This window comes from Rhinoderma darwinii, chromosome 3 (assembly GCF_050947455.1).
Source record: "Rhinoderma darwinii isolate aRhiDar2 chromosome 3, aRhiDar2.hap1, whole genome shotgun sequence".
NCBI lineage: Eukaryota > Metazoa > Chordata > Amphibia > Anura > Rhinodermatidae > Rhinoderma > Rhinoderma darwinii.
In genome coordinates, this window is record NC_134689.1 from 258648255 (window position 1) to 258720343 (window position 72089).

General features: G+C 42.3%; 1 protein-coding gene across 3 annotated transcripts; it reads right to left on the reverse strand.

Annotated features, from left to right (window-relative positions):
* Nucleotides 1-3095: 3095 nt before the first annotated feature.
* Nucleotides 3096-53996, reverse strand: CPEB1 (cytoplasmic polyadenylation element binding protein 1). Of its 3 annotated transcripts, none has more exons than XM_075857847.1 (12): nucleotides 53734-53996; nucleotides 40924-41077; nucleotides 37537-37737; nucleotides 16176-16390; nucleotides 15610-15862; nucleotides 15206-15319; nucleotides 14730-14819; nucleotides 10823-10959; nucleotides 9391-9589; nucleotides 9204-9298; nucleotides 7235-7315; nucleotides 3096-4566 (listed from the first exon to the last, which is right to left on the reverse strand). In XM_075857847.1, the coding sequence occupies exons 1-12, from the start codon at nucleotides 53746-53748 to the stop codon at nucleotides 4456-4458; spliced, it is 1665 nt and encodes a 554-aa protein (XP_075713962.1). In that variant the 5' UTR covers nucleotides 53749-53996; the 3' UTR covers nucleotides 3096-4455. The 3 variants fall into 3 exon arrangements, with proteins under 3 accessions (XP_075713962.1, XP_075713961.1, XP_075713964.1); XM_075857846.1 differs by lacking the exon at nucleotides 53734-53996 and adding an exon at nucleotides 50976-51055; XM_075857849.1 differs by lacking the exons at nucleotides 7235-7315; nucleotides 53734-53996 and adding an exon at nucleotides 50976-51057.
* Between the last annotated feature and the right edge of the window lie 18093 nt (nucleotides 53997-72089).

Consider the following 72089-nt stretch of genomic DNA (forward strand, 5'->3'; position numbering starts at 1 on the left):
CCGATCGCGCGGGCAGCAAGTTAAAACCCGAGCCGTAGAAAGTCTATGGCTCGGGTTTTAAGGACCCGTCCCTGACCGCAAAAAATACAGCCAGCGGTCGGGAACCAGTTGTTAAACAGTGTACTATTATAGGCTCTGTTCCGGGACTCGCCTGACATCGGAGCAGAGCCTATACTAGCGTAGTGCAGGTCCTACGGCGCAACGGTGTCCCGCGGGCCGCAGATAACAGCCTCAAGGGCTGCATGCGACCCGTGTGCTGCATTGTATTGTATAATTCCCTATCAAAGCCTACTATGTGTAGGCTTTGATAGGGGAAGAACTAAAAGTACAGATGCCACTGTACCTCTAGTCCGCAGGTGCCGTCCCGCTTCACTTTTTTCACTGTGAACACGCACAGGCGCGCTCACAGTGAAAAGATGCATAGGCTGGGCAGGCGGGCACCCGCAGAAACGACAAGGTCTCCAGTGACGTGTCGTATCCCATCCGAGGTCTCGCTGGGGCGAGACCATGTGATCGGGAAACGACACGACAGTGGAGGAGGAAGAAAACGTGACGTCAGAAGACATGTGATCGGCAGAAAAGTGCTGCCGGAACGGAGAACAGAAGCAAGATTGCACAGGTAAGTATATTATGGAATATTTAATGTGTGCATTGTGTGTTTAAATTTAAAATAAAAATATATCTCGGACAACCCCTTTAAGCCTTGTAACTTCCTAGTAAAATAAGGATGTTCAAAAAAAAATAAAAAAAATGATGCAAACAGAGACCTATGGGAAATGTTAACTAGTAACTAGTGTGGTATAACTGTCTAAGGGCTTATTTAGACAAATGGGATATACTTCTGTGCAACACGTGTGATTTTCACACGCGTTGCACGGACCTATATTAGTCTATGGGGCCGTGCAGACATGTGCGTGATTTTTACGCAGCGTTGGTCCGCTGCGTAAAAGTCACGACATGGCCGTTCTTCGTGCATCACGCACCCATTGAAGTCAATGGGTGCGTGAAAACCACGCATGCCGCACGGAATCACTTTCGTGTGAACTGCGTGATTCGCACAACAGCTGTGAAAAGGATGAATGAAACAGAAAAGCACCACGTGCTTTTGTTTACAAACATCCAAATGGAGTGTCATAATGATGGCGGCTGCGCGAAAAGCACGCAGCTGCACATCATATGCTGCTGCCACACAGAGCTGTTAAGTGCCTTTTGCGCAGGCAAAACGCAGCGTTTTTTGCGTGCGCAAAAACGGCACGCTTGTGTGAATCCAGCCTTAACAAGCAGATACATTTGAATTTAGAAAAATGCTAATTTTTGCAAATTCTCTAAATGTGTTTTTCACAAAAAAAAATATTGAATTTAGCGACCCAAGCAATTCTGAGATTGTTTTCTCGTGACATATTGTACTTTTAGTGAAAAAATTTGATCGGTAAAAGCATTCCAAATTTATCACCACATCTAGTAGTAACACGTCAGATTTTAAAAATGAGGCTCTGCCATTGTCAAAAGCGGCTGCTGCGGGGAAGGGGTTAAATAGATGTTACACCTTTCGATTTAGTTTGAGTTTAGGAATTGTGCTTTAATATATCAGGCATTCTGTTAGTCAGTTTACAGCAAGGCACAAATAAAACTTGCTGTAAACAGGATGGCAAGCTGGAGTTTTACAGTCTGCTGGATTTGACTATACCCTTACATGTTAAGATTTAGGAGTAAGGGCAGATTCACACGAACGTTGCGTTTTTGCGCGCGCAAACAACGCAGCGTTTTGCGAGCGCAAAAACCATTTGACAGCTGCGTGTGTCATGCGTGTCTGATGCGCGGCTGCGTGATTTTCGCACAGCCGGCATCATAGAGATGAGGCTTGTCAACGCCCGTCACTGTCCAAGGTGCTGAAAGAGCTAAATCTTTCAGCACCCGACAGTGAATGCCGAACACAACAGCGAAAAACCTGTAAAAAAAAAAAGATAAAGTTCCTACTTACCGAGAACTTCCCGGCCGTTGCCTTGGTGACGCGCCTCTCTTGACATCTGGCCCCACCTCCCTGGATGACGCAGCAGTCCAAGTGACCGCTGCAGCCTGTGATTGGCTGCAGCCTGTGCTTGGCCTGTGATTGGCTGGAGCTGTCACTTGAACTGAAGTGTCATCCCGGGAGGTCGGACTGCAGGAAGGAGACAGGAGTAATCGGTAAGTTAGAACTTCGTTTTTTTTTACAGGTTCATGTATTTTGGGATCGCAAGTCACTGTCCATGGTGCTGAAACAGTTTAACTCTTTCAGCACCATGCACAGTGAATGTCTCCCGACGTCGCGGACCGGAATTTTTTTTGCCGGGTTCGGCCAAAACGAGTTTGGCCGAACCCGGTGAAGTTAGCTTCGGTTGTCGGGGTTCGCTCCTCGCAAAGACACTCCGTTTGGATGCTTGGAAACAGAAAAGCACGTGGTGCTTTTCTGTTTCCATTCATCCTTTTGACAGCTCGTGCGCTGTTTGTCTGTTCGCACGGAAGAGCTTCCGTGCGACCTGCCTGGTTTTCACGCACCCATTGACTTCAATGGGTGCGTGATGCGTGAAATATGCAGTTATTGAACCTGTCGCGTATTTTGCGCAGCGAACAAACGCTGCGCAAAATACACGGGCTGTGTGTACTGCCCCATAGACTTCTATAGGGCATTGCGTGCCGCGCGAAAACCACGCGGCCTACACGCTGCCAAATCACGTTCGTGTGAATCCCCCCTAAAGCTTTTCCACAGATTTCTGCAAAATAGGCATGCTGCAGATTTGAAAATCACATGTGCGATCTATGGATTCTGCATTAACAAATTACAGTACTAGTTTAAATCTGCAACAAATCAGCTGAACTTGAACATACTCCGAGGGTATATTAACAGCACATGCGTTGCTGCGACATATGGAATTCCTTTCTTCCATCAGGATAGGGTGGTTTAAGCAGCATGTGCATGGATTTCATATCAATGGGACAGGGCGTAATCACATGTAAGCAATGAACAGTCACAAAATGCTGCGAGTCATTAATGTGTGGGTAGCCAACATACAAGTATAAAGTGGATCAGAGATTTTGACAGACAACAAACAATGCAATCACTGCTTAAACGTGTTTATTATGTGCCAAACAAAAATAAAGAAAACTACACCACATCTGCAGGTTAAGTGCATTTTCTGCTTGCATAACTACAATGAGGTAGAGACTTTACACACGCAGCTTCACAGAAATACCCATTTAGGGCAGCTAGTGCAGATTTAGCTCAGCATGTTATGGAAAAAGGGAGTTACAGACAGTGGGATCTTTGGCACAGAGCTTCCAAACAGGGGTCACTGAACATTTTTTTCTCTTTAAAGGGACACAAATTTTAGAGGCTTGAAACAATTTGCATATGTCAGCTTCTTCCTTTAACAAAATACTCAACCTAAGAGCATGGGCACATTCCCTCCAGGAGAAAGGTCTCATCTCTTGCCTCTACCTCATTCTCAAAAGAAAAAATATATTACAGCCCTTTTCTGTTCAGCCAACCAAATAGAAAGTGATTAAAACTCTACCATCCCCTGAAGTGCAAATTAAAAAAAGTGCAACAAACATCCTTAAAACTATATACACACACACTAATGTTTCAGCCAAGGCCCCAAGTTTGTCATTTTTGTTGCAAATTCTGTTGTACAAATAGTTTATTTAAGGTTATTCTCTTCAACTAGCAGCTCCCAGAAACACAACACTTGCAGTAATGTTAAAAGCTGCCAGGAAAAAAAAAAAATGGACTTAAAAACCGTCTTTTTTAAGAGTGTAAAAAGGAACTGGTAAAAATCCCACACAGGGTAAAATATGAAATATGATTTGGTTTAAATTAAGAGCAGATCCTGCTTTTGTTTCAGTAAAAATGCCAACTGAACATAGTTTTATGTAGTTCAGAAGGACATTAAAGAAATCAGAAGGCACTGTATGGCAATGGCAAAAAACTGGGTTACAGTTTAATGAAATATGTATCGCCCACAGTATTTGCAAGGAGTGTAAAAAAAGCATCTGTAATAAAAAAAAAAAGAAAATAAAAAAAAAAGGGAAAAAACCCAAGGCAAAGGCATTAAACCATCTGATGCTGCTTACACATTGCTTACATTCAGCAAGTGTTAGAGCTTAGTATGGATACTGCAAAACTAAATCGGAGTACCAAGCCCCATTAGCACAAAAAAAAAAAAAAACAACCCTTGAAAACATAGACCGTATCCCTGGCAAAACTGCTGTGCACAAGTGCAAAAAAAATTGTTACAAGGTACAGCAAACAGTAAGTGCTAAACAAAATAAAAGTGACTTCACTCCCCCCACCATCCGTTGACTTCCACAATAATCCTTGAAAGATGTATGAATGCTCCTCGTCCTGTCTGGAGGGACATAAGGCGCAGGGTCCTCTTCAGCTTTCAGTGAAAAATTTATTCTTAGCTGGCAACATTTTTAACTTGAGTCACGGCTCTTCTGGTTGCGCATTAGAGGACGGTGGTGACGTAGAATCTCCATGGAGTGCTGCCAATGCCAGCAAGAACGGCAGAAGTACTTGAAGCAAACCTAAGAATGGACAAATTATTATTTTTTAATTACATTTTGCATTTTTACACCCGATTAGAAGTTAACCATTTTGCTGCTGTGACAATTTACACTTCAATATATATTAAAACGCAAGTTAATTTTTGTGTATACACATATGAAATTAGACACCTTACATATTGTAAAAACTGCCACCCAGCACTTTGCATTAGATGCCCATTGAGTGCAATTTTGCATTAAAACGCAAGATTGTTTAACACACGTACAACACAACCTTTTGTGTGTGGCTGGATCTGCTTTGGACAGACTTTTAGGAAAATGGTACTCGTGGATTATGGCAATTTGTGGTGCCATTTTTTAAACAGTGGGGCATACTAATACTGTCTAAGTTTACAGTGTCTAGGATTTAGATGTGATGGAGGGGACATACCTTATATGAACACAGGGATTCCCTTTGACTCGATCAAAGGGGGTTCCCCCTCATTTTTCCCTTTGGCTGCTGTAATCTAAGCTGACCGCAGCATTCGTGGGGATATTGGCAGAGACCAGGGGGGGTTTCTCTGATCTGTACAGTTAAGAGTGGGGCTGCAGATGTGTATTACAGCCACTGCCCTGCTCCTGATCGCACGAACACACACACACTTGCGGTGCCCACTATCAGCATGTGATGTGGCCGGTGCTGTACTAATTAGCAGTGGGGCACTTAAGACAGAACAGGGGGTGCTGTGCAGTGTGCGCTCACCATGTTCTGTCTTCAGGGTTGGCACTGCCGCTCATCAGTGCAGCGCCAGTCGCATCAGCTCATGCTAGTCACTAAATTTATGCATTTCAATAATTTTGCGGTATTGAGCCATTTGAGTGTGCACAGAATTTAAATAGCATCGATATACTACGGAGGTCTGTGACCAAAACGCCACTAAGTGATCCAAGATGGTCTGGCTTTGGCAGTTTATTTGCAAGACTGCCACTGAGGGAGTTAAAAATTATAAAAAAAAAAAAAAAAAAAAAGGCATTTAATATTTCCACATTGATGTCAAGCTAACATGGCTGGAGTGGATGCCACTAAAACATGGGAGTTTTATAAAAATGCTGTTTCAATTTACCCTTGCTAATGTACGGGGTAGTTGTGAAATCAGACTCTGCACAACAGCTTAAAGAGGCTCTGTCACCAGATTTTGCAACCCCTATCTCCTATTGCAGCAGATCGGCACTGCAATGGAGATAAGAGTAACTTTTTTTTTTTAAAAAACGAGCATTTTTGGCCAAGTTATGACCATTTTTATATTTATGTAAATGAGGCTTTCAAAAGTACAACTGGGCGTGTATTGTGTTAGTTACATCGGGGCGTTTTTACTTTTTTTTTCTAGCTGGGCGTTATGTATAGAAGTATCATCCACTTCTCTCAACGCCCAGCTTCTGGCAGTGCAGACACACAGCGTGTTCGAGAGATCACGCTGGGACGTCACTCACTTCCTGCCCCAGGTCCTGCATCGTGTCGGACGAGCGAGGACACAGAGGCACCAGTTGATTCTGCAGCAGCATCAGCCTTTATACAGGTAAGTGGATGTAGCTACTTACCTGCAAACGCCGATGCTGCTGCAGAAACTGTAGCCTCTGTGTCCTCGCTCGTCCGACACGATGCAGGACCTGGGGAAGGAAGTGAGTGACGTCACAGCGTGATCGAGAACACGCTGTGTGTCTGCACTGCCAGAAGCTGGGCGTTGTGGAGAGAAGTGGATGATACTTCTATACATAACGCCCAGCTAGTAAAAAAAGTAAAAACGCCCTGATGTAACGAACACAATACACGCCCAGTTGTACTTTTGAAAGCCTCATTTACATAAATATAAAAATGGTCATAACTTGGCCAAAAATGCTTGTTTTAAAAAAACAAAAACGTTACTCTGATCTCCATTGCAGCGCCGATCTGCTGCAATAGGAGATAGGGGTTGCAAAATCTGGTGACAGCCTCTTTAAGCAGTTGCCAATCTTAATGCTAAAAGATGAAATCTAAATAGAATAATTTCTACTGATTGCACCAGAGGTGAATTAAAGGTAGCCTGTCCTGCACGGTCATCACTAACAATTCCCCTCCCCTCCATGCTTGACTGAAGTCTCTGCATGACTGGAGCACCGTATGATGCAGCAGATTAGCCAGTGGAGTCCAGAAGGGAAGCATTAGTCATGCAAGCGCAGCACACTTATTCGACATCGGGCTTGTCCTTACTTGGCATCCGAAGAGATTAATCTACCCATTTACACTCTTGAAAGCCCCAACATATGTAATAAAAAAGTTATGTGGCCACTGTTTTAAACTGTCTCGCAAGTGGCTTGTGGGGAGACTCAGGTGACAAAAAAAATTAAAGGGATTATAAACCGGTATAGAACATACACCTGGTTTTACAGGCACGCTTATTTTATTTTTTGTACCAACCTAAGCCCCTGAAGTGAAGCTGGATTCTGCATGTATTGCAGCATAGACATTTGGGTACATACATTGAGCTGATGTAGAGCACTGCTAAAATAAATAAATTTAAAAGAGCGGAGACTAACTGCTTAGTTTTAGGATTTTTCATTGTAGCTGCCCATTAACCGGTCCCTTTTTAAATGCCAGTTCTACTAAAAAACGTACTGCCCATTATACCCATGTACACAACACATTGCCATTCTGCAAAGAATTTAGAGCTACCTGGTCTCTGCAGAAGAAGGGACCTGGCTGAGAGTTGCAAACCTGACACATGGAGTCTTCAAGGTAAGGGTCAATCTGAACCTGAAAAATGTGGCCAATGTAAAAGCCTAGCATAAAACAGATCCAAACTTTTGAAGAGCAACTTATAACAAGCATAATTATGAATTATTGAATTAAGGAATAGTTAAAGGAGGAGATTATGGTAGAGACGCTGCCAGTTCAAACTTTGTAATTCACTATACAACATCTGGTCCACAAATCATATTATGCAGATTTTAAAAATGAATGTTTTATCAAGTATCAAACCAATAACTGCAATTGGACACTTTGGGTACGGTGGTAGCTGATCAAAAGCTGCAAATATGGGCACCCTAGTATCCCAATCATTCCTATCACATCACTTTAAATTACAATCTATAAGCGTACGACAGCCACCAAGATAGAGTATGGCGTAGGGTCATGGGCTGAGTCCGTTCTATACTCAGTGGGCAGCTGGTATGTTACAACCATCACTGCATCGGCCGGGTTTGGAGATAACTGGATGTTTAACCACTTAATTCAAAAGCGATCATGGCATGACAGAGGGGCAAGCCCATTGCTGTCCCCCCATGGGGTGTTGATGAAGGGGCAGCTTGGGGGCCTAATGTAGGCCTCAATGAGTGTTAACTTTTGGCTCCTATTAAGCCCTGACAGAGGCAGGGCTTATTAGGAGCCGGTAAATAGCACAATACACGGGAGCTGTATAATACAGGCGATCAAATGATAGCTTGTGTATTGTTCAGACTATAACACGCAGTTTTTAACAATAATAAATCTTGCTAAAAAGTCCCTGCGTCATAGTAGGCAGTCAAGGGACCAGGCAGCGCCAGGCCCCCTGACCGCTTCTTACTTAACCCCTTCCTTTTCTGTGATGTGCCAGCACACCATGGAGCGGGGAGGGAATGTTTGGAATGGAATAATGCACTGAGCCCTCTCCATACACTGCAGATGTCAGCTGTTTTACAGCTAACACACTGCTCTAAGTCAGGAACAATGATGGCACGGTTCCTGGCCGTTTAACTAGTTAAATTCGGCAGTCAATGGCGACCGCTGTATTTATAGGGGTCTTCCCACGAGGGACATTTATGACATGTCAACAAGATATAGGTCATAAATGTCAGATAGATGCAGTTCCCAACTCTGGGACCCGCACCTCTCTAGAACAGGGGCCACCTAAAGCCCGTTCTGGCTTAGCCAGCTCTGCTGTCTCCCAGCCACTTCCTGGTTACATAGTAGTTACGGAAACCGCGTAACTCGCTGAGCTATGCCGTTTCCGTAACCCCCATAGGACTGAATGGTAGTTACGGAAACAGCGTGGGATGCTACGCTGCTTCTGTAACTGCCAGTCACTACAATGGAAGTTACGGAAACAGCAAAGCTCAGCGAGTTACACTGTCTACATAACTCATCCATGTATTGCAGTGTATTGTGCCCAAGTCCACTAGGGAAACAAATTTTTATTTTTTTTAGTTTAAAAAAAAAAAAAAAAAGTGCTAATAAAAACTACAGCTTGGCCTGCAAAAAATAAGCCCTAACACGGTTCAAACGTTGAAAAAAAAAAATCTAACAGTTACAGATCTCAGAATGCGGTGAAACAAAATAAAAAATAAAAAAATGTATGGAAAAAATTGTCAGTTAAGTCTTATAGTCCGAAAAATACGGTTTTCATCTGCAGAATACTGCACGTTGACCACCAATAAAACCCCAAAAATAGAGAAATTGCAGACCCCCCCTCCCCCACTTAGAGAATTTCACCCAACAAATTCTCTATTTCCAACTATATTATATGGTACTTCAAATTGATTTTTTCAAGTCAAGATTTCTGAACTGTAAGTTATGAATTTGACAATTTAGTGATCTGAACATTAGTGCAAAGCCCTTCATTCCAACAGGATAAGCAGATACAAGGCACATAGTTCATTTAATTTACCTTTTTGGTAAACTTGGCAGTTTTTATCTCGACAAATGCAGCACTAACAGCCTTAAGATAACTGCGCTGGTTGTTGAAAGTCACACGACCTGAACCTATTTTATAGTTAAAAAAAAAAAAAAGAAGAGAAGTTAATGGACTAAACTAAAACAACTACTGAATTAAATAGAAGGGTAGAGCTACACACCAATTGGGTACTTGTGCTTATCCGTATCAATGCCAGCATAGACTACACCCCCAAACAGATCATTCATTATAGAGGCAAGAGCTTCAGCATTCAGCATTCCATGCAAAGCCCCAACAAACACCGTTTTACTGGGATCCAAGCGCTGAGATGGACTACGAACAAAGTTGCTGTCTGCCAGCACCCAAGGAATGACCTGCACCTACAAAAAAAAAAAAAATGTTATGTTGTAGCTGGCGCTCAAAAGATGAATAACTTTTTATGCAGAAAAGTAAAGTGTTGATCTGCCCTGATCAAGATTTGAGAGACAGTTAAAGGGTGCTATCCACCTAGTAAGTCACTGTTTAATTTTTTTTTAGAGGCTCTGTCACCACATTATAAATGCCCTTTCTACATAATGTTCGGTGCTGTAATGTAGATTACAGCAGCGGTTTTTTTATTTAGTTAAACAATTTGATGGAGTTATGGCCTATTTTAGCTTTATGCTAATGAGTTTCTTAATGCCCAACTGGGCGTGTTTCTTTTTGACCAAGTGGGCGTTCGAGAGAAGTGTATGACGCTGACCAATCAGCGTCATACACTTCTCCCCATTCATTTACACAGCACATCGTGATCTTGCTAGATCACTATGTGCAGTCACTTAGGACACTTCAGTAACGTTAATCTGTGAGTATTAATAGACATCACTACCAACCAGGACGTGATGTCTATTCAGAATCCCGACACTTCGCTAACGTTTGTGTGTGATTTACAGCACCTCAAGCATAATCTCGCGAGATTATGCTGTAAATGACAGCCCAGCGTAATCGTGCTGTGCATCACACACAAACGTTAGCGAAGTGTCAGGATTGACTAGACATCACAACCTGGCTGGTAGTGATGTCTATTAACTCTCAGGACACTTGAGTAACGTTAATGTGTGTATGCAGGTGCACAAAGTGATCTAGTAAGATCACTGTGCTGTGTAAATGAATGGAGAGAAGTGTATGACTCCGATTAGTCACCGTCATGCACTTCTCGCCACAACGCCCACTTCGTCAAAAAGTAACACGCCCAATTGGGCATTAATAAACTCATAAGCATAACGCTAATATAGGTCATAACTTATCGGTTTTCCAAATAAAAACCACTGCTGTAATCTACATTACAGCGCCGATCATATTATGTAGCAGATAGGCCACTTATGTGGTGACAGAGCCTCTATATAACCAAATCTTACATAAAGATAAAACATTGATTGTGGCTATGGACAGTCAATTTGTTAGGAAAGTATTATGGAGGCTTCCTGTTAAAAGCAATTATCTGATCTTACTTTGGCCTGACCATTTAAAATGCAGATTAAGGATATTGCTGCAGAAATGTAAAGCTACACGTCAGGAAAGGTGTTCAGACAAATATATACAATTTAACACAAAAAAAAATAATAAAAAACTACCTCCTTGCAGCGCATCCTGCGACTTGACATCTTGAAGTAGTGCTCACTCAGCCCATCCTGGCTCAGCAAGTCCTGAGTACAGGCTTGAAGCAGTGCTCGGACAGATTTTTCGGATTCAAACACCAAGTACACATAGCCTGCAGTATTAGAGAACATGATTTAGAAGATTTGTACATAAAGGGACAGATGAAGACAAATACTACATCAAAAAAAGATCTTCATGCTCTAAATATAGGTATATTATCAGTTCAAATGCAGCAGGTTGTGTTGTCTTTGTTGCCCAAAATCTACACTCCTTTAGCAACTGAATATTTCCAAACTACCATAGAAAAGCTTTAACTGCCAAGCTTATTGTGGTAACAGTTCAACTGGTGTAAAAAGGGATTCTCTGGAAGACAGCCTGTCCATATGCCCTATTAGAGCATATGAACATCAGGCCTGATCTAAGTCACAAGTGGGAAACATGAGCAATTCAACTGTCTGGCTGCAGCTTTCATAGCAAAATCATTTGTCAGGAGTGCTGGACCTGCCCTGATTGCAGCAGTGAAAGTAGTTTTATGGAACCAGCCCTTCAAGCAAGGTATAGCTTACAGTATTTCTCTAGGAGTGCAAGTGTAAGGTAAGGTTTGTGTACTATGTGACAAAATAAGGTTTTTAACCCCTTAATGACCGGGCCATTTTGCACGTTAATGACCAAGGATTATTTTTTGATTTTTCACGGTTGCATTCCAAGAGTCGTAAAAAAAAATTTATTCCGTCGACATAGCCGTATAAGGGCTTGTTTTTTGCGGGACGAGTTGTATTTTGTAATTGCACCATTTTTAGATGCTTACAATATATTGATTAACTTTTATTAACTTTATTTTAGGAGAGAATTGAAAATAAGCAGCTATTCCAGCATTAATTTTCACGTTATAAATTTACGCCGTGTACAATGCAGCGTAAATAACATGTTCACTTTATTCTATGGGTCGGCACTATTACGGGGATACCAAATATGTATAGGTTTTATATGTTTTTCCTACGTTTGCACAATAAAAACCCTTTTAGAAAAAAATTACTTGTTTTTGCATCGCCGCGTTCCAAGAGCCGTCATTTTTTTATTTTTCCGTCGATGTGGCCGTATGTGGGCTTGATTTTTGCGGGTCAATGTGTAGTTTTCATTAGTACTATTTTGGAGTACATAGGACTTATAAATTAACTTTTATTTTATTTTTTATGGGGGGAATGGGAGAAAAGAGAATTTTGTCGTTGTTTTTTGCGTTTTTTTTGGACGCCGTTCATCCGGCGGTTTAATTAATGTGTTAATTTTATTGGTCAAGTTGTTACGATCGCGGGGATACCATATATGTGTATGTGTGATTTGTTTTGACACTTTTACTGAATAAAACCACTTTTTGGGCAAAAAAAAAAGTAGTTTTATTTGATTTTGACTGTAATTATTTTTTTTTTTTCTACAAACTTTAAAAAAAAAAATGTCAATCAGTTAAATAAAGTCCCATCAGGGGACTTCACTATGCGATGTGCCGATCGCATATATAATGCTTTGGTATACTTAGTATACCAAAGCATTATTGCCTGTCAGTGTAAAACTGACAGGCAATCTGTTAGGTAATGCCTCCGGCATCACCTAACAGGCAGATGCTGAAGGCAGACCTGGGGGTCTTTGTTAGACCCCCGGCTGTCATGGAAACCCGACGGCGACCCGCGATTTGTTTGCGGGGGCGCCGATCGGGTGACAGAGGGAGCTCCCTCCCTCTGTCAAACACATTAGATGCCGCTGTCACTATTGACATCGGCATTTAATGGTTTAAACTGCCGCAATCGAAGTGCGCTTCGATTCCGGCAGATGCCAGGCTGTGTATAACAGCCGTGCTCCTGCCGCTGATCGCGTGGGTACACTGGCAGTACCCGCGCCATCACAGGACGGATATATCCGTCCTCCTGCGCGAACTAGCAGCTGCTGAGGACGGATATATCCGTCCTTCGGCGTTAAGGAGTGGCTTATAAGAGCCATATTAAAATCTGGCATAACACTGCATTAACCAAATTATAGACTAACATGTGACCTTGTGTAACAAGATGTCAGAAGCAAAGGTAAACCACTCTGAAAACACTGTTTAGGATGCAAAGCTGTCTTCAGGGGCAAGGAGAGAATCCGTGATAAAAAAAAAAAATGGAAAATTAGACAGTGAAAATCTTTAGTAACAAATTGTTCTAAAATGTTTTGGCTTAGAGCCATAGTAAGTGGATTAGAATTTTGATTAACCCCTTGACGAGACGAGTGAGATATATCAGTTGCAAGCAGGTGTTAGATATATCCATCGCTATGTGGGAACGGTCGCTCTGACCAGGTGGGTACTGCCAGTGTACCCATGCAATCAGAAACAGGAGCACAGCTGTTATACAGCCTGGCTCCTGCCCCAACTGCCATAATCGAAGCGTGCTCAGATTCCGGCAGTTTAACCCATTAGATGCCGCTAGCAAAGTAATTGCAGGGCGTTGTTGGTTTTCCATGGCACCTGGGGACCTAACAAAGGCCCCTAGGTCTGCCTACTAGGCCATGCCAGAGGCATGGCCTAATAGATTGCCGGTCAGCTTTATACTGGGGGAGTTGGGAATGCGGCGTTATTTTTTACGGCGTTCACCATCCGGGTTGAATAATGTAATAGCTTTATATTCAGGGTGGTTACGGACGCAGCGATACCAAATTTGTGTAATGTTACTTTATTTTTTTTATAGTAAAGCATTTTGTAAGGGGAAAGGGGGTTTTTTTTTTTTAAATTAACTTTATTCAACTTTTACTAGTCCCACTAGGGGTCTTGAATATGCAATTCTCTGATCTTTTATAATACAATGCAATACTTCTGTATTGCAGTGTATAACGGCCTGTCCGTTTAAAACGGGCAGGCATCTGCTAGGCCATGCCTCTTGCATGGCCTAGCAGGCATTTACTACAGGCAGATCTGGGGGCCTTTAGGAGGCCCACGGCTACCATCAGAGACTGACAGCCGGCGAGAAGATCGCAGAGTGTCTGAGAGTGAGCTCCCTCTCCAAAACTCCGATGTGGCGCTCGCTATGGAGCGTCACATCTGAGGGGTTAAACAGGCAAGATTGATACGGACATCGATCTCACCTGTTAAGAGCAGGGATGCCCCAGCCCTCCGCTACCTCTGGTAGCTGAGAGCAGGGAGATTTAATGGCTCCCTGCTCTTTTTATTCTGATGCAATGTGAAAAGGCGTATGCATCAGAATAAAGTCCATTAGTGGCCGCCGTGAAAAGGCGTATTGGCGGTCACTAACGGGTTAATGACCATAGTGATAAAACTGGGACTGAAGAGACTGTTAAGCATAGAAAGTTAAACTGTTTATAGCAAACTGGAGTAGTTATTTTGGACAGCAGTGTTCTGATACAGGAGGCCTTTATGCAAAGTCAGTGTGCTAGATGGCAGCCATTTGAGGATTTCAAATACCTCCTATGGGTTGTTTATTGTAATGAGTGGGCTAAAAACGTAGTCATATTGTAGATGCAAAAAAAAAATAATTTTTCCCTGACCGCTATAAATTCATGCATTAAAGCAATGTTCACTGTTCGCAGTGGTGCAACAAATACTCATAACCAACTTCCCTGAAACAAATGCATTACATGAAGTTCCAACAGCAGGTTTTGAACTTGACTGTCTACATGTTCTGCTTTGGCAGCCAGCCTTTATATACCCTGGGAAAGCAGCCTAAATGTAAAAGCTACACCAACCTGTGTTTTGAACTTTAGTCAGTCCATAATTGGCCCGCCACCGTGTCATCATCTATTTGCCCCATGTAACAAGCAGACCACCAGTGCACACCCAGGAAGTGCTAAAATAAAAGTTTGCTCCTACCATTCTGGTATTACCTTTAGGCATATTACCTTTAGGAGGACAACGGGGATGCTTTCCATCCTTACCAGGCCACTCAACACTCAGAGCCCCAAACACACGGAACGTATTTATCAGTCCAGCTGCAAGATAAAAATGGCTTGAGATATCTACAGGCAGATCAAAAGCAATTCACAATTATAAATCAAAACCTTCCGATGGCAGACCAGATAAATGTGCTAGAGGTCTGCAAGCAGCAGTTTTCACTCTGGGGGACTTTTCTGTGGTGTCAGCAGTCTTAATTATTTTTGACAAGGAAACAGTCTGGCCATACAGATTCAAGTAATACATGAAAAAGCAATCAGCTGATGATCAGGCCAGTTTCAAAACCAAAAAGAGTTGGACACACCTATAAGCAGTTACCCTTAAAAGTACAATAGCAATAAATGAACACGCTTTAAGAAGCTGCTCCATATTAAAAAGACAAACCCCTATAGAAGACGAGTCAGTGGTGCCCATGTGAACTTACTCTCTGTAATGTCCCAAGGAACTCCACCAAGAAACACTTTGCAGGAATAAACTGGATTTTTGTAGTTACGAGGAGGAAGCTGGCCACTCCATGTGCAGGTAGCTTCATTTACAGCTGAAAGACGGAAATGTGTTATCTTAATATTTACATCATGTTACCACCCACATAAATTGTATAACTGTTTCACATTGTACGATTTAAGTGTTGACAAGATAAGTGTACACTAGTATGACACTTTCAAGCAGCCACAGAAAAGGCTGACCAAGATTTTAAAAAAAATTAAAAAAAAAAAAAAAGTCCAAAAAAGGTTACTTTGTAGTCAGAATACTAAACGGAATGTTCAATGGAATTTTAGTTCAAAGGCCAATTACAGAATGGCTAAAAAAATAAAAATAAAATATTACCTGCGGCTTGTCTGTGTAGGCGTGCCTCTCTTTCAATGCTGAATGGATCATCTGCAGATTCCAGCAAATCCCATGATGGCCAAACAGATGTACCAGGCCATCTTTTTGACATTCCCATGGGGGAAGCAGTGGCTGCTGCTAGAGCAACATGATCGGGATCAAGTCTTGAACCAATACCCAACTTTAAAGGGTCCCGAGAGACGCCACTACCCAAAGGTAGAAAGGGTAGAGGTGGAGAGATACGTAGACTAGACTGGATAGAGTAGGAGGGAAGGGTAAAACAAAATTTAATCAGCTAAACAGAAGCACTGCTGTGGAAAGACTGACCGATCTGAATGCAAATACTAATTTAAAGGGGTGGTCTGATTTCCTACTCAAAAATTACTACAATTTTTTTTTTTTTAACAAAGGTTTTCATAGCATTTAGTTACAAGAATGAATGCCTAAATACATGCATGAATGCACATAACTAGGTGCTTACATAACTAAGGAAGCTAACAACTTGATCTAAAATGCTGAAATGCCATGGTTGGCGGTTTTCTGAAAGAATGTTTATCTTAACTTACAATCAAATCAGAGAGGTGGTCTGAGCCAGAGCTAAATCCACTAGTGTCGGAATCAGAAGGGCTGCTAGAGCGAGAGTCTAAAATAGAGCGGCTGTCCAGTCGAGTGTTGCGTAGCAGTGGGGAAGAGTACTTCTCATAGTCAGAGCCAATTGGGTCCAAGGGCAAGAAGCCTAGAGGTGGAGGTTTTCCTAGAGGGTTGTTGAGTAGGTTGAAAACTAAAACAAAAAACACTGAGTCATACATAGTTTGGCTCAAAACACTGCCAAACAGTGAGATTCCAGAGCTTAAATGTTCCAGTAATTTGACTAGAAGCCATTGGCAACAAGGTCAGATTCTGTTAGCCCTATGGGCATATAAAGTACCTAAGCTTCTATCAAACATGATATGTCCCAGTGACATTTCAGAAGTTTGTCAGTGGGGGGTCTGAGGACTGAGAAACCCACTGATTGCTCACCTGAGCGCTTCTGCCGCTTCATTTTAGCACTGTACCATTTAGTATCCGCTCAGCTCTCCGAAAGCAGAGTGAGTGGTGTATGGTCTCAGGTGAGCTTTATCGCTTTGCACAGCTCTCCTCACTTAGTGCTTCTGCCGCTTTCTTTTAGCGATCAGTGGGGGTGTTAGTGCTTGAACCCCCACTGAGCAAGACATTTGTCACTAGGACATGTCAAGTCTATAAAAGCTGGTTACACAAACTCTAAGGGGAAAAAAAAATGCAAATTGCATTCAAGGGGAACCCTGTGTAAATAAAAAAAAAAAAAAAAAAAGTCTACAGTGTTAAGGGCATAGTCCAACCACGTATTTAGGCAGACATTACCTTTAAAATCCAGAATTTCAAAATCTGACTAAGGCCCTGTTGAGGTTTTTGCAGGCAGAAAAATCTGCCTCAAAATTCCTTCAGGAAGTGGAGGCAGATTTTGACCTGCCTGAACAGTTTGCTGTGTCTTTGGACCGTGGCCATTGAGCGTCGCAGGCAAAAACGCTTTCGTTGCCTCCCATTGAGGTCAATGGGAGGTCAGAGATGGAAGCGCCCAAAGATAAGGCATGTTGCCTTTTTCCTGCGAGCGGTATTTTATGCTCATGGGAAAAACACCTCCGCCTCCATTGAAATCAATAAGAGGTGATTTTGGCGTGGTTAAGTTAAAAAAAAAAATACTCAGTGTAAATCTACCCTAAAAAATACATAAATAAAAAAAATAAAAAAGCAAATGCAACATGGTGCCCGAACACCAATCCAGCAAAATCTGAACTCCAAAAGCCAAATGGCGTTCCTTCCCTTCTGAGCCCTGCCATGTGCTCAAACATTAGTTTAGGGCCACATATTGAGTATTGTGGTACTAGAGAGAAAAAAACAAAAAACAAAAACACGTCAATTTCTCCTAAGTACAGCAATACCAAATATGTGTTAAACTGCTGTTTGGACAGACTGCAGGGCTCAGAAGCACCAGTTCTATTTGGCATGCACATTTTGCTCGGTTGGTTTTAGGGTGCCGTGTAGAGTTTGCAGAGCTCCTGAGGTAACACCTGAGAACTGACTCAAAGTTTACTACACCCCCTAGATAAATGCCCTGAGGGGTGAAGTTTCAAAAAAAATAAAAAATAAAAAATACTGAGTCAGTTCAGGGGTTTCAACTGTACTGGTACCTCAGGAACTCTGCAAACGCGACGCTGCACCCAAAAACCAACCAAGCAAAATGTGCATGCCAAATAGAGCTCGTGCCATTTGGAGCACTGCAGTCTGTCCAAACAGCAGTTTGACACATATTGGGTATTACTGTACTCGGGAGAAGTGGATTTACAGATGTAGGGGGTGCCTTTTCTCCTTTAGCACTTGTGAAAAATGTAAAAAAAATATAAAAATCTGGAGCTAAAACTACTAAATATAGATTCAAATGTTTATGGTCTAATACCAAGACATTCAAACACATGTGGGGTTAAATTGCTCACTACACCGCTAGATTAAATCCTTGGACAGTGTAGTCTCTAAAATGGCGTCTTTTAGGGTGTTTCCTATGCTTTGGCACCACAAGACCTCTTCAAACCAGACATGGTGCCTAAAACATATTCTAATAAAAAGTCCAAGATACACTAGGTGCTTCTTTACTTTTGAGGCCAGTGTTTCAGCCCAGTAGCACACTAGGGCCACATGTGGGAGAATTTGAAAGACTGCAGAACCTGGGCAATATTGATTTGTGCTCCTATGGTAAAACCTTCTGTTGCAAGACAAAAAAAAAAAAAAATAAAAAATAAAAAAAAAAAATTGTACATTTTACCTCCTTTTCTTTAGACATTTCACAGGAATAGAGGGTTAAAAGGATTTGGCCCATCAAGGACACTTGCCATATCGACGGGACCTGCATCTACACATTTATACCATATCCTACTTCTGGGACCCACACCCATCTTTAGAATGGGGCCCCCTAAACCCCATTCTACCTTTCTCTGTTCCTGCTGCCTCCCGGGCCACTTCCTGATTACATGGTCGGAAATTAACAGCATAGCTCGCTGAGCTACGCTGCTTCCGTAGCTCCTATGGAAGTGAATGCCATATCCTTAGACCCAATTGCTTTATTACTCGTAACCATTTCAATGTGTGCTCTCTACCAATGTCATATCAGTTACTCTGTCTTCCTCTCCCGTAAATGCGTTTTGTACAATGAACGTTTCTAAATGACCCATACATTGTACAATAGGTCTAGCTATAGATAAACTAGACCAGGAAAAAAATTGGGTTTGGATCCAGCACCGACGATTCAATAAAATGGAAGGAATATTTCCAAGTTTAATGGGCCAGTAAAATTGGCAAATTAAAATCAGGAATGAAGAGCACAGCGTGACATCCTGATAGTGGAAGGAAGAAAGTGATAGTGGTAAATGAGAAGCCTACGCGTTTCAGACGCTACGAGCGTCCTTAATCATGGCTGAAGCTAGCTGACTGGGATAGATGGCTGCCATATATACTCTATTGCACATGTGTTTGTCGTTACCGCTAATTGGAGTCTGCTTGTGTTCACTCCGTTATACTTTCAGTATGTTGACATAGTTATCGAGTATGGATACATAGTCTACAGTATGTAATGAAAGAAATTTTAATATAGTACGGGCGGGTTAGATGTTTATATGTTGGTTTGAAAAATGATTTGTTATGTGGCAGACATGTTCGTTGACTGTTATATTGGAACACTTCCGGTTCAATGTGTCATTCTTTGTTGTGCTTGCGTTCCATAGAGTATGGTAACGCTGGACCGCACAACCGGAAGTGACATACCCGACGCTGGAGACCGAAAAGGAAGAGTCCGATCGTGAGTATAAGACCTATTTTATTTATTGCAAACTGTGTATGTACAATAAACTGTATTAGATTTGTGCCCAATAGATTAGTTAATTTGTATAATTACAAAGAATCGAGTTCACTATTTGTTTTGAGGGGCATCCTTTTAGGTGTCATATTTGTATGTTTAGATAGGAGCTTGACAGCAAGAGTGACATAAATTAGACATAGCGTTATTCTGGGTAGATGAGGTCTAGGGAAAACATGAACCATCTTATTGTAAACAGTCAGCTTCTAGGTATGATTAGACGGATGAAAAAGTAAAGTAAAAACAACTCTAAAGTGTTGGAATGGATAGGAACGAAAAATGGTTTGTAAGTGACAGAAATTACATGGATGATCTTATATTAAACTAAGTGACTTAAAAGATGTTGTTGTGTAATAAACATATGACATACACACAACATCATTAAAAACGTGTGTAGACCTTGAGGAAAGAAATCGTTTACAGTTATGTAAATACTCAGTAACTGCCCGTACTATATTAGAATTTCTTTCATTACATACTGTAGACTATGTATCCATACTCGATAACTATGTCAACATACTGAAAGTATAACGGAGTGAACACAAGCAGACTCCAATTAGCGGTAACGACAAACACATGTGCAATAGAGTATATATGGCAGCCATCTATCCCAGTCAGCTAGCTTCAGCCATGATTAAGGACGCTCGTAGCGTCTGAAACGCGTAGGCTTCTCATTTACCACTATCACTTTCTTCCTTCCACTATCAGGATGTCACGCTGTGCTCTTCATTCCTGATTTTAATTTGCCAATTTTACTGGCCCATTAAACTTGGAAATATTCCTTCCATTTTATTGAATCGTCGGTGCTGGATCCAAACCCAATTTTTTCCTGGTCTCGTCTATCTACTGTGTGCCGACACGAGGATCCGTGCACGATCACCCCTAGAACTACATTTGCAACGAAGGTGAGCTGGAGGTGTTTCTCTCTTTCTACTTTTGGATAAACTACTCTATACCAGTATGTTAACTTAGATTCAGCTCCACCTAAGCCAAGGGGAGATTAATATTTAATATTTGAAAATGTGAGAAATTGCTGTTACAAGGCTTAAGTTATTTTAATGTCCTAGAACAAAAAAAAAACAGATATATGGGAAATGTGAACGAGTAACTGGTGTGGTATAATCGTATTACAAGCAGACATTTCAATTTAGAAAAGTGCTAATTTTTCTAAAAATAATTGTCGTTTTCACACATAGTTAGTGGTAAAATTTGGTCGATACAAAGTACAAGGTGTCACAAGTGAACAAAACTTTTGGAATGCTTCTATTTAGCTAAGCTAACAAAGTGACACGTCAGTTTTGAAAAACCGGGTCTGAGCCTTAAAGAGGCTCTGTCACCAGATTTTGCAACCCCTATCTGCTATTGCAGAAGATAGGCGCTGCAATGTAGATAAGAGTAACGTTTTTATTTTTAAAAAAACGCGCATTTTTGGCCAAGTTATGACCATTTTTGTATTTATGCAAATGAGGCTTGCAAAAGTACAACTGGGCGTGTTTACAGTAAAAGTACAACTGGGCGTGTATTGTGTGTACATCGGGGCGTTTTTACTTTTTACTAGCTGGGCGTTCTGACGAATCAGCATCATCCACTTCTGTTCGTTAACACCCAGCTTCTGGCAGTGCAGACACACAGCGTGTTCGAGAGATCACGCTGTGACGTCACTCACTTCCTGCCCCAGGTCCTGCATCGTGTCAGCCACATCGGCACCAGAGGCTACAGTTGATTCTGCAGCAGCATCAGCGTTTGCAGGTAAGTAGCTACATCGACTTACCTGCAAACGCCGATGCTGCTGCAGAATCAAATGTAGCCTCTGGTGCCGATGTGTCCTCGCTCGTCCGACACGATGCAGGACCTGGGGCAGGAAGTGAGTGACGACAGTGTGATCTCTCGAGAACACGCTGTGTGTCTGCACTGCCAGAAGCTGGGCGTTCTGAAAAGAAGTGGATGATACTTCTCGTCAGAACGCCCAGCTAGTAAAAGAAGTAAACACGCCCCGATGTAACACATAATACACGCCCACTTGTACTTTAGAAAGCCTCATTTGCATAAATACAAAAATGGTCATAAATTGGCCAAAAATGCTAGTTTTTTTTAAAAATAAAAACATTACTCTTATCTACATTGCAGCGCCGATCTGCTGCAATAGCAGATAGGGGTTGCAAAATCTGGTGACTGAGCCTCTTTAAGGTCAAAACTAGGTGTGGTCATTGTGTTAACATAAATTTAACTCTGAAGGACTTGTCTTGATAGGGGGAGCTTTTAATAAAATGTTCAACCTTCCCTTAGATAAATAAGAACTTCTCCAAAAACTAGTTTTGTTTGACGTTGGCAGCGTAGATATGAACTAAATTATATTTAATATGGTTAATTTTACAAGTTAGAATGAAAAATCTTCCCGATTATTGTGTGCCCGTTAGCCATTATGACTTCTTGCTAGGCATGGAGGCGAAGATGTGGGGAAATTTAAGGTGAGCGCATGAGTGTCACTATAAAAGGGAGTCTCTTGTTCCAAATAATATTTCCCATTACAGAGAAACTGCCTCTTGTAGGGGCCATTTAGACCCTTTTACCGTAGCTTCCATTAATTTTAGGGGAAGAGGGAATTATATGGAGTTAAGTGACAGCACTTTTTATCAGTCTGTTCGGTTGGAAACTTAGCTTCCAGTACTCAACCCATATACAGGTAGTCTGGATGCTTGGCACAAGTTAAGGGCTAGCTGAAAAAAGCCACAAGATCTGTAGGAGTTACATCTTCCCTGAAATTTAATATTATGACGGGACAAAGTGACAAGTTCTTACTCTGCCGAGTTGTGCGTGTCAACCAATTGTGGGCACTAGGATATTCTCCATTCTTGTTCTTTAGGAGGGGGTTACCAAGTTCATCCTGAGCAGACATGCTTCTGCAATGAAAGCAACATTCCTTTAACCCCTTCCTGCAAAATGACAGTCTGGTATGTCAGCATAACAAGCAGCTTCACGCAATCTGACATAGCAGACCCGTCATGAAGATGAAGCGGGCACAGGAGCGGTGTGTGCTTATTCAGCAGGTGACAGCCGAAGTATACAGCAGACATCCTGCTGCAACGGCAGTTACCGCCGATCGCCACCATTTAATCCTGTCAATGGTGTCCGTGGCATTGAAGTGGTTAACAGAGGAGGCTCCCTCTGTACCCCACCGCCCCCTGCGGCTTCCTGGCTGCCAGGTACAGAAGCCTCTTAGGTCCTGAACTATAAAAATAGTGTTATTTGAAAAACGTAGTGTTTTTTATAGAAATATTTTTTTTTTTCGTTTTCAATGACACTTTTTTTGTCACCTCAGGAAAAAATAATTTCATAAAAATAAGTTGCAAGTACCCCAAAATGTTACTTACAAAAACGACGGTTTGGCACGCAAAAAACAAGCCCTTCCACAGCAATATCAACTGAAGAAAAATAAAGTTATGGCTGTCAGAAAATGGCGACAAACAAAAAAAAAACTTTTCTAACAAAAAAAAGCAGAGTAATCTCAAACTGTTCTCTATGCTCTGAAAGCTGCAGAAAACAGCACCAAAAACTTCTTGTAACCTTTCTATGGGTATTTCCTGGGACATGTGACAAGTTCAAATGAAGTTTACCTTCTGTTTTTTTAAACGGAAAAACGGAAGCACAATGTCCGTGTAAAACGGAAACGGAGCGCACACGAAAACAAAAACGAACACGGATCCATCAAAAACGGCCAATAAAACGGTGATGGAAGTGTTCATGAGGCCTTAGTCTTTAAGGTCAAAACAGGCTCGGTCCACGAGGGACATTTACGACATATCCACAGGAAGTGTCAAATTTCAGATAGATGCGGGTCCCACATCATTTGAAGAACGGGGCCCCTAAACCCGGTTCTACCTCGGTCAGCTGATTTTGACCATGAAGGTGGAAACACAGCTCGCTGAGCTACGCTGTTTTTGAATGGTAGTTATGGAAACCGCATAGCCCGCATGCTACGCTGCTTTCGTAACTCCCAACCATGAAGTCAGGAAGTGTTTGGGAGTCAGTGACAGCAGACCAAGCCAGAACACTGTTTAGGGGGCCAGATTCTAGAGATAGGTGCGTGTCCCAGAGGTGGGACCCACATCTGACATTTATCACATATCCTGTGGATATGTGATAAATGTCCCTCGTGGGAAAACTCCTTTAATGCCCACTCTAACTGGCTCATCTGGAGAAAATGTATGGTGGTTTGTGTGGACCATCTGCCTGGTATGAGGGAGCTTTGCTTGTGAGCAGGGAGACCTGGGGTGATTGAGGAGGACCTCTTGCGCTGGTGTTTGCCCCCAGATGTGTATGAGCAGGGGAAAGATGGGGGGTACTCTCCTTCAGACTAGAGAGGTGCGGGAGCTGGCGCCATCTTTGATTGCTGGGGCTGACAAAGCCGGTGAGCCATCGATCTGTTCCAGGGGGGACAGGTGGCTAGTACGTTTAACTTGCCAATGGGGCAATGCTGTGGGCTGCCGGAGCGCACACATCGGCCATACAGAAGCGCAGCCCCCCCACTAAACATAACTTAATGAGTTCAATAGCAGGCAATTTTCCTGTGTTTAAAGGGTTGTCTAGTTGAGAAAACACCTTTTAGGGAATTCTGAGTTAGAGGGGGTTCACGTCCAAGAGAAGAGTATCCTGAAAAGGGTGGGGAGTGGTTACAAAGCATTTTTCGCTCTATTACTTGTCCTGTAATAGTCACATTGAAGATAATGGGCACTGTAATGCTTAAAGAGGCTCTGTCACCAGATTTTGCAACCCCTATCTGCTATTGCAGCAGATAGGCGCTGCAATGTAGATTACAGTAACGTTTTTATTTTTAAAAAACGAGCATTTTTGGCCAAGTTATGACCATTTTTGTAGTTATGCAAATGAGGCTTGCAAAAGTCCAAGTGGGCGTGTATTATGTGCGTACATCGGGGCGTTTTTAATACTTTTACTAGCTGGGCGTTCTGATGAGAAGTATCATCCACTTCTCTTCACAACGCCCAGCTTCTGGCAGTGCAGACACAGCCGTGTTCGAGAGATCACGCTGTGTCGTCACTCACAGGTCCTGCATCGTGTCAGACGAGCGAGGACACCGGCACCAGAGGCTACAGTTGATTCTGCAGCAGCATCAGCGTTTGCAGGTAAGTAGCTACATCGACTTACCTGCAAACGCTGATGCTGCTGCAGAATCAACTGTAGCCTCTGGTGCCGGTGTCCTCGCTCGTCTGACACGATGCAGGACCTGTGAGTGACGACACAGCGTGATCTCTCGAGAACACGGCTATGTCTGCACTGCCAGAAGCTGGGCGTTGTGAAGAGAAGTGGATGATACTTCTCATCAGAGCGCCCAGCTAGTAAAAGTATTAAAAACGCCCCGATGTACGCACATAATACACACCCACTTGGACTTTTGCAAGCCTCATTTGCATAACTACAAAAATGGTCATAACTTGGCCAAAAATGCTTGTTTTTTAAAAATAAAAAAGTTACTGTAATCTACATTGCAGCACCTATCTGCTGCAATAGCAGATAGGGGCTGCAAAATCTGGTGACAGAGCCTCTTTAATTTCCCCTGTGGGGGTGCTGCAGGGAAACATTTACTGCCAGCCACAGATTACAGGTGATTGCTTGGAGTCCCAGTAGGGGGGACGACACTCATCTGCTTATTGTCAGGGAACCGTGCTAACAAGTAGGGATTGTCCAAAGAGGAGAACCCCCTTCAATGACCAGGTATCTTTTTTTTTTTTAGTACTAGTGTTAGATAGCTATAGCATTTGGTTAATCAAATAATTTGTGATAGCTTTATTTTTAGATTTATGTTCATATTTTTGATAAATCAGGAAGAGATCAATTTAATAGCACAAAAGTGCAACTAAAATACTCTCAGTAATACTTCTATAGGTGGAGATGTATAGTTCTGGGTTGTTGAGGCCAGTCTAGAAGTGGTGGTTTGGTCTAGTAGCGAAGTTTTTTATTTTATTTTGCAGTGTCTAGGCGATCAGGGAGGCTACTAAAAGTCTCTGCAGGAGAGATCTGGCTGTCAGACAAGAGGCAGACTGCACAGAATTCTAGTCTAGGCTTGTATGCAAACCAGCCTAATGTTTAAAGACTGGCCAGTCCGTAAGCAGTTAGAGCATTTCCAAACAGGTAAAAAACAGCCACATTAGTAAACCAGAAGGTGATAAAAACACCAAACTGTTTATTTACTTTAAATACTCTTCCACCCCCCGAATAAGAAGAACAACAAGCAGTACTGCAAAACAATGGCAGTAGCCAAGAAAAAACAAGCCATGTCAAAATTTAGAAGTTAGAGCTGTAGCCAATTTACTAGTATACATGGACCTTTGAAAATGTTCCATTCTAATCCTCCTGGCGAGTAGTCTTGCAGGGAGGGTGAAGGGGGAACACACAGGAACCCTGTTCTGGTGATAAGTGCGGCAAACATGTGCAGAGCCTAATGTGGTCTAAAACTTAGGCAGCTTAGAATTAGATACCAAATTTATAACAGTGGCTCATGCTAGAGTATACAATTGGAACATCTTTAGAGAGGGTCTAATGTAAGCCAAACAAGAGGTGGCATAACTTTAAGATGAACACAAAAATTGGCACTCAAGTGGTTTAAAGTGTAACTAAACGTTTGACAAAAACGGATGTCAGAATTTTTGATTGGTTTGGGGTCTGGGCACAGACCTCCACCAATCGCTAAAACGAAGCAGCAGAAGCGCTAGTGAGAGCACTCAGCCGCTTCGTGTCCGTTTGGCTTTCTCCAGAAAGCCGATGTATCGGAGTACGGGTTCATAGACTTTCTATTGAGCCCGTACTCGATACATTTAATTCTGGAAAAAGCCAGGACAGACTCGAAGCGGCTGTGCGCTCACACAAGCGCTTCTGCTGCTTTGTTTTGGCGATTGGTCGGGGTCTCAGTGCTCAGACCCCCACAGATCAAAACTTCTGACATGTAACTATGACAAGTCAGAAGTGTGTCAAACGTTTTGCTACCCATTAAGCCATGCCCCCTTTCCCTGTAAAGCCATACCACCTAGTTGGGCGAGTCAAAGTGTCTTAAATACTAAGGGCTTATTCAGACGAACGGGATATACGTCCATGCAACGCACGTGATTTTCACGCGCCTTGCACGGACCGATATTAGTCTATGGGGCCGTGCAGACCGTTGCGTGATTTTTACGCAGCGCGAGTCCGCTGCGAAAAACTCACGACATGTCCGTTCTTTGTGCGTATTTCGCACCCATTGAGGTCAATGGGTATGAAAATCACACGCACCACACGAAAGCACTTCCGTGGGACGTGCGTGATTCGCGCAACAGCTGTAAAACTATGAATGAAAACAGAAAAGCACCACGTGCTTCTGTTTACAAACATCCAAACGGAGTGTCATAATGATGGCGGCCGCGCATCATACGGGGCTGACACGAAGCTGTTAAGTGCCTTTTGCGCACGCAAAACGCTGCGTTTTTTGCGTGCGCAAAACGCACATGCTCGTGTGAATCCAGCCTAAGTGTGGAGTGAGTTATGCACATTTTTTGATTTGCAACTCCATTATGCTAGATAGAGATCTGTTTGTCAAGCCTTTATAGGGCTCCTTTTTCGGCTTCGTTCACATCTGCGCTAGGGTCCCGTTCCGTCAGAGCTTTCCGCCATAACGGGACCATGACTGACAAACTGAAACCAAAAGCTCGTTTGTCTCAGTTGTGCAGGGGGTTCGTCGTTTTGACAGAATAGCATAGTCGACTACGGTATTTATTCGGTCAAAACGACGGAACCACTTCACAACTGAGATGAACTAAAACCATTGGTACCGGATCAGTCACCATTGAAATCAATGGTGAAAGAAAACTGAAACCTTTGGTTTCCATTTGTCAGTCAAGGTCTTGTTCTGACGGAAAGCTCCGACAGAATGGGACCCTAGTGCAGATGTGAACAAAGCCTAAGTTGTAGTCGTCAGAATAGCAGTCTATGGATCCTACACTGCTTTTCTTCCTGCTTTGGATTCATATAAAAGCCACCAGAAAGTGGTATTCTCCATTTTATTGCCACACAGCAGCACATTGAGTGACCACAGCTCTAGTATGCTGAATCTATGGACTGCAATATAGATTCTGTGCACACTACTCTGAGTGGCATATCGCTAAGCAAAACATATGCCTACTTGTTATTGTGTGAATACACCTTTAGGCCACGCAGACCAGGTGGAAATTTTGCAACACAATCTGCATCAAACTACAGTACAATACATGACCATGGTTTTAAAAACCAGACAAAATATAGCAGGAAAAAAACACAGCATGCCCTATTTTTAGACTGCAGCGCTAATGGGATGGTGAAATCCATTTTTGCTAAAGCTAGCAGCATGACAAGACAGTGGACACTGGAACTGTATGCTTTATGTCCCTGCAATATCTATTTTGGGACTTTGTGTTAATGGCCCAAAAGGATGCATTCTGCTGAATCACTGCAGAAGTATATTAAGGTATTAATACAGAAAATGGTGTCTAAGATTGACGAGTCCTGACTTGGTACAAAGCCAAAACTAGCATGAAGCACCCTTACTGGCTAGACATTTACGGCATAGCCACAGCCATGAACGTCTGACCAATGCGGGTCCCGACTCTGGGACCCACACAGGTAATGGTGGGTCCAGACCCCAACTAACTGTCGATTATGGCCAAATTCACTTCTATTGACCAGAGACAGCTTCCCGTATATTTACAGGAAGGTGTCTGGGCTGTAGAAGTCCTGTGTTATACGGAGGCTGTCCTTTTTACAGACAGTGGTCCTATACTTTGTATGTGAGCACGGGCCGAAATTGCGGGTGGCTGTCTGCATCTGCCAACTGTGCCCGTAATTATGGGCACGGCCACATGCAGGGGGCCTAACACTAAATGGGCAGGTAATGCCACTGTAGGAAAATAACCATTTGGTGTGGATTTGACAGATTTACCAGCGTTTTTCTTAAGATTCTGCTGCAGATTTTCTGTTGCAGAAGATCTGTAGTGGTATCCTGTGTGGGGGAACATAGCCTTATGCAGAAGCAAAAGTAGTCGTGTTGGGAGCACATCTGTGTAAGCCGGAGATGCGCTGCAGACATGAAAATGTATGGGGATGAGAAATCAGATTAACGATTGCTCATCCCTATAAATAAGCAACCATAGCAGTGTGAAAGGAGCAAACATGCTATCTCGTTGATCAACGCTAGTTCACGGCCCATGTCAGGCCGTGTAATAGGACCCTTAATCATCCATGTTTCCTATGCACTCGGGCCAGGAGGCTGGGCATTATGCTGTACCAGGCGGAACCTAGGGTCTACTGCACCAGCAAAAGGACTGACTAGGTGCATCGAATAGACGATGCATCAAAACAGCGATACTAATTGGAGGTCGTGCATCCTCAAACAGATCAATATGGTTAATTGATGCATTTCGATACCAAGTATCTCTATACTAAGGCCTCATGCACACGACCGTAGTGTTTTTTTCTGGTCTGCAAATTCCAGGACCGTGTTCCGTGAAATGTCCGCCGCAGTTCATCCGTATGTAATCTGCAAAATGCGGATAAAAAAAAATAAAAAAATCCTAGGTAAAACAGGACGACAGAACTCATTCCCGGTCGTCGCCTAGCAACACTTCCGCAAACTGCGGTTGACACACGGAGGTGTACCCGCATTTTCCATGGGCCCATTGACATCTATGGGCATGTCCGCATCGAATTTGCGGGCCGTAATAAGACATGTCCTGAGTTTGTGCGGCACGGATTTGCGGACATGCGGGGACCCGTGAAAACACGGATAGTGTGTATGGGCCCATAGAAATGAATGGGTCTGCAATTCTCCCGTGGATTTTCAGGGGAATTGCAGATGCAAAAACACGTTCGTGTGCATCGGGCCTAAGCTTAGTATTGTAACATGAATTTACTCAGTAGCAAGATGTGGTTGCCCCTGAAAACAGACATGGTGGACGCACTGCAAACCACCCCCTTATGTTGTTGTCCGGCGCTTGTTAGCGCAGCGGCAGCCGCGTCATCATATGCCGATTGTGCAGGCACAACAAGTGTGCGCATGATAAGGAACGGGGAATGGCTGTATCACACAGCCCTGCTCTAACGGCGGAGATCAGAGAAACATCTGATCCTCAGCCATTATACCCTTTTTGTGATTTGCAGCATTGTTTTTAATCCTGTTCATGCTAAATAATCTATTAAATTAATTCTTCAGATTATGGTTGTGTAGATACCTAGTATGTGTAGGTTGTGTTCTATAATGTACGGGCACTAAAATTTAATTTATGCATGACTTAAGTTTTTTTTTTAGTTATCCCTGAATGTGGTTTAAAAAAAAAATGTAAGTAAAGTTATCATGTATTAACCCCTTAAGTACACAGCCTAGTTTGGGCCTTAAGGCTCAGAGACCATTTTTCCCAAATCTAACATTTCACTTTACGTGGTAATAACTTTGGAATACTTAAACCTATCCAAGTGATTCAGTTTGTTTTCTCGTGAGCCGTTGAATATATCGGCCAAATTTTACCACTAACCAAGCCCGTGGTTTGTGAAAAATTTAGAAAATTGAGAATAGCATTTTTCTGAATTTAAATGTATCTGCTTGTAAAACAGATGGTTATACCACCCAAAATAGTTACTAGCTCACATGTACCATATGTCTTTAGATTTGCATCATTTTTTGAACATTTTATTTTTCTTGGACGTTACAAGGCTTAGAACATAAGCAATTTTTTTTTTAAGGTACCTGTTCAGTTCTGAAGTGGCTTATGTATTAGAAACCCCCATAAAACACCCCATTTTAAAACTAGACCCCTCAAAGTATTCAAAAACAGAATTTAGAAAGTTTAACCCTTAGGTATTTCACAGGAATTAAAGCAAAGTGGAGGTGAAATTTGCAAATTTCATTTCTTGCGGAATGTCAATTTTATTCTATTTTCTTTCTGTAACACAGAAGGTTTTACCTGAGAAACACTACTAAATATGTATTGTCCAGATTCTGCAGTTTAGAAATGTCCCACGTGGCTCTAGTGTGCTCGAGGACTAAACCACAAGCCCCAGAAGCACCTAGCGCTCTTTTTTTATTAGAATATATTATAGGCAGCATGCCAGGTTTGAAGAGGTGCCAAAAAAGTAGGAATCCCCCAAAAGTGACCCCATTTTGGAAACTGCACCCCTCAAGGAATTCATTTATGGTTACCATTTTGACCCCCAGTTTTTTCAAAGCATGTATTTGAATTGAGCTGTGAAATTACAAAAACAGAAACATTTTTTCCAAGATGTCATTATTGATCAAAATATCTTATTTTCACAAGGTATAAAATACCCCATTTTGATGCCAAATTTGTCCGGAGTGCGGCAATACCCCATTTGTGGTGATAAACTGCCGTTTGGGCCCATGGGAGGATTCCGCACCAGAAAATCACCAGTAGGCCAAATGGTGGTCCTTTCCTTCTAAGTCATGTATGCAGAAGCCACTGGAGGTACCAGTACAGTTGAAACCCCTGAGAAGTGACCCAGTTTTAAAAACTGTACCCCTTAAGGCATTCATCTAGAGGTGTAGTGAGCATTTTGACCCCACAGGTACTGTGTAAAAGATAATGCGCAGCAGATGGTGCAGAGTGAGATTTGCAATTTTATATATATACTACCGTTCAAAAGTTTAGGGTCATTTAGAAATTCTTATTTTTGAAAGAAAAGCAGTTTTTTTCAATGAAGATAACATTAAATTAATCAGAAATACACTCTATACATTGTTAATGTGCTAAATGACTATTCTAGCTGCAAACGTCTGGTTTTTAATGCAATATCTACATAGGTGTATAGAGGCCCATTTCCAGCAACCATCACTCCAGTGTTCTAATGGTACATTGTGTTTGCTAACTGTGTTAGAAGGCTAATGGATGATTAGAAAACACTTGAAAACCCTTGTGCAATTATGTTAGCACCGCTGTAAACAGTTTTGCTGTTTAGGAGCTATAAAACTGACCTTCCTTTGAGCTAGTTGAGAATCTGGAGCATTACGTTTGTGGGTTCGATTAAACTCTCAAAATGGCTAGAAAAAGAGAGCTTTCATGTGAAACTCGACAGTCTATTCTTGTTCTTAGAAATGAAGGCTATTCCATGCGAGAAATTGCCAAGAAACTGAAGATTTCCTACAACGGTGTGTACTACTCCCTTCAGAGGACAGCACAAACAGGCTCTAACCAGAGTAGAAAGAGAAGTGGGAGGCCCCGCTGCACAACTGAGCAACAAGACAAGTACATTAGAGTCTCTAGTTTGAGAAATAGACGCCTCACAGGTCCTCAACTGGCAGCTTCATTTAATAGTACCCGCAAAACGCCAGTGTCAACGTCTACAGTGAAGACGCGACTCCGGGATGCTGGCCGTCAGGGCAGAGTGGCAAAGAAAAAGCCATATCTGAGACTGGCTAATAAAAGGAAAAGATTAATATGGGCAAAAGCACACAGACATTGGACAGAGGAAGATTGGAAAAAAAAGTGTTATGGACAGATAAATCAAAGTTTGTGTTTGGATCACACAGAAGAACATTTGAGACGCAGAACAACTGAAAAGATGCTGGAAGAGTGCCTGACGCCATCTGTCAAGCATGGTGGAGGTAATGTGATGGTCTGGGGTTGCTTTGGTGCTGGTAAAGTGGGAGATTTGTACAAGGTAAAAGGGATTTTGAATAAGGAAGGCTATCACTCCATTTTGCAACGCCATGCCATACCCTGTGGACAGCGCTTGATTGGAGCGAATTTCATCCTACAAGACAATGACCCAAAGCACACCTCCAAATTATGCAAGAACTATTTAGGGAAGAAGCAGGCAGCTGGTATTCTATCTGTAATGGAGTGGCCAGCGCAGTCACCAGATCTCAACCCCATAGAGCTGTTATGGGAACAGCTTGACCGTATGGTACGTAAGAAGTGCCCATCAAGCCAATCCAACTTGTGGGAGGGGCTTCTGGAAGCATGGGGTGAAATTTCTCCCGATTACCTCAGCAAATTAACAGCTAGAATTCCAAAGGTCTGCAATGCTGTAATTGCTGCAAATGGAGCATTCTTTGACGAAAGCAAAGTTTGAAGGAGAAAATTATTTCAAATAAAAATCATTATTTCTAACCTTGTCAATGTCTTGACTATATTTTCTAGTCATTTTGCAACTCATTTGATAAATATAAGTGTGAGTTTTCATGGAAAACACAAAATTGTCTGGGTGACCCCAAACTTTTGAACAGTAGTGTAGGTGTGAAAATAGCCCTTACTTGAACTGAAGCATCAGTCAGCTTCAGAGGTGTTACTGTACAGATACTTTAAGACAGCTCAGGCGTCATGGCCAGGATCTCAACTGCTTCTTTATCCCAGGCAGATTTATGTTTCTCTCTCTCTACTTTGGGCTGATTAATTTGTTTTTGTATAAGAGGCTGGCCCTTCTACAGTTAAATTGAGAGGCTCTCCTGGAAACTGACAGAAACAACAGTTACTCTGAGCCTGCCCTATAGCACTTATTTGATGATCAAGTCTGGTTCCAATTTATTGTAGACTATTGAGTCAGTTGTCCCCTTTATCCACACTGGACTGTGTCTCTATGCATGGGGGGGGGGGGGGGGATCTTGGGAGACTGAGGTGGTGTAATTTGACATATTCAGGAGAGAGTTGTGTTATGACTGCCTCCTCTGTTATAATCTGGTGACAGCCTCTTTAAGTGCCCTATCTCCTACATAATCTGATCGGCGCTGTAATGTAGACAACGTTGGTTTTTATTTTGAAAAACTATGATTTTTGAGCAAGTTATGAGAAATTGAAGATTTATGCTAATTAGTTTCTTAACCCCTTAGTGACCAACAATACGCCTTTTCACGTTAGTCACTAAGGGGCCTTAGACTAGGCTCATGTGAAAAGGCGTCAGCCTAGCCTAAGTCCTGAACGGGTCTCCCGTGTAGGCTGGAGCTCAGCTGTCTGATGACAGCTAAGCTCCTGCTCCAACGCCCGCAATCGTAGTTTACTTAGATCGCGGCCGTTTAACCCGTTAAATGCCGCCGTCAATCGCGACCGCGGCATTTAACTTGTTTACAGAGGGAGTGAGCTCCCTCTGTCACCCATCGGCGGCCCGCAAATGCAATCGCGGCTCTCCGATGGGTCATGGCAGCCGGGGGCTTGATAAAAGCTCCCAGGTCTGCCCTGGACATATGCCTGTTAGGACGCGCCGGAGGCACGTCCTAACAGATTGCCTGTCAGATTTACACTGACAGGCAATAATGCTCTGGTATATGAAATATACCAAAGCATTATAGCAGCGATCTGAAGATCGCACAGTAAAGTCCCCTAGTGGGACTAATGAAATAAATAAATGTGAAATCAACTCATTTGATAAATATAAGTGTGAGTTTTCATGGATAACACAAAATTGTCTGGGTGACCCCAAACTTTTGAACGGTAGTGTATATGGCATGTCAGTGTCCGATAGAGTGTGCCCAGCATGCGCCACCGGAGATATACACCCCTTAAATTGTAATGTGGGTTCTCCTGGGTACGGCAATACCCTACATGTGGCTGTTATCAGCTGCCTGGGCACACGGCAGGGCTTAGAAGGGAAGGACCACAATTTGGCCTACTGGAGCTTTTCTGGTGCCAAGTCATGTATGCAGAAGCCCCTGAGGAACCAGTACAGTTGAAACCCCCGAGAAGTGACCCCATTTTAAAAACGACACCCCTTAAGACATTCATCCAGAGGTGTAGTGAGCATTTTGACCCCACAGGTACTGTGTAAAAGATAATGCGCAGCAGATGGTGCATAGTGAGATTTGCAAATAAATATATATATATATATATATATATATATATAGCATGTCAGCGTCCGATATAGTGTGCCCAGCATGCACCACCGGAGATATACACCCCTTAAATTGTAATGTGGGTTCTCCTGGGTACGGCAATACCCTACATGTGGCTGTTAGCTGCCTGGGCACATGGCAGGGCTCAGAAGGGAAAGATGAGGGGGATAAGCTGTGCGGAGTGCATCAGGGTAAATTAAAAATCAAGGGATGTATGATACATTTTAAAACTTTTATACAGAGCCCTGGTTTTTCGGGACACGTGTCACCTTGATATATTGTGTTCTTCCTTATCCCCCTCTTATAGCAGACTCTGCACCTCTTTTGACTCTTTCCCTTTCCACCGGTTTGGGGAACTTCTCCTGGAAAGTGTTGCCCTGGTACGATGCGTGTGGCCTCGCTTCCAGAAGTACTGGGTGCCCCCCCTTCCTGGTCCCTAAAGATTAGATTTTTGATAACCACCTCTTGAAATTCCAGGAAAGTTCCCCTCTGGCCTGCACATCGACGTAGCACGTACGCATTGTACAAAGCCATCTGTATGATGTGCCCGGCCAGCTTCTTATACCACACCGCATGGCGCTGTAGGGCTTCAGGACTTGATCTGACAAGTCCATCCCTCCCATGTACCTATTGTAGTCCAGGATGCAGTCTGGTTTGGGGGTGGCCTTTCCTTCATATATCCTAAATCTGTAGGTATACCCTGATGCACTCTCACAGCTTATACATCTTCACGCCATACCTTGCCCTCTTACCCGGCAGGTACTCGCGGAATTGAACCCTCCCTTTAAAATGTACCAGGGACTCATCTATAGAAATACACTTCTCGGGGGAGTATGTTTGGGAAAACCGGGCACTGAAAACGGTCTAATAGGGGTCTCCGTTTATACAAACGGTCAAAACTGGGGTCATCTCGGGGTGGGCACTGCTCATTATCAGTATAATGTAAGAAGCGAAGTATTGCCTAATTTATTTATTTTTTTAGGTTACAGTTCAGTTCTGAAGTTGCTTTGAGGGGCCCATATATTAGAAACCCCTATCAAACACCCCATTTTAGAAACTAGACCCCTCAAAGTATTCACAACAGCATTTAGAAAGTTTATGAACCCTTTAGGTGTTTCACAGAAATTTAGAGCAAAGTAGAGGTGAAATTTACATTTTTTTTTGTCAGAAAATCCTCTTTATACCGTTTTTTTAATAACAAAAAGGATCAGAGAAACGCAACTTAATACGTATTGCCCAGATTCTGCAGTTTTGAGAAATATCCCACATGTGGCCCTAGTGTGGTAATGGACTGAAGGAGCGGCCTCAGAAGCAAAGGAGCGCCTAGTGGATTTTGAGGCCTCTTTTTTATTAGGCACCATGTCCGGTTTGAAGAGGTCTTGTGGTGCCAAAACATTGGAAACCCCCAAAAAGTGACCCCAATTTGGAAACTAGATTCCCTTGAGGAATCCATTGTAGTTTTCTTGGGGTGCATGCGGCTTTTTGATCAGTTTTTATTCTATTTTTAGGTGGCGCGGTGACTAAAAAACAGCAATTCTACTATTGTTTTTTTATTCTATTTTTTTACAGCATTCACCGTGTGCTATAAATGACATATTCACTTTATTCTGCGGGGCGATACGATTACGGCGATACCATATGTTTAGTTTTTTTTAGGTCTTATGGCATTTGCACAATAAAATACGTTTTGTAAAAAAAATCATTCACTTTTGGCGTTGCCTTATTCTAAGAGCCATAACGTTTTTATTTTACAATCAATACAGCCGTGCGAGGACTTATTTTTTGCGTAACGAACTGCAGTTTCGATCAGTACCATTTTTAGGTACATGCGACTTTTTGATCTTTTTATTCCACTTTTTGGGAGGTGCAGGGACCAAACAATTGTTATTGTGGTACGGTTTATTATTATTTTCTTTTACGGCGTTCACCGTGCGGGATAAATAACAAAATAATTTTGTAGTTCAGGCCGTTGCGGACGCGGCGATACCAATTATGTAGTTTGTTTATATATTTTTATTAATAAAGGACTGATAAGGGATAAGGGGGGATTTTTACTTTTAAAATGTATTTTCTTATTTTTACACATCTTTTTTTAACATTACTTTGTCCCACTAGGGGACTTGAGGGCAGGAGGCCCTGAACGCTATTCTAATAATACACTGCACTACGCATGTAGTGCAGTGTATTAGAACTGTCAGCTACTCACTGACAGCAAGAATAGTGGGTCCTGACGTTGTCAGGACCCACTAGGCTTCCGTCTATGGCATAGCCGGACGCCATTGTTTGGTGTCCGGTTGCCATAGTCGCTATCGTGTAGCAGGCCGGCGATTGATTAAACCCTAAGAAGCCGCGATCGCTATTGAACGTGGCATCTGAGGGGTTAATCTGCGGGGACCACCGCGATCGGTCCCTGCACATTGAGCTGTGATAGCTGCTGTTTCCGACAGCAGGCTATCACAGCTCATGAACGCGCTCCGCGCGAACGGCGCCGTGTTTACTCCATGACCTACTATTAGGTCACTGAGCGCGAACGCTACGGTTAGCATGACCTAAAAGTAGGTCATGGAGCGGTAAGGGGTTAAATGTATAATCACAGTAGAAAATATGGAGGTACCTTTAAAGGATGCCAACCCTTAACAGCGCAAAAGCATTTCAGCTAATTTTAGAGTTTGGAAGACTCCACCTTTTCATGTCAGTTTTCTTTATGTCACCATGAATATCTTTAACCGCTGCTAACTGAGTAATGCATTGCATTATTGTTTGTCATCGCAAATACACATGTGAACACTTTGTAAACCTATTACATGCTTTTCAAGACACTGCATGACTTTAATATTTCAAGTGACCAAAAAAAACACAAAAAAAAAAAACCACACAAATGAATTTAAATGCACATTTTCTGAATAGCCTCACATTGGAAATCCTAAGTGTACAAGAGAACAGTAACATTCACCCTTCCAAGAAACATTCCATTGTTTGACAGAGCCTGGCTCTAAGATTATATCAAGTAACATTAACCAACTTAAACACATGCAGTCAGCCAAACATGCAAGTGGCTGACTTGCGAGGGGTTACTTTTACTGCAGAAATGGGAAGCCAACATGCAAATTTAAAAAAACAACTTTTATTTTTTATTTTAAAAAGAGTGCCTCACCTGACTGGGCAGCTGATTGTGCACTGGACGGCCCAGAAACCTCAGAGTCCTGAGTGCTCCACGGTCTGTCCCAACCTGTGAGGCTAAGGGATTGCAGACCAAGGCATAAATCGTTAGTGTCCGGAAGGCCACGAGGAGAATGATCGTGTGATGTGGGGAAGAGCATCCTGCTTGCTGTAGCTCCCTCAGTATCTGTATAATCTGCTCAGAAATAGGAATGAAACACATTATATATCTGATGCCATGTTATTAAATACAAAGGAATCTTCAGCCGCAGCAGGTAGCACTCCCTGATATGCCTTTAAACCATTGCACTGTCCACAACCCTCCGTTGCTAGCAGTGTTCAGGATTCAGGAATCACAGCCATTCTAAATCTTATGCAGTGAGGAAAAATGCAGAATCAAAAGTTTGATGTTGGATCTGCAGCCATCAGAGGAAGAAAAAAAACAAAATGTACATATAAGCAGAGATTCCTGCACAAATGTAGGCACTTTGCTTCAAGTGGCCCTGCCTTCATCCTTCTCCCAGAACCCCTCCCACACAGTTCTGGATAGATGCCAAGCCTGAATCAGCAGCAATGCAAGGCTTTATCATTGTGCTAGCATAATCTGTTTGCCTGGAATATAGACACGGGCTCACTCTAGGAGTTGTCAATTATGAGGAAACCATAGTGATTAAATTCAGAAAAGTAGATTTTATAACAGAATATTTTAAGAACATGTAAAAGACTGGAGTTTAATTAGCCCTTACAGCTAAATACTGGAGTTTATACACAAGGTTAAGAAAAATGACGGGCCTGTGTATAGTTACTGAGTGCTGCATAGCATATATTCTGCTAAATTCATACCATTTTTCTTAAAGTACCTTAACTTGCCATATGTACAGCAAACTATCCACATGTTTTTTGCTATACTGAAGTGCAGAGTAGGCTAGTTTGGATAGTGTTTACTCCCTACCAGATGTGAACCTGTGAAACATATGGCAAGTTATGGGCATGGTGCAAGGTATATTTGCATCTATGCAACTGACTACAGGCAAATGTATCATTCTTACCAATTATTGATAGCCAACTCCCAAAACAGTTATGACCATAAGACCAATGTCTACACCTGTTGTGAAAAGGACCTTATTTGTATTGAGCAAAGTATTCACATCACTTTTTGGCCTTCGTTTATTGCATACGCCAGGAAAAGCTCCCAATGTATATATTGAACATAGGCTGTGGCATCTGTCAACCATTGGCTTTTATGGCATTTTTATCAGATTAGTTAGTACTTTTTTTTTTTGTTATTTAAAAAAAAAAAAAAAAAAAACCTCATGGATATGTTAAACAGATTACTGTGACTTGCCAGATGTCACCTATAGGCTCCAGTGTTAAAACAAAGCTTCATGTCACTGGATACATATTTGTGGGATCCTCTTAAGTGGCATATTCTAGTCTATGCCATACATACATCAAAACAGATGTATACCACCCTGATGGAGGTCAATTATTTGGCCTCAGTCAGGCTAAAGGTGCACTAGACACGTGGAGAGAGTACATTGGGAGCTTTCATGATTCCATGCTAAAAATTGTAAAAATGTTAGGAACAGGGGGGGGGGGGGGGTGTAAAATAGATTTTAGTGATGTAAACCTGTAACTAAAACCACCCCTTAATTGACAAGTTTTAACACTGACTGTACACTTGGGCCAAACCATACCAACAGTAGTGCAAGTCAGACAGCAAGTGTCTACTTGGCACTGTATATAAAGCTAGACATACATTGGCAGTAGGATGGTATACTAGGGATTTGTTGAAGTATTAATACAGAATGCATAGAAAAAGGTCCGATTCCAAGTTTGTGTAGCACAAGGTGAATGCCATTAAACAATAAAAGCAAGACTTTACCTGTTAAATCCTTATTACTCCAGTGCTACCGCTCTAGTCTGTTTACTGTACTGCGGTAATGAAGTCACGTCGACACGTGACCTCTGCAGCCACAGAGGAGGCCAGTGATTTACTGTAGTGGTCATCACTGTAGCTCAGTAAACAGACAGGAAGTACTGTGGGGAGTGAACAGGTAGATTATACTTTTATAATTTGATGGAATTCCACCTCCCCGTGGCCTGTTTTTTTTCTGCAACCCCAGACAACCTCTATAATGTGGTGACAGGGCACTTTTAAAGAGGCTCTATCTCCTACATAAGGAGATCGGCGCTATAATGTAGGTGACAGCAGTGCTTTTTATTTTAAAAAAGATCTATTTTGACCACTATGAGCGATTTTAGATTTATGCTAATGAGTTGCTTAATGCCCAAGTGAGCATATTTTTACTTTAGACCAAGTGGGCATTGTACAGGGGAGTGTATGACGCTGACCAATCAGCCTCATGCACTCCTCTCCATTCAGCGCATAGGAATCCTGCTAGATCCTTATGTGCGGTCTTATACTTACACATTAACAATACTGCAGTGTTTAGACAGTGAATAGACATTCCACGGGATGTCTATTCACAATCTCTGCACTTAGTTACTGTTTCTATGGTAGTTACAGCAGAGGAAGCGTGATGTCGTTGTAAGCGGTCATTTACAGCGAGATCTCATGAGATCACGCTTACTCTGCTGTAACTACCATAGAAACAGTAACGAAGTGCAGAGAATGTAAACAGACATCCCGTGGAATGTCTATTCACTGTCTAAACACTTCAGTATTGTTAATGTGTAAGTATAAGACAGCACATAAGGATCTAGCAGGATCCCTATGCGCTGAGTAAATGAATGGAGAGGAGTGGCGTCATGCACTCCTCTCCATTTCATGATTAGACCAAGTGGGAGTTGTACAGGGGAGTGTATGATGCTGACCAAAGTAAAAATACGCCCACTTGGGCATTAAGCAACTCACTAGCATAAATCTAAAATCACTAATAAAGTAGTAAAAATAGCAGTGCTTTTCATTTAAAAAAACGACCTGTCACCTACATTATAGTGCCCATCTCCTTATGTAGGAGATAGGGCACTTATGTGGTGACAGAGCCTTTAAGTCTGGCGTTTCATACCTCAGTCTTAAACAAGTAAGCCCGAGTGAAATGCACTAAAATTTTAGATGTGCTTGGCTCCTAATACATTTGGCACATCTTGGGCAGTCTTAACAGAAAATTAAACTTACTGTTGCCAATAGCAGGTGTAGATCACCATGACAATTTCTGCCATTAACTTTAAAAATTCTAAGTCTGTTGGTAACTAGATGGCGCAGCCCCCCTCCTAGTTACCCCCACCCTATGTTGCAAGAGCGAAAAGTTGCAAAAATGACGTGTGCCATAATTTACAACTAGCCACAAAACTGGCACAAGTGGCTTAATTAAAGCCAGTCTCCAAAAGAGGGTAGCTTGAAGATGGTCACATTTACCCTTGGCATTGGGGGTGGTGCAGACCCCAGTGAAGTCCAGCGAATGATCCAGCATGGCGTTTATCCTGCGGAAGATGTCAGCATTGCTGCAGGTAGAGAGGGCTGGGGTGTCAGTAGGGCATCCCCAACAATCCTTACTTCTTCCTAGATCATCCTGTGTTCAAAGGAAAAGACGTTACAATTATGCTGTCCCTAGAATCAGACAATTCAAAAACGGAAATCTGCAACTTTGGAAATTCGCATGACCCATTCTACAGCATGACCAATAAGGAGAAACTAAATCTCAAGTTTAACCAAAAATTAAAGTAGCCCAAGTATTGCCAGAATGAAATAAGCAAATTAGGTGGGGTGGAGGGGAAAACCTGTAAACTGCACTGAATCTTGTTGCTGATCTACCTACTGTATAAGGCCACTTTCACATGGTGGTATTTCTGACAATCAAGTGTTCTAAATTTATTTCCTCAAAAGGTTCTAGTCACTACGAGTATGGATTGCTTATTTCTACACAAATATCTTCTTGCATTATAGTAGCATTTCTCCTAACAATTTTACGGTTATATGCATAGAACTAAAATGGATGATAGATGTTTAAAGGGAGTCTAGCACTAAAAATTGCCCTATAAGAGCAGCAGCACAGTAAGGGTGTAGCCTCGCCTGAATAGAAGTGCTGTTTTCCTTTGACTTGTGGCGCTACTGCAGAATTAGAAGTTTATTTGTAATATGCAAATGAGCAGTTTGGAGCAGTGAGTGAGTCACCGTTGCTCCAAAGAGCTCAATCGTTCTCTCCCTTCTCTGACAGGGCCACTGAAGTTCCATAGGTTGAATCCACACGCGCTGATTAAATCACACTACGCACAGATTAGTTTCAACCCATGAAACTTCAGTGGCCCCGTCCGAGTAGGGAGGGACTGACTGGGGAGAGAACAGAGCCGTTTGGAGCAATGGTGACAACCTTATTGCTCCAAACTGCTCATTTGCCCATTATGAAACATTTCTGAAAAAGGAAAAAAAAACAGAACAGTATTGTATTCAGTTAAGGATACACTATCATAAAAGCGGTAGCACAGTAAACGGAAACTCCGTGTGAGACTTCCTTTAACCCCTTAGTGACCAATACGCCTTTTCACGTTCGTCACTAAGGGGCCTTAGGCTAGGCTGCCGCCTTTTCACGTGAGCCTAGTCCAAGTCCAGCACGGGTCTCATGTGCAGGCTGGAGCTCAGCTGTCTGACAGCTGAGCTCCTGCTCCAACATTCGCGATCGAAGTTTACTTCGACCGCGGCCATTTAACCCGTTAAATGCCGCAGTCAATAGCGACCGCGGCATTTAACTTGTTTACAGAGGGAGTGAGCTCCCTCTGTCACCCATTGGCTGATGGGTTGTCATGGCAGCCCGGGGCTTGATAAAAGCCCCCAGGTCTGCCCTGGACATACGCCTGTTAGGACGCGCCGGAGGCACGTCCTAACAGATTGCCTGTCAGATTTACACAGACAGGCAATAATGCTCTGGTATACCAAAGCATTATAGCAGCGATCTGAAGATTGCACAGTAAAGTCCCCTAGTGGGACTAATGAAATAAATAAATGTGAAATAAAGATTAATAAAAATTACAGTAAATAAAACCATTTTTTTTCCATAAAAAGTGGATTTAGTAAAAGTGTAAAAAAATTAATAAAAGTACACATATATGGTATCGCTGCGACCGTAATGACTCCATTAATAAAGTTAATGTAATTTAAACCGCAAGGTGAACACCGTAAAAAAAAAAAAAAAAAAAGGCGAAATTGCCATTTTTTTCCATTGCCCCCCCCAAAAAAAGTCGTAATAAAAAAAAAATCAATAAGTCCCATGCACCCCAACACAGTACCAATCAAAACTACGTCTCGTCCCGCAGAAAACAAGCCCAAAACACAAAAAACACTACATTGATAAAGTTACGGCTCTTGGAAAGCAACGATGCAAAAACAAATAATTTTAGTTCAAAAGTGTTTTTATTGTGCAAAAGTCGTAAAACAGAAAAAACCTCTACATATGTGGTATCGCCGTAATCGTACCGACCCATAGGATAAAGGTAACAGGTTATTTACGCCACAGTGAACGGCGTCAATTTAAAAAACGCTGAGAACAATGGTAGAATTTGTTTTGTTTTTTTTATAATCCCCAAAAAAGTTAATAAAAAAAAAATTATATGTACCCTAAAATGGTGCTATTAAATACTACAACTAATCCCGCAAAAAAACAAGTCCTCATACAGCTATGTAGACGAAAATATAAAAAAGTTATAGCTCTTTGAATGCGACTATAGAAAAACGAATAAAATAGCTTGGTCATTAGGGCCTAAAATGGGCTGGTCACTAAGGGGTTAACCATCAGTCGTTATAAATGTTAAATGTAGAGATATAAGGCCCTGTTCATAGTGTTTTTTTTTCAGGCCAAAAATTCCGCCTGTAAAATCTGCTCCAGGCGTTTTTTTGCACAGTAGTTGGACAAAAAGTCGTCAAAACACGCGTTGGAGTTTTATTTCCGTCTCCCATTGATTGAAATGGGGTTTTGGAGGCAGAAACCGCCTCGATAGGTCATGTCGCTTTTTTTCCCACAAGGCGGTTTTTTTGCTGGCGGGGAAAAAAAAAAAAACGCCTCTGATTGAAATCAATGGGAGGCATTTTCGGACCTTTTTTGGTGCGTTTTTCCAACGCAGCTTCCGTCTCAAAAAAACAAAGTGTGAACAGGGCCATATGACTAGAAAAGACTCGTGAATAAGTAAAATAATTTGCACCTAAAGTCTAAATTATGCAATACTAGAAGTTAACCATGTACAAATATATGGTCATTCTACTAATTGTTGACAAGTAGCAGTTTTATCAGTTGCTAAGAAGTGAGGCTGTACTTATATGTTCATATTTATAGTTGCAGCCATTTTTGTAAAAGTGGCAAAATCACTAATATTTGAGGAATTAAGAGATTACACAGCTAAAGGCTAGAAAAATATTTTTATTACAAAAAAGCCATAAAGCAAGGTATCAAGACTGATATGGCAATATAGATAAAGTATCGCTTCTGAAACAAACATCTAGCCCAACCTTACCTGTATGATGACTACAAATCTTGATTCACATTTTGCAGTTTGGCTCAAAAAAATAAATAAATAAAAAAAATAAAAAAAGGTGGTTGTTTCAGTATAACCTTAGCCCATAGGCTCTATTCGATCATATGGATGTCAGAGGGGCTCTCCTGGAGAGACATTCTGGCAGAGACAACACTGGCCACCCATGTAATGCACCATCATTTGAATGACGCATTTCCTCTGCTGTGGTAGACTAAATGTGGCATCACCTGGCACTCACATCTAAATTGCCATTCCAGTTTAATTTTAAACAGTTTACTTTTTTATACTCCTTAATTGCAGCGAAAATTATTAATCGTACCAAAGAGGTTAGGGTCCATTCAAATGTTGATTGAAACTAGGTTGGAACTGCAGTGAAAACCTGCGTGCAGTTCTGCTGTGACAACGCATTTGTCAATGCAGTTAAAAAAAAGCCACTTAGAAAAACACTAGCTGCAGCTTTTCAATGCGGTTCTGACTGCAACTTTGTTTTAAGGGTCCTTTCACACAAGTCTTCACAATGCCAGACATACATTAAGACTCATTGAATTCAGGTGTTACACACCACACCCATTGCAAACAGGGGAGCATAAAATAAAGCCCAAAGCCATGCAATCTCCATAGACATTAGTTTGACCCATACGACTGCCAAAAATCTTAGGAGGGGCATTTATTAAAGGCTTGTAAAATTTTAGTGGCATAGCACACCATAACTTGTAACTTTACTGCCACTCGCACCACTTAAAACAAAAGTGGGCAGGTAGTAGCAGAAGGGGCAGGGCCATCCACAGCCCAAGTTATAATTTATGCCAGAAACTGGTCTAAGTTCTAGTGGAAATCGAAGCCAGCTCATGGGTGTCAAGGTTACCTTCTGGTTAACTAAAAGCAGATTGCTGCTATTTCGAGGGGTGTTCCTCTTAAACTAGTAGTTTACATGCCAGTCTGAGGCCTGCAGGAGTAAGATGCTACTAATTTCAGCAGATCTGCCACAGTGACTAATTGTGGCACTATCCTAGAATGCCATCTTTGTCACAAGTCCGTTTTTGATCTGCTAGAGCTTGGGGGGGGGGGGGGGGGTTGTTTAAAGGAATTACATGGAGTAGCTTGAAAATGTCTTAGACAGTGATATAGCAATTTTTTGTCAGATGTGCTGCATGGAGCCTTGGCTTTCCAATGGACTGGGATGTATCACTCATTACAGAGTCTAGGTCTATCCCCAACCTTTGGGGATGTTTCTTTCCAGCATGACGGTGTCCCCGTGTACAAAGAGGACCATAAAACACATTGTTTGAGGAATTTAGCATGGATACAATTTTAATTTGAAAAACAGTTTCATTTTAACTACAATCCAGTAAATATTTAATTAGTATATCAAAAAAGGAAATACAAGACTATAAAACCCTACCATATCATTCCAATCCCACCAGAACCCCAAGGCTACATTCACACGAGCATATCAGATTTACGCACGTGAATCTGGTCCGTGTTGTGTGAACTTTGGCATGCATTTTTCAATCGAATTGATGCGCAAATCATGCACCGCAAATGGACGTGCATCAGCGACTTCAATGGGTGCATAGGTGCATGAAAACGCACCAATGTCAGACATGCAGTGAGTTCACGTTGCGTGAAAACTCACGCATGTGTGAACGGGTCAGTGTGTGGTGCATAATTCCCTTGTGCAGCACACGGACATTGTTCACGCTCGTGTGAATGGGCCCTTAAAGAGGCTCTGTCACCAGATTTTCAAACCCCTATCTCGTATTGCAGCAGATCGGCGCTGCAATGTAGATTACAGTAACGTGTTTTTTTTTTCAAAAATCGAGCATTTTTGGCCAAGTTATGACCATTTTTATATTTATGCAAATGAGCCTTTCTTAAGTACAACTGGGCGTGTTTAAAGTTAAGTCCAATTGGGCGTGTATTGTGTATGTACATCTGGGCGTTTTTACTTGTTTTACTAGCTGGGCGTTGTGAATAGAAGTGTATGATGCTGACGAATCAGCATCATCCACTTCTCTTCGTTAACACCCAGCTTCTGGCAGTGCACAGACACACAGCGTGTTCGAGAGATCACGCTGCGACGTCACTTCCTGCCCCAGGTCCTGCATCGGGTCGGACGAGCGAGGACACATCAGCACCAGGCGACAGAAGCTACAGTTGATTCTGCAGCAGCATCGGCGTTTGCAGGTAAGTCGATGTAGCCTCTGTCGCCTGGTACCGATGTGTCCTCGCTCGTCCGACACGATGCAGGACCTGGGGCAGGAAGTGACGTCACAGCGTGATCTCTCGAACACGCTGTGTGTCTGTGCACTGCCAGAAGCTGGGTGTTAACGAAGAGAAGTGGATGATGCTGATTCGTCAGCATCATACACTTCTATTCACAACGCCCAGCTAGTAAGGGAAGTAAAAACGCCCAGATGTACATACACAATACACACCCAGTTGTACTTAAAAAAGGCTCATTTGCATAAATATAAAAATGGTCATAACTTGGCCAAAAATGCTCGTTTTTGAAAAAAAAACACGTTACTGTAATCTACATTGCAGCGCCGATCTGCTGCAATGCGAGATAGGGGTTTGAAAATCTGGTAACAGAGCCTCTTTAACTACCCTAAATGGTGGGGGATGCACTTTCATGTCCCTCACTCAAAAAATCTTCTGGCAGGGAGATAAGATCAGTGTGGCTCGTTATTAGGAACAGACTGAATATAGTCTGTTGTAGAAATACCCAATGCACTGGGTTTCATGAGCAGGTAGCATGAAGTGCTGAACAAGGATTGTTGTTAGAAACGACCAGTAGCTGAGGATAGGGGCATCAATTCAGGAACAGTCACACAATGAAAGGAGGCTGAATTTGTTAAAAGTATACTGCAATATTTCTTGAAATTGCCTGCCCTGTACATTATAGAATATAATGTATATACTTACCCTTTAAAGAAGTTATTTGTCTAAGTACTTTACCTTTAAGCAATTCCCCAATGTCTAAAGTCAAACAGGCGGCTTAAAGAGGCTGTCACCAGATTTTGCAACCCCCATCTGCTATTGCAGCAGATAGGCGCTGCAATGTAGATTACAGTAACGTTTTTATTTTTAAAACACGAGCATTTTTGGCCAAGTTATGACCATTTTTTTAGTTATGCAAATGAGGCTTGCAAAAGTCCAAGTGGGTGTGTTTAAAAGTAAAAGTCCAAGTGGGCGTGTATTATGTGCGTACATCGGGGCGTTTTTAATACTTTTACTAGCTGGGCGCTCTGATGAGAAGTATCATCCACTGCTCTTCAGAACGCCCAGCTTCTGGCAGTGCAGACACAGCCGTGTTCGAGAGATCACGCTGTGTCGTCACTCACAGGTCCTGCATCGTGTCAGACGAGCGAGGACACCGGCACCAGAGGCTACAGTTGATTCTGCAGCAGCATCGGCGTTTGCAGGTAAGTCGATGTAGCTACTTACCTGCAAACGCTGATGCTGCTGCAGAATCATCTGTAGCCTCTGGTGCCGGTGTCCTCGCTCGTCTGACACGATGCAGGACCTGTGAGTGACGACACAGCGTGATCTCGAGAACACGGCTGTGTCTGAACTGCCAGAAGCTGGGCGTTCTGAAGAGAAGTGGATGATACTTCTCATCAGAGCGCCCAGCTAGTAAAAGTATTAAAAACGCACCGATGTACGCACCTAATACACACCCACTTGGACTTTTGCAAGCCTCATTTGCATAAATACAAAAATGGTCATAACTTGGCCAAAAATGCTCGTTTTTTAAAAATAAAAATGTTACTGTAATCTACATTGCAGCGCCTATCTGCTGCAATAGCAGATAGGGCTTGCAAAATCTGGTGACAGAGCCTCTTTAAAGGGAATGAGTCGGGATTTTTTTTTTTTTATATGTTATTGCTTTTAGTATGTCATTAAAATAAATTTTATTTGTGTTTTACTTTTTTCTTCTCTCTTACTTCTCTATGGGGGCTGCCATTTTTTTTTTTCCATCTCTGTATGTGTCGATTAACGACACATACAGAGATGGAATACGGCACATACATCCCCATAGAGAATGCGAACGGGAGCAGTTCCATTCACTATAGCGTACGCCGTCTGTGTGGCAACGGCGCATGCGCCGCTCCCACAGTCCAGAAGGAAGGTCTTCGGCAGAGCGACATTTTCATGTGTACCGGAACCCGCAACCGGACAGTAAGACGACTACTATAGCGGAGGCAGCGGCAGGTAAGTTATGTTTGTGTATGTATGTTCGTGTTATACTGTCTGATTACCAATGTATCTAATCCTCCTACACTGTGCATGCGCTCAAAAAATGGCGGAACACAGTGTAGGAGGTTTGAACATTCAACCCCCCTCCTTTCTCCTGGCACTAGCCAGGATAAAGGAGGGGGGAGTGTTTGAGGACACGAGTGAGTGTCTTTAATTTTGCAACATAAAGCAATGAGGTTGCTTTACCACATGCCAATGCTGCAATTTTGGAAATTGCTCCCTCTAGTGACCAGCACATGGAAATGTTATAAATTAGAATCTAATTTATAATATTTCCTGACTTGTGAAAAAATTAACACAATGTGTAATCATTTATATACTAACAGTTTAACTGTCAGGGGATGGAGAGATTGGTTCTGAGCCTTCAACCTCCAGACAGCGAGGAAGTAAATTCAGATATAGCAGACTCTCGCCTCTTCCAGCCTTTTATTTCTTCTTTAAAAAAGGATTCTTAATGTTCCACCTTCTCCGTGCAAACTTTGATCAGTTTATCCTAATGCAAACTGTGGCACCACAAATTAAGTTTATAATAAGACGCAACTTGTGTACAGATTTTGTTTATATGAACCATCCTCTTATCCTTTTGAGTAATAAATTGACCAAAATAAAGCAAGCTACTAAACTATTACATATTTATTTTCTATCAGTAATTTAGTCTTAACTCCCAGGGAACCTCCACCAGCTCTTCGGACTCAAATCCACTCTTCTCAATGCTGGTTCTTTGAGAATTTCTAAGTATTTTCCATCAAGACCTCAGATCAAAGTACAACTTCTGCCTTGAAACTGGTGCTAAACTTGACAAGAGCTGAATGCTATTGGGCAGCTGTGAATAGCTTGGAAGGGCCCTGCTGGGTGTCCAGATGCTGCAATCACCTCTATTGGGGAGGGGGGGGGGGCTCTCCTTTCCTTCTCCAACTGCTGACATATGAAAAGTAGGAGAGGACATGAACCTTCACTCCACCACAGCAAATCCAGCAGCAGGCATCCCAAGAACCACAAGTTTACTTGCCCAAGGTAAGCCGTCCACGGCAGCACCTGCTAGTCGGACTGCCTCTCCCCACAGGGAAGGGACAGGAAGACAGGAATAACAACCCTTTTAAACAGCTGCTTCTGGGTCCTTACCTGGTAGGATAATCTCAAGGATCAAAAAGTCATGTACCCAATTAAGGTACCAATAAAAAATACGTCTCATCCCACAAGAGACAAGTCCTCCCTCCGCTTTGGCAGAAAAAATAAAAAAAAACTCCAGACAACCATAGCAAATACGGATTTAAACATCTGCAATACCTGCCCACCGCCATAGAAATCAGGTCTGAACTAAGCCTTGCTGCATTTCATTAGAATAGTGTTTTTACAAGGGTTGAACAAAGGTGGTTTTATAAACCCCATGATTCAATTTTTCAGTAGCCAGTCAAAACTTCCATAGACCTCAGTAGAAAGCAATCCAGAAGTTGGGCACCAGCAGCATATTGGCAGTCTATACTAAAACCAGGTTGAAAATACCAGGAGCTAGAGTGCAATAAAAGGATTGTGCATTAAATGTAGTTAACTTATGAGATATTTGCATGACAATTTAGCAAATCATTGTACCAGTTTGACATATACCACTGTGCCTTAAAGGGAAGGTGTCATATTTTTTGTTTTGTTTTTATGATATTGCTTCTAATAAAATATAAACAAAAATGTTATTTATTAGTGTTGTCACATTCTAATTTTTACTGTGTTCAATCTTTTACTTCTCTATGGGGGCTGCCATTTTTTTTCCCATCTCTGTATGTGTTGATTAACGACAGAGGGAATACGGCACATACAACCCCATAGAGAATGCGAACAGGAGCCTTTCAATTCTCAGACGCGTACGCCATTCGTGTGGGAACGGCACATGTGCCGCTCCCACACAGACCAAAACTAAGCTCATTCGCAGAGAGAAATCCGGTGCCATTTTCATGTGGACCAGAAGCTGCTGCCGGACAGTAAGATGACGACTAGGAATAGGAGCGTAGACAATTTATGTTAGTGTATGTGATGTGTGTATTATGTTCGTGTCATACGGTCTGCTGAGCACTGTATCTAATCCTCCTAGCACTGTGCAGTCGCTCAGAAAATGGCGGCACACAGTGTAGGAGGTTTCAAGATACAAACCCTTCCTTCTCCTGGCACTAGACAGAAGGGAGGGGGGATTGTGTGAGGACACTAGAAGGAGTGAGTCCACCCCAAATTTGCAGATCAATCAATGAGGTTGCTTTACCCCAGTGACTATGCTGCAATTTTGGGATCTGCTCCCTCTAGTGCCCAGCACATGGAAATGTTATAAATTAGAATCTAATTGATAATATTTCCTTACTTGTAAAAAAATTAAACACAATGTAATCACTCAAATACTAATTGTTTAACTGAAAGAAAAAAAATATCCAGCGACACATTCCATTTAAAACACTAACATTAGACGACAGTATAGCCATCAAATACAGACTATCCAGCATAAAGCAATGCCATGATACAGCACACCCTGTAAATATGCAGGCAGTATAATGTACAATATCAGCTTAAGACACCAACAAAGCTTCACACTTTCATTTTAGTTATTGTTCAGAGGATGGTCATTCTACTAGTATTAAATCCATGTAAGAATAATCGTCGTAATACTGCTGCAAGGAAGACAATCACATTGTAAATCAGACCTACCTCTAGTCTTACTGAGTCACTATCGCTGCTGCAGATGAATCTAATGCCAGCATGAAGAGCAACTAGTGGCATCAGTGCCTGCACAAAGCACCTCCCTCAGTGAGAAACCTCATGCTTCATCTCCATGACTGGGCAGGGTCTGCACGCACCTCAAGCTCTTACAAATACTCATAGGTACGTGGACACAGACTTTACTGTCATTTCCACTAGATTAGTGGACAGTTGTTTACAACTGGGAACACCCTGCCATTTGTAGAGGAGTGCCAGAACGAAATTTTACGAGAATGGTAACGCATGAAAAGCAAAAGAAACAGCAAATTCTGGCAAAACTGCTAACTACAATTTATTGTAGTAACCTTCCTATGAAAGAGTAATGTTTAAACCAAAAATATATATCCAAGGCTACAGATAGCAGATTTGACAGTCATTTCCCACATGAATAAATTGTGCATTTGTAGTTATGTAATATAAAAAAAATCTGCAGCCTCTTTGCATTGTAGTAATGTACACATATCTTACAATCCCAGAAAGGATAACTAATATGGCATCAGTAGGATTCGCCATAACATTACAAATCAGCCCAACCTCTGGGACTCTGCATATGCCAAAAAAGCACGAACCAAGTTCAAGAAAACAGGTAGATGAGTGCCACTGTGCAGGAAACTGAACGAGTTGCAGCACTAAAGGGATATCCTATCTCAGACATTTATCAGATCCATAGGTTATGCCATAGGTGTGGCTCCGAGCTGGGAGCCGCACCTATCTAGAGATCAGTGGTCCCCCAACAACGCCTGAGGAGACTGCTGCATCATCCAGGCAGGGAAAAAGCATAAATGGTTAGTTATCCAAAAACAGCCCAGCTACATGGTTTCTGTAACTCCCATAGAAGCAAATGAGTCACTGAAACCGTACAGCGAGCTACACCATTTCTGGAAATTGGGAATTACAAAAACAGTGCAGATCGCTGTGCTACACCTGCAATTCACATCTATAGGAGTTACAGGAACGGCATAGCTCAGGTTGTTTCCGTAATCCTGGACACCTAGGCACTAAGGTCACAGTGGCCATGCCTGAACTTGAGATAGTTGCATAATAGGCCATAAATGACTCAGACAGGAATATCCCTTTAAAGGGTTAGGATATGGGAATAATGCCTTAAAGGGGTTTTCCAGTCCCTAAAAATTGGTGGCCTATCCTCAGGATAGGCCATCAATAGCTGATGGGTCAGGGTCCCACTCTTGGGACCCCGGCCGATCATGTTTTGAAGGGGGCGCAGCGCTCGTACGAGCGCTGCTTCCCCTCTTCTACTTGCTCACAGAATAGTTGTCAGACGTAGCGGCGATTCACAGGTATTGCTGCCTTCTCCCATTCACTTCAATGGGAGAAGGCCGCAATATCTGATTTGCCACTACTAGAAAGGAGAAGCAGCGCTCCTAGGAGTGCTGCACCCCTTCAAAACAGCTGATCGGCGGGGGTCACAGGAGTTAGACCGATCAGCCATTGACGGCCTATCCTGGAGGAGAGCCCATCAATTTTTAGGGACTGGAAAACCCCTTTAGGTGCTGCAATCCTAGCAATAAGCCATCACTGAGGTGACGCAACATGCACAGTCAGGACACTTGCAGGCAAATCATAGGGTTTATTTCTGCAGTAGCACTTTTGGTTAGAGAGAAAGTCCCGGAAGGGTCATTTGTAGAAGTTTTATTCGTCGCTTTGAAATTACAGCTTTCAGAGAGGCTGTCAAAAGCGGGCCAATGTCCTGTCCAACAACCCCACCTAGTTACCCAGCAATGGAGTGGGAGTAACAGCACCTTTCAAGAGTCCGGAAAAGCATGGCCAAACTTTTGGAAATGTAGTAGTCATGTTGGTTGAAACAGATAAACAACGTTGTTTGTTGGATAAAACTTGAGAACACAACGTAACCACTGAAACTATCACAGGATATCCAGTCCAACTAACCATAGGCATTTTCTCGGCTTAGCAATATGCGCACTTTTTGGACAGGATTAGCCTAATGCATGACCCAAGAACATAGCGCTCCCCCACTCGCTTGCACAAATAGATGTTACTGTTATCCACACACACAGATACATTGTTACAAAACAAGTCAAAGCTCCCAGACACGGTATGGCCTGCCCACGAACCATGTGCCCTGCAATATCCGCCCCCTCGTCAGATAGGGTTAACCCTTTCTTTACCCAAATAGAATATATGTAAGACTACAATGCGTGTACCCCCCTGGTCTACAGACTTCATTAAAAACTGCTGGGATTAGACAGGCGCGACACAAGCGGCAGACGCTACGCGCTGTTATTCGCCTTCCCGCCAGGTTTACCCGTGGGCGTGGCCTGCAGAGCCTCGTAGCAGGCGGATCTAGCGCTCGCCTCATACCAAGCTATTATAGTACGTGCTCCTGGCGACTACCCCGAGCACTGGTGTTTGCTACGCGCAAAGTACAAACAGACATTGCATGTACTCTCCACAGCGCCATGCTCTACATCTATAACCCTTTGCATTAGTGGCTCTTCATGAGAAGATGCAGAGTCCCCTGCAATGTATACCGTAATACAGGAGCGTGCACTACACGGTACTGCGGCCAATCACTGGTCCGCAGACTAGAACTCTCAAGCAACTACAACGCCCAGCGAGCTAGTGCTGCAATATCAATAAGTGCATAAATTGCAGAACACTAACCCAAAACGAATGCATATGCGCTGGCCCAAACCCAGTATACATAACTGCGCTCATAGCCGCTTACCAGTGGAAAAGCCATTGCACAGCTAAACGCTCCCTGAGGGTGGAGAGTTCTTGAAACTTTTTTTTTTTTTTGCCTTTGTAGAAGCTGGTAGTTCTGCAGCTTCTTAATGCGAGCTATTCCGTTTTGCAGCGACTTGTGCGCGGTCACAGGTGTCTCTTATACCCCGCCAAAAGCGACTGATTGCCAGCACCTGCGTCTGCCTTCCCACGCTGCAGATTGCGGTTTGCGCTGCTGTGCCTGCTGCTTAATTCATGTGGGAGGAGCTGAGGAGGGGGAGGAGGATGCTCAGCTAAGGGCGGTGTTGGCGGGTTCGCCTCTCTACTATACGTTGCCTGAAACGTCGAAGTCATTTCATTCCTAGAGGGACGGAACATGGCAGTATCGTCTTAATACCCAGTGACTGTTTGCAGTAAGGTGCTGGCCAGTTATTCATCTTTGTGTAGTAAGGTGCGACCTGTTAATTGAAAGAGACAAGAAATAATTCACTTTTAAAGCAGAGGCTATCGCCATCACTAAGAAAAGTCTGGTCTTGTTGCCCATAGCAACTTATCCGTGACTAAGTTTTTAGTACAGTACAGAAGAAGAAAGCTTATCTCTGATTAGTTGCTATAGGCAACTTTTCACTTATTTTTTATTTTTTTTTAAAGTATTGGAACGTGTATAAATATGTATTTAATATATGAAAATGTGCACGGCATAATATTGAATAAATTGGCAAAAAGTGCTTTAGAAATTTGGCACTGATGTATAATTTTGGCTCCCTGACCTGTCATACATGAGCCCTAGTAGGTGTATATTGTATAAAATAATTTTTTCGTTTTTTTCCTGGTCCAGTAACTGAAGAACTACAATAACCCGCATGCCCTGTGGAGAATAAGGCCGGGTTCACACAGTTTTTTTTTCAGGCAGACAATCTGCCTCAAAATTCCGTTTGGAATTTTGAGGCAGATTTTCTTCTGCCTGCACGCCGATTATCGCAGCATTTTTCGCCAGCGGCCATTGATCGCCGCGGGCAAAAAAGCTGAGAAATACGCTTTATCTGCCTCCCATTGATGTCAATGGGAGGTCAGAAACATAAATGCCCAAAGATAGGGCATGTCGCTTCTTTTTCCCGCAAGACGGTTTTTCTGCTCGGGAAAAAAAGCCTCCGTTTCCCATTGAAATCAATGGGAGGCATTTTTGGCGCGTTCTCCGACGTGATTTTCCGCATCAAAAAACGTGTAAAAAAAACTCTGTGAACTGACCCTTAAGTTGAAAGCATCCTGAAAACAGGATTAATTGTCACAAAGTGGGCAACCAAGTGTGTGATTTAACCCCTTAGTGACCAGCCTATTTTAGGCCCTAATGACCAAGCTATTTTTTAATTTTTTTTTTCTATAGTCGCATTCAAAGAGCTATAACTTTTTTATTTTTTCATCGACACATAGCTGTATGAGGACTTGTTTTTTGCGGGATTAGTTGTACTTTTTAATGGCACCATTTTGGGGTACGTATAATTTTTTGATTAACTTTTTTTGGGGTGGAATAGAAAAAAACCTCTGAGATTACATCATGGTTCTATGCGGTTTAAATTGACGCCGTTCACTGTGCGGCATAAATAACACGTTACCTTTATTCTATGGGTCGGTACGATTACAAGCTCTGGCACGTCCTAATAGGCATATGCCCAGGGCAGGCCTCGGGGCTTTTATCAGGCCCCCGGTTGCCATGACACCCCATCGGAGGCCTGCGATTGCATTTGCGGGCCGTCGATGGGTGACAGAGGGAGCTCACTCCCTTTGTAAACAAGTTAAATGCTGCGGTCGATATTGACCGCAGAATTTAACGGGTTAAATGGCCGCGATCCAAGTAAACTTCGATCACGGGCGTTGGAGCAGGAGCCTGGCTGGCGACACACCCGTGCAGGACTTAGGCCCCATGCACAGAACGTAAAAACGCCCGTAATTACGGGCCCATAGACTTCTATTGGCCACGGGTACCTCCCCGTGCCGTTGAAAAATATAGAACATGTCATTTTTCAGGCCGTAATTACGGCACGGGCAGGCCCATAGAAGTCTATGGGGCTCCCGTAATTAAGGGGGACTATGTGTGTGCACCCGTAATTACGGGAGCGTTGCTAGGCGACGTCAGTGTATAGTCACTGTCCAGGGTGCTGAAAGAGTTAACTGATCGGCAGTAACTCTTTCAGCACCAGGGACAGTGGCTACCGATCACAATATAGATAAAGCTGTAAAAAAAAAAAAAAGACGTTCATACATACCCAGAACTCCCTGCTTCTTCCTCCAGTCCGGCCTCCTGGAATGACGTTACAGCCCATGTGACCGCTCCAGCCAATCGCAGGCCATTCACTGGCTGCAGCGGTCACATGGACTGCGCGTCATCCAGGGAGGTCGGACTGGATGTCAAGAGAGGGACGCGTCACCAAGACAACGGCCGGGTAAGTATGAATTTCTTTTACTTTTATTACGGAAAGGGCTGTCCCTTCTCTTTATCCTGCACGGATAGAGAAGGGGCTGCCGATTAGTGCAGTGTAATTTTGCAGCGAAAACGTGCCCGTAAATACGGGTGCAATACGGGTGACACCGGACCAGTATTTATGGGCACGGGTCCGTAAATACTGGTGCAATACGGGTCGAATACGTGTGCCCAAGGACCCGTATTTACAACAGTATTTACGGGAGGACAAAAATACGGTCGTGTGCATGGGGCCTTAGACTGGGTCGCCTTTTCACAGCGGCCTAGCCTAAGGCCCCTTTGTGACTGCCGTGAAAAGGTGAATTGGTGGTCACTAAGGGGTTAAAGGGTTAGATGACTTTGGGCCACTAACTTCACACTGCAGTCCCACAGAGCTTGATGCCCTGCATTAAATTTATTTCAATCCAGGCTGGCACAAAGTGGTTCTTGGCATAAAAGCTGGCATCAAAGTTGTCAGTTGGCCACTTTTTACTGGTTTGAATAAGTAACTGGTGGGCATTTGGGGTCGCACTATGGTTTTCAACCAATCATCACTGTTCCATGCATAGCTCAAAACCGTCCGGACAGTGCCAGATTTCAGGATGTCCTGGAAGTCTTGGGCATGGCCTGCTTTGCGCCCCTCTTGTCCTAATACTCTGCTCCCCCTGTGTGTATATATATATATATATATATATATATATATACATACATAGACACAGTACCTTGTTCTCCCTGCGTACCTTCCGCATTGCCGCTGCAGAGTTATCTGTAGGTAACTTAAATAACTTAGATATGTCTAAGGCCCTGTTCACACTGAGTTTTTTGCAGGAGGAAAATTCTGCCTCAAAATTCCGTTTGGGATTTTGAGGCAGATTTTGACCTGCCTACACGCCGTTTGCCGCGATTTTCGCTGCGTTTTTCACTCGCGCCCATTGAGTGCTACGGGCAAAAAACGCAGCAAAATATGCTTTCTCTGCCTCCCGTTGATGTCCCTGGGAGGTCAGAGGCGTAAACGCCCGAAGGTAAGGCATGACGCTTCTTTTTACCGCAAGACGTTTTTTCCGCTCGTGGTAAAAAAAACGCCTCCGCCTCCCATTGAATTCAATGGGAGGCATTTTCGGCCGTATTTTGGCGCGGTTTCCGCTTCAAAAAACATGTAAAAAAACTCTGTGTGAACAGGGCCTTACCTTACTTACTCTCTAAATCCAACATAACCCGAGATGTAGGGTGTGAGATGTTTAGCAAAAAAGCAAAAAAAATAAACAATGCTACCTGTCGCCAATAGACTCCAATGTTAAAAAAATATATGCGTCACAGCCATTCAGTAAAAAAGAATATTTATGTTAAACATATATGTTTTTTAACGTGGAAGTCTTTAGGCGACAGATGGCATCCATCACCACTATTATGTCCGGTAAAACAAAGGTCACCATGACGGAAACCCGAGAGAACTTATTAACCCCTTAAGGACGCAGCCACTTTTGGACCAAATGACACAGCCTCATTTTTTAAATCTGACGTGTCACTTTATGTGGTAATAACTCCGGAATGCTTTTATCTATCCAAGCGATTCTGAGATTGTTTTCTTGTGACATATTGTATTTTATGTTAGTGAAAAAATTTGCTTGATAAATTCAATATTTTTTGTGAAAAACACCAAAATTTAGAGAAAATTCGCAAAAATTAGCATTTTTCTAAATTCAAATGTATCTGCTTGTAAGACAGATAGTAATATCACACAAAATATTTACTAGTTAATATTTCCCATATGTCTACTTTATGTTTGCATCATTTTTTGAACATCCTTTTATTTTTCTAGGACGTTACAAGGCTTATAAGTTTAGCAGCAATTTCTCACATTTTCAAGAAAATTGCAAAAGGCTGTGAAGATACGAGATGTGCAGCAACTGAAACTACGGATACTGGAAGCCTGTGCTAGCATTTCTTCTGCGGTGTTGCTATCAGTGTGTGAAGAGTGGAAGAAGAGGGTTGCATTGACAATCCAACACAATGGGCAGCACTTTGAACACATTTTATAAGTGGTCAGAAACTTGTAAATAACTCATGAAATAATAAAGTAACGTTAAAACCAAGCACACCATTGTTTTTCTTGAGAAATTCTCGATAAGTTTGATGTGGGGTCACCTGTGGGGTCCAGCAAAAGACGATATAGGGTATTTAGTGAAATTCTACTGGACCTAAAAAATTTGTCTGTGCCATAATTTAGCGTCATTTTGCATCATTGCGTTTTGAGAGTCATAAAGTGTTATTTTTCCGTTGACGGATCTGTGCGAGGGCTTGTTTTTTGTGGGACGAGCTGTAATTTTTATTGGTTCCATTTTGGGGTCCATGCAATTTTTAAATTTTTTCTTATCACTATTTCTTAAATTTTTTGGGAGATGAGGAAACCAAAAAACAGCAATGCTAGCACATTTATTTTTGTTTGTTTTTTTACAGTGTTCACCGTGCAGTATAAACAACATGTTAACTTTATTCTGCGGGTCGATACGATTACAGCGACACCAAATTTATATTGTTTTTTTACGTTTCACTACGTTCCCACAATAAAAATACTATTTTCTAAAAAAATCATGTTTTAGTGTCGCAATTTTCTGCCAGCCATAACTTTTTTATTTCTTAGTTGATATCGCTGCAGGAGGGCTTGTTTTATGCATGACGAACTGTAATTTCTATTGGTACCATTTTGCGTTACTTTCATCACTTTTTATTACATTTTTTATGAGACAAGATGACCAAAAAAAAAAATGCTGTCATTGTTTTTTATTAAAATTTTTTACGGTGTTCACCGTGCGGTAAAAAGAATGTGATATTTTTATAGATCCGGCCGTTCCAAACGCGATGATACCTATTATGTATAGTTTTTATAACTATAAAAGAGTTGATCAGGGAAACAGGGCAATTCTTGTTTTTATTAGTTAAAACTTGTATTTATTAATTTTTTTTTAACATTTATTTTTTTTTACCTATTTCACTTTTTTTTTTTACACTGACCTGGGGACTTATGTAGTGCAGTGTATTGTAACTGTCATTCTTAATCTGACAGTTAGCCTATTACGTAATAGGCTTCCGTACCTGGGCAACTAGGAAGCCTAGCAACTGCTTCCTCGTTGCCATAGCAACCATCGCCACCCGCGATCCATCGCGGGGGGGCCCGGGCGGGTACAGAGGGAGCTCCCTCCCTCTGTCAACCACTTCAATGCGACGGACGCTATTGACAGCCGCATTGAAGGGGTTAAATGGCTGCGATCGGCGGTAACTGGCGTCGCCACCGTTGCAGCGGGATGTCGGCTGTGTATGACAGCTGACAGCCACTGAAGATGAAGCGCGCACAGCTCCTGTGCCGGCTTTATCTACAGCGCGTGAGTGTACGCCCTTGTGCGGGAACGCACATTGAATTTGGACGTATAGTCACGGCCAAAAGCGGGAAGGGGTTAAAGTCAATGGGTTTCGTCGGGCGCCGTTTGGAGTTAGTCATGCAACGGATCTGGCGCTTCCAGGAAACATTGAACGCAGATGTCAACAAAGCCTTAACCCCTTAATGACCAGCCTATTTGAAACCTTAACCCCTTTAGGACACAGCCTGTTTTGGCCTTGTGGACACAGATGATTTTTTCAAATCTGACATGTGTCACTTTATGTGGTAATAACTCCGGAATGCTTTTACCTATCCAAGCGATTCTGAGATTGTTTTCTCGTGACATATTGTACTTTATGTTAGTGAAAAAATTTGGTCGATAAATTCAATATTTATTTGTGAAAAACGTCAAATTTTAGCAAAAATTAGCATTTTTCTAAATTTAAATGTATTTGCTTATGAAACAGATAGTAATACCACACAAAATAGTTACTAGTTAACATCCCCCATATGTCTACTTTATGTTTGCATCATTTTTTTTCACGTACTTTTATTTTTCTAGGACGTTACGAGGCTTAGAACTTTAGCAGCAATTTCAAAAAGCTATTTTTTCAGGGACCAGTTCAGTTCTGAAGTGGCTTTGAGGGCCTTATATATTAGAAAGTCCCCATAAATCACCCCATTTTGAAAACTGCACCCCTCAAGGTATTCAAAACCACATTCAAAAAGTATTTTAACCCTTTAGGCGTTTCACAGGAATTAAGGCAATGTAGAGGTGAAATTTACAAATTTCATTTTTTTTGCCGAAATTCATTTGTAATAAAAAAAAATCTGTAACACAGAAGGTTTTACCAGGGAAACGCAACTCAATATTTATTGCCAAGAAATATCCAACATGTGGCCCTAGTGTCCTAATGGACTGAAACACCGGCCTCAGAAGCAAAGGAGCACCTAGTGGATTTTGGGGCCTCCTTTTTTTAGGAATATATTTTAGGCACCATGTCAGGTTTGAGGAGGTCTTGTGGTACCTAAACAGTCGGAACCCCCCAAAGTGACCCCATTTTGGAAACTACACCCCTCAAGGCATTTTTCTAGGGGTATAGTTAGCATATTGACCCCACAGTTTTTTTGCAGAATTTAGTGGAATTAGTCTGTGAAGATGAAAATCACCTATTTTTCTGTGGAAACATAGAATTTTTTCATTTTTACAAGGAATAAAGGAGAAAAAGCTGCACAACATTTGTAAAGCAATTTCTCCCGATTACGGCAATACCCCATATGTGGTCTTAAACTGATGTTTGGACCCACAGCAAGGCTCAGGAGGGAGGGAGCGCCTTTTGGATTTTGGAGCGCAGATTTTGTTGGATTGGTTTTCAGTGCCATGTCGGGTTTGCAACGCCCCGGAGGGACCAAAACAGTGGAAACCCCCCAAAAGTGACCCCATTTTGGAATCTACACCCCTCAAGGAATTTTTCTAGGGGTATAGTGAGCATTTTGGCCCCTCATGATCTTTTTTAGAGCTAAGGTGACCAAAAAACAGCGATTTTGGCGCTTTAAATTCTTTATTTATTACAGCATTCACCGTGCGCAATAAATTACGTTTTAATTTATTCTGCCGGTCGGTACGATTACGCCGATACCATATGTGTATAGTTTTTTTTACGTTTTGCAGCGTTTGCACAATAAAATTAAGTTTCTATAAAATAATTTATTTTCTGGGACACTCTATTCTGAGCCGTAACTTTTTTTATTTTTTCGTCAAAAAAGCTGTGGGAGGTCTTGTTTTTTGCGAGACGGGTTGTAGTTTTTATTGGTACCATTTTGGGGCAAATGCGACTTTTTGATCACTTTTTATTCTATATCACAGGGGATCAAGAGAAGGCAGAGTTAGTAAATGGGTTCTTTAGCTCTGTATATACAACAGAAGAAAGAGCAGCTGATGTAGCCGGTGCCAGTGCTGTTAATATATCAGTTGATATACTGAATTGGATGAATGTAGAGATGGTCCACGCTAAATTAAATAAAATAAATGTGCACAAGGCCCCGGGACCAGATGGGTTACACCCTAGAATTCTTAAAGAGCTTAGTTCAGTTATTTCTGTCCCCCTTTTCATAATATTCAGAGAATCTCTAGTGACTGGTATAGTGCCAAGGGACTGGCGCAGGGCAAATGTGGTGCCTATTTTCAAAAAGGGCTCTAGGTCTTCCCCGGGTAATTATAGACCAGTAAGCTTAACATCCATCGTGGGGAAAATGTTTGAGGGGCTATTGAGGGACTATATACAGGATTATGTGACAATAAATAGCATTATAAGTGACAGCCAGCACGGTTTTACTAAGGACAGAAGTTGTCAAACTAACCTAATCTGTTTTTATGAAGAGGTGAGCAGAAGTCTAGACAGAGGGGCCGCTGTGGATTTAGTGTTTTTGGACTTTGCAAAGGCATTTGACACTGTCCCCCATAGACGCCTAATGGGTAAATTAAGGACTATAGGTTTAGAAAATATAGTTTGTAATTGGATTGAGAATTGGCTCAAGGACCGTATCCAGAGAGTTGTGGTCAATGATTCCTTCTCTGAATGGTCACCGGTTATAAGTGGTGTACCCCAGGGTTCAGTGCTGGGACCACTATTATTCAACTTATTTATTAATGATATAGAGGAAGGGATTAATAGCACTATTTCTATTTTTACAGATGACACCAAGCTATGTAATATAGTTCAGACTATGGAAGATGTTCATGAATTACAGGCAGATTTAAACAAACTAAGTGTTTGGGCGTCCACTTGGCAGATGAAGTTTAATGTAGATAAATGTAAAGTTATGCATCTGGGTACCAACAACCTGCATGCATCATATGTCCTAGGGGGCGCTACACTGGCGGATTCACTTGTTGAGAAGGATCTGGGTGTACTTGTAAATCATAAACTCAATAACAGCATGCAGTGTCAATCAGCTGCTTCAAAGGCCAGCAGGATATTGTCGTGTATTAAAAGAGGCATGGACTCACGGGACAGGGATGTAATAATGCCACTTTACAAAGCATTAGTGAGGCCTCATCTAGAATATGCAGTTCAGTTCTGGGCTCCAGTTCATAGAAAGGATGCCCTGGAGTTGGAAAAAATACAAAGAAGAGCAACGAAGCTAATAAGGGGCATGGAGAATTTAAGTTATGAGGAAAGATTGAAAGAATTAAACCTATTTAGCCTTGAAAAAAGACGACTAAGGGGGGACATGATTAACTTATATAAATATATTAATGGCACATACAAAAAATATGGTGAAATCCTGTTCCTTGTAAAACCCCCTCAAAAAACAAGGGGGCACTCCCTCCGTCTGGAGAAAAAAAGGTTCAAGCTGCAGAGGCGACAAGGCTTCTTTACAGTAAGAACGGTGAATTTATGGAATAGCCTACCGCAGGAGCTGGTCACAGCAGGGACAGTAGATGGCTTTAAAAAAGGGTTAGATAATTTCCTAGAACAAAAAAATATTAGCTCCTATGTGTAGAAATTTTTCCTTCCCTTTTCCCTTCCCTTGGTTGAACTTGATGGACATGTGTCTTTTTTCAGCCGTACTAACTATGTAACTATGTAACTATCTTGGATGGGGTGGTAACCAAAAAATAGCGATGCTGACAGTTTTCCGTTTATTTTGTTTGCGGCGTTCACCGTGTGGAAAAATTAACATTATAGTTTCATAGTTTGGGTCGTTACAAACGCGGCGATACCAAATATGTGTACTTTTTTTTTTAACGTTTTCATTTTTTCCCTATAATAAAGAACTTATTATAGGAAAACAAAACCTTTTATTTTTACACTTTTATAAAACATTTTTATTAACTTTTTTACTTTTTACACTTTATATTTTTGTTTATTAACTTTTTTTTTACTTTTTACACTTTCTTTTTTTGACCTGCAGCTCTGATCGCTGCTAGAATACATTACACTACCTAGGTAGTGTAATGTATTCCAACTGTCAGTGTGACGTCACAGTCACTCTGACAGTTGGTCTACGAGGATCAGCAGAGGCTGATCCTCATAGGCCAACATGCATGGCAGACTTGGAGGCCGTTGTCTGGCCCCCGGGTGCCATCACAAGCATCAGAAGCCCCCACGATTGCATGGGGGCTGCTGATGCGCTACAAACCCGCTACATGCGGAAATCTCAATGGAGCCCCGCATGTAACGGGTTAATTGCCGAAATCCGCGGCGATGAGCCGCTGATCGGCAACACTGGAGAGTGTCAGCTGTCGGGCACAGCTGATCTCCAAGTTCCCGATGCACACTGTCGCCGACAGTGTGCATCGGGAACGACACAGTGACTTCCTGTCACTCTGACAGGAAGCCTATCAGGACCAGCCGAAGGTTGGTCCTGATGGGCTTCCGTCCATGGCAGACCCGGAAGCCATTGTTTGGCTTCCGTTTGGCATACTAACTATCGGCAGACCCCGCGATTTCGGACGGGGGTCTGCCGATATGCTAGAAACCCCTAAAATTCGGCGATTGCACCCGATCGCCGAATTTAAGGGGTTAATTCGCCAAAATCAACGGCAAAGGACCGCTGGCCGGCAAGAGGGGAGTGTCAGCTGTCGGCGACAGCTGACCTCCCGGTTCCCGCTGCACACTGTCGCCGACAGTGTGCATCGGGAAAAACTCAGTAACTGTAAGTCCTCGTGCGGGAAGTAACCTCCCGCGAGGACAGACAGTTACGTCCTGGTGCGGATAGGGGTTAATGACCAAGCCATTTTTTAAGTTTTTCCATCGTCGCATTCCAAGAGCTATAACCTTTTTATTTTTGCGTCGACATAGCTGTATAAGGTCTTGTTTTTTGCGGGACAAGTTGTATTTTTTAACCCCTTCCCTCTTTGGCCGCTTTTGACCTTCCTGACAGAGCCTCATTTTTCAAATCTGACGTGTCACTTTATGTGGTAATAACTCTGGAATGCTTTTACCTATCCAAGCGATTCTGAGATTGTTTTCTCGTGACACATTGGACTTTATGTTACTGGCAAAATTTGCCCGGTACATTCAGTATTTAATTGTGAAAAACATCAAAATTTAGCGGAAAATTGCAAAAATTAGCATTTTTCTCAATTTAAATGTATCTGCTTGTAAGACAGGCAGTTATACCACACAAAAATGTTGCTAACTAACATCACCCATATGTCTACTTTAGATTGGCATCGTTTTTTCAACATCCTTTTATTTTTCTATGACATCACAAGGCTTAGAACTTTAGCAGCGATTTCTCACATTTTCAAGAAAATTTCAAAATGCTATTTTTACAGGGGCCAGTTCAGTTGTGAAGTGGCTTTGAGGTCCTTAGATATTAGAAACCCCCAATAAGTCACCCCATTTTAAAAACTGCACCCCTCAAAGTATTCAAGACAGCATTTAGAAAGTTTCTTAACCCTTTAGACATTGCGCAGGAATTAAGGCAAAGTAGAGGTGAAATTTACAAAGTTCATTATTTTTTTTCCAGAAATTCATTTTGAATCCATTTTTTTTTGTACCACAGAATGTTTTACCCAAGAAATGCAACTCCATATTTATTGCCCAGGTTCTGCAGTTTTAGGAAATATCCCACATGTGGCTGTAGTGTGCTACTGGACTGAAACACAGGCCTCAGAAGCAAAGGAGCACCTGGTGGATTTTGGGCCTCCTTTTTATTAGAATATATTTTAGGCACCATGTCAGCTTTGAACAGGTCTTGTGGAACTAAAACAGTGGAAACCCCCCAAAAGTGACCCCATTTGGGAAACTACACCCCTCTAGGAATTTATCTAGGGGTGTAGCAAGCATTTTGACCGGCCAGTTTTTTGCAAAAATTTTTCGAACTAGGCCATGAAAATGAATATCTACATTTTTTCAAATAAAATGTAGGTTTAGCTAATTTTTTTTCATTTCCAAAAGAACTGAAGTAGAAAAAGCACCACAACATTTGTAGAGCAATTTCTCCCGAGTAAAACAATACGCCACGTGGTAATAAACGGTTGTTTGGACACACGGCAGGGCTTAGAATGGAAAGAGCGCCATTTGGCTCTTGGAACTCAAATTTAAGGTTCACTGAAATGACAACTGAGTAAAAAGATATCTTTAATAGTAACTAGTTTAAAAACAGGGGTAACACACCACTGTGACATAAGCCCCACCGTGAAAATAAAAAATGTATTAAACAAAAAAACACTGAGTTATTATGATACCTATATCTCTGTGTTTAAATGATATTTGTAGGAATCAGCATATACCCAGGGCACAACCGTAGTACAAACCCAAATTGAAGCATAGGTGTCCGACAAAATCGGATCTCCTAACGCTGGGTATAACACAATATAGTTGTCCCCAATGCACACATTCCATAAACATTAAACGACCCTACGCGTTTCAGATACTCATCCTCAGGGGTCCGTATCTTGGTAACTCTGGCCTCATCACCAGCGATATTAGTATTCAACAGCGGATATTCCGCTGTGCGTCACGGGAAGATGCACGTATCGATGTCAACGGCATACTTCATTGCAGGCGCTAGGTTACTATAAACGCTAAACTCCACCCATCGTATTCGGCGGCAACACATGAATTGACCAATCACAACACCCTCTCGATTCGTGACACCTGCCCATGTGACCCCCCGCCGTCAGCTGACAGCCAAAGGTCATCATCGGCCGCATCATGCCGAACGCGCAGGCGCAGTGGAAGCCAAGGACGTATCGCCCGGACTGCCAAACACGAGGAGGTAAGCGCTAAAAGATGATATGTTATAAGTATATCTTGCGGGACAGTATAACACCGCAAGTGGGCAACCTCACAAAGCAACTCAAGAGTAAATAATCACATATGAGGTGGACGAAGTTGCTGAAATCTCTATTCCTTAGAAAAACTGACAACACGATCTCTTTATGTATTGGCTAATCAGTGTAGCCATCTCAAATAGGTAATGCAAAAAATGCAGATAAACACTCACCCACCCCAAGGTAAACCACCTATAGGGGGATGGTATCACACATTTAGATAAAACATGTATAATTGGTCTGCTCATTTAAACCTGCTGGTTGTATACATTCCAGTCTATGGATCCATTGCGCTTCCTTCCGTAAAATCAGGTTGTCCCAGTCCCCTCCTCTTTTGGGGGGTCTGACGAGTTCAATTGCTTGAAATTTTAACACTGCTGCCTGGCCTTGGTGTTTAGCATGCACGTGCTTGGATATTGGAGTGTCCCTACCATGGATAATATCTCCAACATGCTCCCTAATACGACGACGAAATTGTCGTGCTGTTTTACCCACATAATTTAGGGGGCATGGGCATGTGATTAGGTAAACTACTCCTGCTGTCTTACAATTGACATAATCCCGAATATTGTATTTTTTCTGTGTGACAACACTGGTAAAACTATTCCCTTTAAGAATGAAATCACAGGCTTTACAACTACCACATCTGAAAGTGCCTGGTGTTTGTCTATCCAGCCATGTGCCCCTAGGTGAAATGGGGTCGAAACAGCTGTGCATGACTCTGTCCCTTATATTTTTCCCTCTCCGATACGTAACAGATGGCCTCTGTGTGATCTGGTCTACTAAATCTATATCAGAACTAAGAATACGCCAATACCTATTCAGTATCTGCATAATGTCATTTTGTTTTGAGTCATAGGTGCCTATGAGTCTGGTAACTTGTTCTTCTTTCCGTTTTTTAGGGACCAGGAGACATTGCCTATCTGCATCCCTTGCTCCCTCATAGGCCTTCCTAATGACACTCTCGGGGAAGCCTCTATCCTTCAATCTTGTTTTGAGTTCCTGGGCCTGGGACTCAAAATCACCCATAGAGCTACAATTCCTGCGTACTCTCATAAATTGGCCTTTCGGAATGCCACGTTTGAGGGAATAAGGATGACAGCTATTCCATTGCAAAAAACTATTAGTTGCTGTTTCTTTACGATGTACCTTTGTGCGGATTGTACCTCCTTCCGTTTTTGTGATTTTCAAGTCTAAAAAAGACAGTTCGTTTTCACTGATCTCACATGTAAACCTAAGTCCTACATCATTTTTGTTGAGGGCTGCTACGAACCTATGGAACTCATCTGCTGTAGAGTTCCAGAGAATCAGCACGTCATCAATATATCTAATCCATAGTCCAACGGATGAAGTCCAATTGACAAATTTGTCCCCAAAAACAATTGTCTCCTCCCACCAGCCAAGAAATAGATTTGCATAGGTGGGAGCAGCAGGACTCCCCATTGCAGTACCACATTGCTGATGAAAGATCTTGTCTTCAAAAATAAATATATTTTTTTCAAGAACAAACTGTAATAACTGCAAAACAAATTGGTTATGGGCAGCAAACTGTGTACCTCTTGATCCCAAATAATACTCGATCGCTTTATAACCACATTTGTGAGGTATGGATGAATACAACGCCTCAACATCCAGACTAGCCAGGATTGTATCTTTCTCCAGAGAAATACCATCAATCTGTTTCAAGACATCCATGGTGTCACGTACATATGATGTAAGACTTAAGACAAAAGGGCGCAACACCTGATCAACATAAGTACTCACATTTTGAGTTAAATTATTAATGCCTGAAACAATGGGTCTGCCACGTAAGGGAGGATACCCTTTGTGGATTTTGGGCAGGCTATAAAAACACGCCATAACAGGAAATTGTGGGTACAGGAACCCAAACTCTCCTGCACTAATCAAGGATCTGCTCTTTGCATCACTCAGAATGCTCAGCAACTCCTTCTTGAATAGTGCTGTGGGGTTATCCTTTAAAATGGTGTAACAGTTGTGGTTAAACAATATGTCCTCACACATTTTTTTATATAATCATCCCTACTCATGACCACAATGTTCCCACCTTTATCAGATGCTTTTAGAACGATGTTCTGTTTTTTCTCTAGAGTGGTCAGAGCTAGTCGTTCGGACCAAGACAAGTTGTTATCCATGCCCCTACTGTCCTGACTAAGATTTTTGATCTCATCTCCCACCATATCCACAAATAAATCCACATTGGTAAAGTCTCCTATAGGTGGCAGCTTTCTACTCTTCATTTTTAGGTTGGTAAAGGGACCTAGACCTGGAGCTCTTCCAGATTCCTCTAATAGCCCCTCCAAGGCTGCAAGGCCTTCCATATCAGACTCTTCCAACCCTAGTTCCATACATTTTTTTCTATTGTGATGTTTGAAAAATTTGATCCATTTGAGTTTACGAGCAAATAAATTAAGATCTTTTATCCACGAGAAAGAGTCAAATTTAACTGTGGGGACAAAGGAAAGTCCTTTTTCTAATAATGTGTTCTCTGGTGCACTCAAATTGTATTCAGATAGGTTAATAATTTGTAGCCTATCCATATTTTTTCCCTTTACTAATCCTTTTGTCCCCTCAGCATATAGCGGGAAATGGGGGGATTGTTGGCTAAAAAATTGTTGCCACTATTAGAAGAGGCTCTACCACGGCCTCTATTTCTACCTCTAGCTCCTCCCCTAAATTTTTGTTTCCCACCGCTACCACCGAAAAATGGGCCCACTCTTTCAGAGTCTGTGGTTTCACTCTCTGATGTGGAAGGGTCAGATTCCCTCGGCCCCCTATTGGTCTGTTGATATTGTTGTTGTTGTGTATGGACAAAATCATACGCTTTTTTCTCCCTAAATTCCTGTAGATCTCTCTGGAATTGGAAGTGTTTACGTTCCTTAAGATGATTGGTGAACCTCTCTAAAGTTTGTTGGAGGATTTTATCCCGTTTATCAAAACCAGGGGTATCTACCAAGGACTTAGCTGCCTCAATCTCTTTTTTAAGCTCAGCACTGATAGAGTCGAACTGAATTTTTTCTTCCTCTACCAAAATCTGCATCAGCCTAAGTGAACTCCCTGTAATCTCCTGTTCCCACCTTTCTTTTATATTAGCGGTTTTTAATCTTAATGCTGGGACAATGGGGACCCTGAGGCCTCTGGGAACTATCTTGTTCTTTAAATAGTTTTCCAGACTCTGGATCTCCCACCAACTTCTAGTATAGTCTTTATGCAATCTATTAAGGTTTTTAAAGGTAGATTTAAGAGACGCACCCTGAACTGTATACACCAGTTCACATTCAGAAAAAACGCTTTTAGCCTCACTCATCCATCCTTCTGTGTTTAAATCTGAGAGTGCAAAGGCTGCCATACCCAGATAGAACGAAATTAATAACTGTATAAATTAAATATAATTTCACTGTATAGTTTAGATAGACATCTAATTGTGCTCCCACAATATAAAGAAATTTAATTATAAGGTTCACTGAAATGACAACTGAGTAAAAAGATATCTTTAATAGTAACTAGTTTAAAAACAGGGGTAACACACCACTGTGACATAAGCCCCACCGTGAAAATAAAAAATGTATTAAACAAAAAAACACTGAGTTATTATGATACCTATATCTCTGTGTTTAAATGATATTTGTAGGAATCAGCATATACCCAGGGCACAACCGTAGTACAAACCCAAATTGAAGCATAGGTGTCCGACAAAATCGGATCTCCTAACGCTGGGTATAACACAATATAGTTGTCCCCAATGCACACATTCCATAAACATTAAACGACCCTACGCGTTTCAGATACTCATCCTCAGGGGTCCGTATCTTGGTAACTCTGGCCTCATCACCAGCGATATTAGTATTCAACAGCGGATATTCCGCTGTGCGTCACGGGAAGATGCACGTATCGATGTCAACGGCATACTTCATTGCAGGCGCTAGGTTACTATAAACGCTAAACTCCACCCATCGTATTCGGCGGCAACACATGAATTGACCAATCACAACACCCTCTCGATTCGTGACACCTGCCCATGTGACCCCCCGCCGTCAGCTGACAGCCAAAGGTCATCATCGGCCGCATCATGCCGAACGCGCAGGCGCAGTGGAAGCCAAGGACGTATCGCCCGGACTGCCAAACACGAGGAGGTAAGCGCTAAAAGATGATATGTTATAAGTATATCTTGCGGGACAGTATAACACCGCAAGTGGGCAACCTCACAAAGCAACTCAAGAGTAAATAATCACATATGAGGTGGACGAAGTTGCTGAAATCTCTATTCCTTAGAAAAACTGACAACACGATCTCTTTATGTATTGGCTAATCAGTGTAGCCATCTCAAAAAGGTAATGCAAAAAATGCAGATAAACACTCACCCACCCCAAGGTAAACCACCTATAGGGGGATGGTATCACACATTTAGATAAAACATGTATAATTGGTCTGCTCATTTAAACCTGCTGGTTGTATACATTCCAGTCTATGGATCCATTGCGCTTCCTTCCGTAAAATCAGGTTGTCCCAGTCCCCTCCTCTTTTGGGGGGTCTGACGAGTTCAATTGCTTGAAATTTTAACACTGCTGCCTGGCCTTGGTGTTTAGCATGCACGTGCTTGGATATTGGAGTGTCCCTACCATGGATAATATCTCCAACATGCTCCCTAATACGACGACGAAATTGTCGTGCTGTTTTACCCACATAATTTAGGGGGCATGGGCATGTGATTAGGTAAACTACTCCTGCTGTCTTACAATTGACATAATCCCGAATATTGTATTTTTTCTGTGTGACAACACTGGTAAAACTATTCCCTTTAAGAATGAAATCACAGGCTTTACAACTACCACATCTGAAAGTGCCTGGTGTTTGTCTATCCAGCCATGTGCCCCTAGGTGAAATGGGGTCGAAACAGCTGTGCATGACTCTGTCCCTTATATTTTTCCCTCTCCGATACGTAACAGATGGCCTCTGTGTGATCTGGTCTACTAAATCTATATCAGAACTAAGAATACGCCAATACCTATTCAGTATCTGCATAATGTCATTTTGTTTTGAGTCATAGGTGCCTATGAGTCTGGTAACTTGTTCTTCTTTCCGTTTTTTAGGGACCAGGAGACATTGCCTATCTGCATCCCTTGCTCCCTCATAGGCCTTCCTAATGACACTCTCGGGGAAGCCTCTATCCTTCAATCTTGTTTTGAGTTCCTGGGCCTGGGACTCAAAATCACCCATAGAGCTACAATTCCTGCGTACTCTCATAAATTGGCCTTTCGGAATGCCACGTTTGAGGGAATAAGGATGACAGCTATTCCATTGCAAAAAACTATTAGTTGCTGTTTCTTTACGATGTACCTTTGTGCGGATTGTACCTCCTTCCGTTTTTGTGATTTTCAAGTCTAAAAAAGACAGTTCGTTTTCACTGATCTCACATGTAAACCTAAGTCCTACATCATTTTTGTTGAGGGCTGCTACGAACCTATGGAACTCATCTGCTGTAGAGTTCCAGAGAATCAGCACGTCATCAATATATCTAATCCATAGTCCAACGGATGAAGTCCAATTGACAAATTTGTCCCCAAAAACAATTGTCTCCTCCCACCAGCCAAGAAATAGATTTGCATAGGTGGGAGCAGCAGGACTCCCCATTGCAGTACCACATTGCTGATGAAAGATCTTGTCTTCAAAAATAAATATATTTTTTTCAAGAACAAACTGTAATAACTGCAAAACAAA

Excerpts from the sequence above, each read along its gene's own strand:
- CPEB1 (XM_075857846.1), bottom strand. The coding sequence starts at position 51,047 with ATGCCACTAGTTGCTCTTCATGCTGGCATTAGATTCATCTGCAGCAGC. Across the intron at positions 15,863-16,175 it reads ACCACCTCTCTGATTTGATT|TCTAGTCTACGTATCTCTCC; the intron begins GTAAGTTAAGAT and ends TACTCTATCCAG. Across the intron at positions 9,299-9,390 it reads TAAGCACAAGTACCCAATTG|GTTCAGGTCGTGTGACTTTC; the intron begins GTGTGTAGCTCT and ends ACTATAAAATAG.